Source organism: Aplidium turbinatum, chromosome 1 (assembly GCF_918807975.1).
Source record: "Aplidium turbinatum chromosome 1, kaAplTurb1.1, whole genome shotgun sequence".
In the NCBI taxonomy this organism is placed as follows: domain Eukaryota; kingdom Metazoa; phylum Chordata; class Ascidiacea; order Aplousobranchia; family Polyclinidae; genus Aplidium; species Aplidium turbinatum.
The window spans coordinates 44,111,087-44,174,794 of record NC_137472.1 but is presented as its reverse complement, the minus strand read 5'-3'; the positions used below and the strand labels follow the sequence as shown (position 1 = coordinate 44,174,794).

The following is a 63,708-nucleotide window of genomic DNA, read 5'->3' as shown; positions in this document are numbered from 1 at the left end:
TATTTGGTGTAGCCACTTTGTTGCCCCAGCAAAAATTCACCATTTTTAAATCCACACAGATGAGCCAACCATGCTCATGGTACTTTAACTTTTCAAGAAAGGTTTTGATGTCCTGATACTCTTCTTTCATTGTCACCGAATGTCCTATCGGAATAGAATCGTACACGTTACCATTGTGAAGTAGAACACACTTCAAACTTCGTTTGGAGCTATCAATGAAAAGTCTCCATTCGTCTGCATCATACTGTGGTAATCCCATTTCTAGAAGAAGCCCTCCTATATTGTTGCAATAAACGAAATTGGGTCCTTGTTTAAAAAGTTGGCTCTTTTTTGGCCCTTTTTGAACGTGCAGTTGGCTCCTTGCCAAATTTACATCTGGTAACCCTGCTGCACAGAGATAGCAGCTGACCCACAGATAACGCCTGAGAAGCCAAGGCAGGGAGTTCAAGCCAGCATGGAAAAACTCAACGCTACCAATCTCCACTATGTCCTATTACGATTATTATCATAACAGGAATTTTTTTTATTTTAAAGGAAATCTGAACCAATTTATGAATTTAGTGTAAAAATGTCTCTATGTTTGAAAGTTTATAGCTGTCAGAAAATAATTATATTTGACATTTTACTGCACTAAAAAGGGTAAAAATTGGTCAATTTCATTAATAATGGCAACGATAGAAAGAAAACTTGATGTGATAGAGAAAATCTGAGTTCATTTTCAGATTCAGCGCCCCAAAGTTAGCCAAAATCAGTTGTCAAAACCCAAACCTGAAAAAAAAAGTTGAAATTTGTAGACCAGTGTTATGGTTTCCAACTTTTTTTTGTTATCACGGACCCTTTTCGAAAAAATCATCAACCCTAAAGGATGAAATTATTGTAGGCTATTAGATTAATTTATTTCCGATCTGTTTTTTTTTTAAATTAGCATTTTCAATTGAAGCCTTCTTTTTTGTAAAACGTGCTACACTAAAAAAGTTGTTAAAATAGGTATTTTAAATGCCTCTTGTATCGTTATAGGTGACGTAGCCTACAACCTTATGCGGAAATCGATGACCTACAGTAAGTGCTAGAAGTTGAGACATGTGACATCCCAAATTTTCAAACATACAGTAATATCGTTTTTTTTCCACCAAAAGCAATTTTGACTTTAGTTTATATAGGCCTACTGAAGTTAACCCAACCCTAAATATGTTCAGGTGAATTTGAGCCCAGCTGACAGACTTGGTCGACAGCACACTCTCAAAGGTTCATTTCCCGGAACAAAGTTTGACCAATCACCATTGACTAACAATTTTTTAATGCAATGCTCATATCGAAATGTTTGTCTAGAATCGCCTACACTTTTACGAAGCTTAACTACGCACTGAGTGTTCAAAGGTGTATTTTCATTGCAAACAACTTTTCTGGTATGGTATGCAAACCAACTTGTGTTGTTTTTTGCTATAAAAATCGCGTTCATTCTTATGTAAATAGGCCTATGTTGGTATGCAAATGTGTAGGCATACTCTATACCAGTGGTTCCCAACCTTTTTGTTGTCACGGACCCCTTTAGACAAATTATTAATTCTGCGGACCCCTACCTAAATTTTGCCTGAAACTCAACATACTATTGACTATTGTAATAATTATGCCACTCAACTACTGTTTTGTGTCATATTGCATTGCCGCTATGACTCCTGCGGCAAATATCAGGCTAAACAGTTGCTCAAATAAGAAAATGAATGAATTGTTCTAGAAATGTCAGCAGTATTTGAATATTAAGGTGACCCAAAGTGCCATGTCGAAACTTTTTCAACGTAAGCAAATTTAATGAGAGGTCTGTTGTTGCCTTTCCTGAACTAAACGACTGAATTGTGCTTGAGTTTTTGACAATGCAACACGCATATCATCTTCAACGTTCAGGCGATTTCGATGTTTAGTTTTAATTGTAACAAGAGCTGAGAATCCTGCCTTGCAAGATAAGTGGTTATGAATGGTAACAAAACAATAATCGCTTGCTTTGCCAAGAATGGGTGGGTTTGCAGTTGTGAGCACCAAAATACTTCCATAGTTTTTGAATGAAATTCAATGCGTAATAACTCTTTTGATCTCAAATCAATTAGGTCATCTTTACTGAGATCGTCATCGCTAATGATGTTCAAGTCAAAAAGAAAAGAATTTCGAATCCATGTTTCAACTTCGTGCGGCAGCGGCAGGTGTTCTAAATTAAAATGACGTTGAAATGAGATTTGCAGGTTTCCAAGTGTGCGCAAAATTTTTCTCTCATAGAGATCAAAAGAGTACATTCTCTTTGAGTTTCATCCATCAAGATAAGATCTTCTAACATTGAAAAGTTAACGTAATTACCTGCTTCCAATCTGCGTTTCCAAACCGGCAACTTGGGGAACGTTCAAATATTACGTAACGCCTTCGAGGGGGAGGGGGGGTTTATGCAATGCGTTACGTTAGCGTCACATCGGGGGGGAGGGGGTTCAAGCAAAACGTTACGTAACGCTTTCGAGTACGGAATGTTAGTTTTTTGTGCTGAATTCGTAGTGAAAAAGCGTTACATGGGGGAGGGGGGATTGAAAATAGCGTTACGTTGGCGTTACATGGGGAGGGGGGTCAAAAATTCGGAAAAAAAGCGTTACGTAATATTTGAACGTTCCCTTGGCTAAAAACGCTTTCAGTTTTTCAGGTGCATCAATTATTGTCACACCTGGTCCTTGAATGCCACGATTAACATTGTTAATATGACCAAAAATATCGGCTAAGTAGGCCATGCCGCATAGAAAACTTTTACTCTCAAACAATTTTGAGAGGGGACTTCGTTTTGCTTTCAAAAGAGTTGATACCTCATTTTTTAGCTGCTGCAGTCGTTTTAAAACTTCTCCTCTAGATAACCAACGTACCTCAGAATGATACAAAAGTACTTCGTAATCTGACCCTACTTCTTGACAGAGCGCTTTAAAAGTACGGTGGTTTACAGCTCTGCTTTTGATGCAATTAACAACTTTCACGCAATTCGTCAGAATTTCTTTGAGACTTGCTGGTAAAGTTTTTCCTGCTAAGGCGTACCTGTGCAAGAAGCATTGGGTAACAACCACGCGAGGAGCTTCGTTTTTTACTAAAGCAGCAAATCCGGATTTGTTTCCTAGCATAGCTGGTGCTCAATCCGTGCATATAGAACTTTTTTTTTCCAAAATTCGTCAAGGTAATCACGGACCCCCAAATGCTTTCTCACGGACCCCCAAGGGGTCCGCGAACCCCAGGTTGGGAACCACTGCTCTATACGGTCCGCAGGAACGAATACGGTAGGTTTTTACATCCATCGGCAGCATGCTTGAGAGGAGACATGAAGATTGGCTACTTTGTGTTTCTGTTCCCTTATGAATATTCAACTAATAAGAAATATGTGGTCTTCAAGTTCTTGTTTAATATGGAGGCTACTGAAGCTATGAGATAAATACTTGAAAACTTCTAAACTGCAACCGGGGCTGACACGATTGCACCCATTGGTCATGTGCCCCCAGCAGTCGGTACACCCTCTCCCCAAATCGTGAAAAGTCCTTCTCAAGAATTTAAGAAGTAATGCCATCAGTGGCGGCTCGTCCTAATATGCTGCAGCATACCCTCGTGAAATTGGTGAATGTAAATCCCATGTAAAACATTTTTTTGCAGGCTATCCATTAAACACAGCCACGAGCATAGGCGTAGGGGAGAGTTAGTTTTTGGGGGCGCGAAAAAATTCTTGTTCAAATAAATGAATGCGCCCAAAAAATTTTTGCAACAAAGCATAGACCACCTGATTAAAAATTCTATACTGCTCGTCTGGTATAATTTTGATTATTTGAGAAAGAAGTTAAAAATAAGTTCAATCTTATGAAATTTTTGAAACTTGCTGTAAGTTCTTGCCCAAGTTTTTATCAAATTTTTAACTAATTAAATAGTGCGGGGGTGCGGTTGCATTTTATTTGACATTTGCATAAATATTTTTGAACAAAAAATCAAAAAAGTTCTAAATGGAATTTTTGAAACATGCTGAAAGTTCCTAATGACTTCAGCGTTGCCAATTTTTTTGTTAATTTTGCAGTTTTTTATTGTTATAAAATTTATTTAAGTTGTGATTCAAAATGAAACGACGACTTTCACAAAAACTGATAAGAACAAATACTTATATTTTCTGGCAAAGCTTTATTGCGTAATACTAATGAGAAAAACAAAAAAACAATATGTTGAAAAATGATTGTAAATAAAAATTTATCGTTCATTGTTTTGTATCAAGCCGTAGTCAACTTTTTTTTTGACGACTCCTGGCACTCCCAAATTCCTCCGACTTTACACCCAGAATTAAGCTAATATGAAATGCCAGGATGAAGCTGCCATGCTAAGAAGCGTTTTCAGTTCTATATCTGTTCCATACAAAGTAATTGACTGCTGTAGCGTACTGTTTTGGTCAACATGTCTATATCAAATAACCAGCAAAAAATATTACTACGCGATACCATGCACTCCGACTAGAACAGTGGTTCTCAACCTTTTTGCTTTGGCGGACCCCTTTTGGTACCTTCGAAGCGGTCGTGGATCCTTAAAAAAAAATTATCTAAAATTTTGGTATATCGCTTTTCCTATAATGGAATCAAATGTTTCATAAGTTTCGAAGCGACACACTTAGAAGAATTTGTTGAACTCGCGACAAATTTATAACAATTGATGACATTGACGAAATTATGTTATGAGCTTTTTGTTGGCAGACAGCATCAAAAATCAGTAATCTATATGTGGATTTTACGTTTTTCTATAAATTTTATCACAAATCAATATAATTTTGCGACCGTTAACAAGAATTTCTCCCTTTTTTCATTTCTAATCAATATTAATTCGTTATAATCTTTGTCATTGCAAAACTGTGAGTGGTGATAGACTGCTGACTAACGTTTGCATTTCTAAGTTAAGCATTGATCAATAGACTGCTGTCACAACAGAATTAATTTGAACATAGCCTTAAAAAACTAATTAATTTATATCAGCGTAGTCCGACTGCAGGCCCGCGGGCCAAACTTGGCCCGCGAGCTCCGTTTCATTGGCCCACGAACTGATACGCAGCTTTGCTTTAATCTTGCAATATCACTTCAATTTTTGTTTCTTTGTTATTGGAATTGACAAAAAAACTTTGTGAATGATCCTTCTTGATGCATAACAATAAGTTACCACTTTGCTCAAAATTTTTTCCCATGGTCGTGAGAGTTAGTACACAGCCCCTAGAGCAGCGTTTCTTAACCTTTTCTGACTCTAGCACCCCTGTAAACAAGTCTGAACAATCTAGCACCCCCTAACCATCGTTGACATACCACTAGCCTACTACAGTGCCGGGGAAAAGTTTAGTAGAGGCCGAAATTTTGATATGCCTTCAAGATCGCCGGCAATATATTAGCCTATGCAATCAAATCTGTTGTTGTCTAACAAAGTGTGCATTCGTTTTAACGAAGTTGATTCAGGATTAAGATTTGGTATTTGACTTTCATTCACCAACAGAAATTCAATTATAACCATATGTAAGTGAATCAACTCTTTTAAAACACCAGCACAGTTTGTTAGGCGACAAGAAACTTCACTACAAAATATACCGCCAGCGATCAAAAAGCATGTCAAAATTTCGGCACTGCCATTAAACTTTAGTCCGCACTATTGAAGGAAAGCGATTGACAAATTGATCGTTTTGTTTATTCTTCAAAACTACTGTCAACATTGGTGATAAAATGTGACACACGCCCCATCGGCCTGACACTACAGAGACAGGCATGGGTGCGCCTCAACCGTCTCCGTACGGGCGTCGGGCTTTTCCGCTCAACCATGCACCAATGGGGAATGGCTTCTTCCTCCTCCTGTGAATGTGGTGCCGAGGAACAGACCGCAGACCACATCATCAATGACTGTACCATCTTCAAACCACCTAACGGAGTGGAAGGTCTGCGCGTCATGGATGATGAAACTAAAGACTGGCTGCTCTCTAGCAGCCTTTCAGTGTAGTCCGGGAACATCGTGAATCTGGGCTGGTAAAAGGATAGACCCTCGGCCCCAGAAGCTCAGACGACGACGAAAGAAATAGGAAAACCAAAGAATAGTGAAAGAACATGGACAAACTTAAGTATACCCAGCTGGGTAACTAGTTACACATGTATCAATATGATTTCTGTTGTTGCTTATGTGTGACCAATTTCTCAATTTGAGGCTTCGTGTTGGTGAAAGCCATTCTCATATCGTGGAGCAACCCATGTTGAAGCCGGTTCTGGCCAATTGTTTTGATTTGGAGCATGGTGGAGAACGCCTTCTCACACAGGTAGGTAGTCGGAAATGGAACGATCAATTCCAATGCTGCCCGTGCCAATGTAGGATAAGCTGTCAACTGATCACACCAAAAATCAGCAAGCCGAAGTTGACGAAATTTTGTCCGACAACTCTGATTCACCTGCTTATCAATCAGCTCCTCCTTTAATCTACTATCATCATTCATGTCTGCCAAGAAGGGCTGCTATTGTCCACTCTGGATATGAGTGACTCGTGGGAAAGTATTTTGCCATAGTGGTTTCAAGAAGCGAGAGATGAGCAACAATATTACAACAAAGCACCCACCAGGTAAGTTCGCACAATGTACTCAGGATCAACTTGCGTACTTGGCTGGGAGATGACTATAATAACAGAAAATCATGTATAGGCCATTTCGAAACAGCAACCATTGTTATGACAACTGCTGATACTGGCAGAAAGAGGAAAAAAATGCAGAAAAGTAAAATAGCATTTTTTGATATTATACTGCATGCATTTAGCACCCCCTACAGTCTATTCTAGCACCCCCTGGGGGTGCTAGCACCCCCGGTTAAGAAACGCTGCCCTAGAGCTTCAACTCCAATTATGTAAACTTCAGAACGATCCGTTTTGCTGTCAAAGAAAATGGAAAATCCTGCAAGCTTTTGGAAGTTAGTGTTAAAGGAGAAGTTTCCCCTTTTAAAAGATGCTGTTCTGAACCTGTAGGCTACTCGATGTTTGGAAGTAGGCTACATACATTTGCGAATGTACGTTTTCGGCAATAAACAATATTAAAACCAAAATTCGAAATCAACTTGGAAACGAGGCTCTTTACGCTTGCGTTCGGATGGCCACAACTACGATTCTCGTGGATACCAAGCTGTAGAGGTTTTAGAGAATAGTAACTATATGCCATAGGCTATGTAGGCTATAATTTGCCAGCAATAAGCCTATGAATCGCTATTTAAAAGCATTGGCCCGCAAGATAAAAAAAAAGTTTTTTGGCCCGCGATGAAAAGAAGTTGAACCACGCTGATTTATATGGTATTTTTTAGTTAAGAAACCAAACCTTTGTGCATTGTCCTTTGAAAGTTCAAAGAACATCGCACCAGTTCGTTGGGGTACAGTTTCAAAATCACGGTAATACACAAATAAAGCACAACCAACCAATTTTTAAATTTCGTAATTTATCAATTATTCTGCAAACTCGGAAACTTTTACGGACCCTCTGAAATTGCTTCGCAGACCCCCGGTTGAAAACCACTGGACTAGAAAATTACTCGACACTTATTTCTTTTTTCACACTACTATAGCGTCCCCGGGCATGCTATGATGCTTTTACTTCAACTAGCCTGCATTGTTTGGAAATTTATCTGTGGCCCAAGTGATAATTAATCAAAGACATGCCCAATGGAGACTTGGGAGAGCAATCTCCCCGATAAAAAGGGCTTTTAATAGGTTACTAACGTTTTAATGATATTGTATCACATGTTTAATGACGTTTTATAAATGTTCGGCTGCATTCATGATTCAGTCCGACTTAGAACGATCTCGACTTAGAACGACTTAGAACGGCAGCCGTGGCCGAGTGGTTAGCGCGTTGGGCTCGCAGTCGAGAGCCTGCATGTTCGACTCCAGCCACCCGCGCACTTGCTGTTGTTTCTCTGGGCAAGAAACTTAACGATAATTGCCTCTACCCAGTGATCGATTTCGAGTAATGGGTAGTACCAAATTTAAGTCATAAGTAGAGTAGACAACCGGAAACAGACATTGTCGTCGGCTGCAGCGTGGGTCAGGTGTATGTCGGAAGGTGTACACCGATGCATAGCGCTCAAGTCCGCTTTCCCGCAATGCAGGATAAAGATAAACAAACAAACAAAAAAAACAGTAGCTATATTTTAAAACAAACTCTTTATTTCAAATAAGTTATTAAAATATTTACCCCCTCTCAACAATTGCTTTTGGCCCCTGAAATTTATTTCTAGCTACGTCCTTGGTAATGTGATAACATAATTATGAGAAACCTGTTCCCATATCATGCTGTAGGCTACTGCTTCCATGTTCTTCACCTTTTCACTTCATCATTAGTACTGGTATTTTATTACATTTTGGGATAGCCCAGGCTATATCTTTTGTTAGACATGCTGCGCTTACTTACGCAATTTTACGACCCTAAGGAGTTGTGTCTTTTTGGTGAAACCACAAAGAAACTAAACCAAAGAGCATCACGGCGTTTATCATAATACAAATATAAATAGAGAATTTAAATGGTTTTGGCTGTTAAATAAAGCTTCTGGAAACGAATTTACATTGCATTGAAACAAAGTTTTGCAATGAATTACGTAACGTTGCGAACAAAGGCAGTTGCGGCGAAGGATGAAAAACATTTTGTGTTTTTTTTTTATCACGTAATAGCAAAATTGATGGTTTTGACATACGCAGCTATTTGCATAATACAATTTTTTTTATTGTTTGTAAACTTTCAAATTTCGAATGATTGATAGTTAACATGAGGGCCGTTGAGGGGGTAATTTGAGTCATGTACCAATGAGATCTCTGGGCCCCAAATCTAGCTTTGCCAATGTAGACTACACTTTACCACTCGTCACAAGTGCGTCGCAAGTTCAGCAAATTCTTCTAAGTGCGTTGCAGCGAAAAAAGTTTGAGAACCACTAACCTATACAGACTCTAACATCGAAATATTTATGATTTTTTTGTAAATAAAAATCAATTATTTATGATGTTATGCGGAATAAAATGTGGAAAATCCTATTGTCTTTTTCTCACATCGTTGCAGCCATTAATAGATTTTTTCTTTTGATTAATTAATATTCAACGTTTTGGAAGACAGAACTGTATGGCGTAACGCGTAGACCAGGGGTGTGCAACCTTTTTTACAGGAGGGCCAGATATAAACAACTGGGTGAAACCGCGGGCCGCATGTTTATTTGACATATGATTTCTAGTAGTTGCAGGCACAAAAAAGTAGTTTTTTGTTATTCATGTGGTATTATTAGGGGATCTCCTTGCAGAAATAATAAGTTAAGACGTATAAATTTCTGAAGAAAACTGCTATTTAAATCTATTGTCACACAGTCTTTAAACGAGTTCAGTGAGAAGTTTGCAGCTGGCTTCTTTTCCCCACGGATTTTTCCAAATTTACTTCAATGGAAGTGCTAGCAATAAAGCGAATTATTCGAAGTCCATTTTCCAAGTGTTCGTCTGTCAGAACCGATCGATAGGGAGATTTTATGACGTCCATTTTAAAAAAAATTGTTCGCACAAATACGTTGAGCTAAAAAGAGCCATTTTTGAAGCCATGAACTTTTTCAAATGTGGAAAGTCACCTTGTTTAAGATGTTTTCGGTAAAAATCGCCAAGATTCATTTCTAAATACTTTGCTTTCAAATCCGTTTGCTCTTGAAGATCAATCAGTTCAAGTTGGATATCACCTGGTGCTTTGTCAATGTCTGTGTTGAATGCCGAAGAGAATATACCAAACAAATGTTCATGAGATTTAAAGTCCTTGAAACGAGCCAAAAATTCATAGGCCTACAACAATTTTTCAAGTTGGTCTGCAAATTCAGTTTTCTTCTCAGGATGCATTCCATAGTTTCTCAAAGTTGGAAAGTGGAAAAGATTTCCTGTCTGCAGTAGCGTAGCCAGGAATTTTGAAAGGGGGGGTTTTGACCACCCAACGGCGGGGGGTCTGCAGTAGCGTAGCCAGGAATTTTGAAAGGGGGGGTTTTGACCACCCAACGGCGGGGGGTCTGGGGGGGCCTCCCCCAGAAAATTTTGAAAAATTACTTTGAATTTGGTGCATTCTGAGAGCATTTTCAACAAAAATGTGGGTATGAATATTCCTGTAAAATGGTACTGTCCGGTAGCATAGCAAAAGGATAAGATCATGTTTTCTTCGGCATTTTTCGGAAAAAAAAGCTAAGTCTCTGTGTTTTCTTGTTGCTAATTCCTGGCTGAGATGTTTGAATGTTTGGTATTGGCAAAACTCGCTCTTTTAATGCAATTTTGTTTAAAATTATGCAAATTTTTTTTAGACTGAAAGCATCATTCTCAATATCGTGACGTCACACGCGTGCCAAAGGGGGGGTTGTAACCCCCAAACCCCCCCCCCCCCCCCCCTTGGCTACGCCACTGCCTGTCTGTATGTGACTTTCCAAAGTCGTAATTTGTTCATAAAGCCTTTTATGTGACCATACATCTCATTCGCATACTGTTTTTTTTGCTGAAGTCTTGCATTGAGTTCATTCAATTGTTTTGTTTTGCCCTTTTCAATTGCCACTTTTTCAATTTTTTTTTCTTCCAATGCCTCTACTTTTTTACTTCTAATTTTAACAAATTTTCTATTTTGACTGGTTCAACAAATTTGGCAAGGAATGGGCCGCTAGACTGAAGTTGTTCTGATCCAACTGCTTGTAGGCCTATAGGCTAGGCCTACATTAGGCAACTGCTAAATTTGACGCAAGCCGGCTCTACAAAAGGTCTAAAGCAAGAGATCAAATAAAAAGGCGACAAAGCCAGAGACAATCGCAGGGCTCCACCTCTGATCTTCTGACGTTTCAAATAATTAAATACAACGGATTAGCGGTGGCCGGTGGGAAATTTCTAAAATGGTTAACAGAAGGTGCGAAATTACAATAATCCACTCCACAATGAATTGTTCACATGTACCAGACTAAACTAAATTATTATAAACACGTTTCGCGGGCCGTACACAATTCAAAATTGGTACATCTTCGCGGGCCGCACAATTTTTCTTCGCGGGCCACATTTGGCCCTCGGGCCGCACGTTGCACACCCCTGGCGTAGACCATATTTTATAAACGCGTTCCAGCGGTTAAACTTCACCCTACATTGACACTGCATCAAACCTCTGTGTGGTAAAAACTCAAATTATATTTCTTTATTGTAGACCTAGTGATAAGCCTATCGGTAATTTAGTTTACCAACGTGATCGACTACGTGTTCAGTGTTCTACCAACAAATAAAATTTACAAGGCCCAATTTAAAAGCCGGCTATGGACTCAATTACAGACATTGCCAAAATCGTTGCAGATTTGAGATTTGAGATGCATGGTTGCACGTCGGCGTTTACAATGATTGACTTTGTGAACGAAGAAACGGCAAGGCCAAGCGGCGGTGGTTCGACTCTTGGGGTTCGACTTTACAGCTTAAGCAATACATTTTAAGGAAAGCTTTCCAATTGCGGTTTCGACTTTTATTGTTAAGCGGTTAAAGCGAAATGTGCTGCGATGTGACGATGTGACAAAACAAATGAAGCTTGGTGCACATTAACCTTGCGTCGACCGTGGTTCCAGGCACTTCATTGATGTTGAATCAGAACGACATCTCACACAATCTAGGACAGTGATTCCCAAACTTTTTTTTAATAGTGCCCCCCCCTGGACAACGAACAGAGTATCAAACGCCCCCTTCGACAAAAAAAGTAAAACCAAAGTTATTTTCCATTCATGACAACTTAAAGTCCATCTCTAATGAGACAGATGAGGTTGGTGCAATGCCATCAGCCTCTTGAGATCGGGTTTCAGTTTGGATAGGAACAATTTTAAGTCTCCCCGTCTAACTATGTCAAGACGGTTTGTTTTGTTATCCAGAAGCGTTGTCACGGCACTGAAAGCACGCTCCACCAAGTACGAGCTGAGAAAGGTTATGATAAAAACTTTGACCCGGTTACGCACGTGAGGGTATTTCTCTTTGATTTGGTTCTGTAGCCAGAACGATTGATACGAGATGTTGAACTTCGGTTTGAGTACAAAATCGCTTTGCAATATCAGTTCCTCCTCAAGAATTCCATGTTTGGAAATATCACAGAATGGGTCGATTATCCAGTCATGGATTTCTAACTGGAATACATCCTGGAATCAAACTCCCATGCCTTTGTGTACTTCTTGAAGATGCTTGCTGTACGTCTTTACGTCAACATCAGATATGCCTTTGTCATTGGTATCAAGTTGATGCAAGCTTGAGAATTGGAAAAATTCTTGTCTAGCTAAATTTTGCTGATACAACACGAGCTTATTTCGTTACCCTGAAGGGATAATTTCAATTCATTAAATTTGGAAAATATGTCTGACAAGTAGGCGATATCATTTCTCACAACCAGGACGTCATTCGCAAGGCCAGGGTCACAACTATTTAGAAATTCCACGATAGTTTCAAACAGCGAATAAAATCGTGCAAGGCAATTTCTCTTGGAAAGCCATCGTACTTCGGTGTGGAGTAGTAAGCGCTCAAAAGCTTCATCATTCTCATTGCACAATCGTTTGAATGAGCGTGTATTTAGAGAGTGCGCTTTAATTTTATTCACTGCTTTGATGACAGTCTTCAAAGACAAATTAAGACGAATGCTAAATCAAAATATTCTCGGATTGTAAGATCGGATTTGAGTAATCGCAGTGCTTCAAATTGTCATGCGTTACGTTATGACCTCAACTAACTTGTAAGGCAATGCGAAGCGACGTTGCCAACATAATTGCCACAGTATCTGCCACAGAGCTTTTATAGTCACCGTCTTCTCTTCAGCGTCGGATTAACTACAGTAGCAGATGTAGCAGCTGCTACGAGTGCTACGGGCCCCGCGCTTCACAAGACCCCGCGCTTGATGAGCAAAACATTTTTTTTTGCAATAAAATTGTCGAACATAGTTGGTAAGTAATTTTTGGCTTGCAAACTGGAATGGCATGGGAAAATATTATAGTTGTAGGATTAAATTAGAGTACTTAGTCCCAACGTCTTATCCCTTCCTAATTAAGTTATTGTAAACTTTAAAAACCGGTAATTTCAGCTGGATGCAACTGCCTAATCGAGTGCCACAAGCCCACGATCCTAGTTGTTTGAAAGATTATTATTCGACTGTACTGTAGCCTACGCCAGTGAGAAGAGTATCAATCTTGCCGATTGCCTTGGACAGAGTTCTTACAACCCGTCCAACATGAGCGGGAAATATAACTGAGTAGGCCTACAGGCACTTGTCAACAAAAAAATTTGGTGCTGTTGCAGAATATGTTCCATGCTATGCTCATTCATTGAATTTAGTTGGTGTATGCGCTGCACAATGGTGTCCAGAAACAGTTCAGTTCCTTGACTTCGTTAAAAATATCTATGTAGGCTATTCTTTGCTGCTTCAGCACACCGGTGGTCCGTTGTGGAGTGTTCAGGTGGTGGAGTGCTAAAAAAGCTCTCTGAAACACGATGGTCCGGAAGAGCTGATGCTTGTAGGCCTACTCAGTTATATTTCCCGCTCATGTTGGACGGGTTGTAAGAACTCTGTCCAAGGCAATCGGCAAGATTGATACTCTTCTCACTGGCGTAGGCTACAGTACAGTCGAATAATCTTTCAAACAACTATAGGATCGTGGGCTTGTGGCACTCGATTAGGCAGTTGCCTCCAGCTGAAATTACCGGTTTTTAAAGTTTACAATAACTTAATTAGGAAGGGATAAGACGTTGGGACTGAGTACTCTAATTTAATCCTACAACTATAATATTTTCCCATGCCATTCCAGTTTGCAAGCCAAAAATTACTTACCAACTATGTTCGACAGTTTTATGGCAAAAAAAATGTTTTGCTCATCAAGCGCGGGGCCTTGTGAAGCGCGGGGCCCGTAGCAGCTGCTACATCTGCTACTATAGTTAATCCGACGCTGAAGAGAAGACGGTGACTATGCCGGTGACCGGTGACAAGAGAAGACGGAAACAGGTAGGCTAATTAAAGAACGTTTTCTTTTCAAAAAAGAGGCACTGGAGAAACTTGCAAATGACCAAGTGCAAATTGCAGAATGTCGACAGCAGACAAATGGACTCCTCGAGAAAATGGAGTTGCTCGAAATTGGAATCTTAGTGGTTTTTTGAAATAGCTTACCCGATCGCTTCCAGGCAATTCAAGTCTCTCTTCAAACAAAGCGGCAAAATCTCATCATTGCTTCAGCGCTGTGTGCCTCTTTGGCAGGATCCCTACAGACTTTCAGAGAACTATTCGCTAAGTTTGAGTCACAGGCGCAGAAGCTGACTCGAGTACCGGATTACCGACCAACGGCAACAAGCACAAGAAGAATTGTCCAAAATCGAACGCACGATGAGAATGTAGGCAGTGGCCGTTCAGTTTCAGATGCAATGGATATCAACTAAAGACAGATTCCGGGTGGAAGTTTTCCTTGCAGTATTGGACAGCCTACAATCTGGTTGGAGCAACGTCACAAGGCATACACCAATTAGTAAAGCACATTGCTATTGATTACTCCTCTCCAGAACTCAAATATTTCACATTGATTAAAGAAAATAATATTGACACCACGTTTCCTAACATTGACAATTTGTTACCGTACGCATTTATCTATGTATGATGGTAACTAATTGTACTGGAGAGAGATCATTTTCAAAATAGAAGTTGATTAAAAACTAGCCTATCTGCGAAACACGATGGGGAAGAGCGGCTACACTATAATAAAAAAAATATCAAATCTATAAAATATTCAATTACTTCCCAGTCATTATATGTACATCAAATCAATCTGCAACAGGCCCCGCACTTGGTTAATCCGGCACTGCTTATCTTGTATTTCTTTGAAGCGAAACATCACAAAAATGCTTTGCAATCCTCTTCTTGTAACTGCCTCAACTTACTCTCAGCGCCCCCCAAACGCCCACTTTATAGCCAGCGCCCCCTTCATGGTCGCAAACGCCCCCAGGAGGGCGCTGGTGCCCACTTTGGGAACTACTGATCTAGGGTCTTTTCTGCATTGTTGAACAGGTTTAACATATATCATTAAAACATGCCCCAACGTTAGAGATTCGTCATAGACTACAATTGTTTGCACATCCCTTTTCTCTACCTCTGCATTGCTTTTATTCAGGAAGGTTTGATTTCTTGTGGAAACTACTAATTGTGGGGGCACAAGCAATTTTCTGCTCTTAACCTTCTTCAATTTGCCTTTCATCTGTAATGTGACCCACTTTCTTCTTCGACTAACAAACATAATGCCACAATCACAACTTACGAGTGTCCTTCGTACTTCGTGAAAAAAGTACATAAAAATAGGCTAATTTACTTTCAGACTTTTGTTTAGTGGCAAAAATGGAAACAATATCCTATACACCGATTATACAAAAGGAAACAATGGGACAAACCTCACGAACATATCAAGGCGAAAACTACACGTAGGCTTAATTTTAATCATTTTGCACCGAGCCAGTTTAGTTAGGCAAGCAATCAATTTGCTGTCAAGTAATCCGCTTCCTCTGAACTATAGCGAAACTTGCCCTGTTCACTTCGCTTTAAGGTCTTTCATAGTCTTTTAAATGATTTAAAGTTTAAGATTTTCTAAACGTTGAAATTCTTTAAAGAGCACAAATTTACTAACAAGATGTGTAACTAATGGTAAATTTCATTAAAGAACAAACTAAACATTAAGCTCCCTAAAGTAAATACGATTAAATTGGTGAGGAAAATTTTAAGTGTTCCAATAACTGCAATAAGACTTTCACACTGAGGTCATGTAGGAAGTGTTTATTTAATAGTTAGGCGTCATTTTCGACTAGTTGGCCTACAGTATGTAACTTGGCCAATAGGTAGCTACACTGCATAAGCAGATTGCACTAGCACAGTGGCTTTTAGTTTTTTACCTGGGTGAGCCCATGTTGCTTCCTTAACTTTTAACAACAAGAAAAATTAAAAAAATGGCAGTACAATAACTATTAGCCACCAGCACAAACAATTTTAATGATATCAATTATGACCATTTCAATATAAAGAATATTCAGAGCGTGGCGTTAAAATGACTATTTTTAAAGATAATCTTACAGTATACCGATAACATTAAACTCGAACTGTGTGCAATTTCTGTTGGTAGTAGGCTACTGCTAGCGTAAAATAATCTTGTGGACGAAGTGGAGGCAGTGCGTAGGCTTTCCACATAAAAAATGAACGTTTGTTTTTTGCTCCATTAAATTACAGTAATAAATTTTGATTAAAAAGTAACATAAAGCATATAAGTTAGTGTTTATTGCTGTACCTTATTGAAAATTAGCAACAATACTATATATCGATAAACCGTACATGATAAAGTGACACTTGGCATTCAAGAAATAGTTACACGTAAAAGAACAAGTGTGGACAAGGAAACTGAGGAATGTCGATGTGAGCTTAGCAGGCTAAAGTTATTGAGTTTTCTGACGTAAAAGTGCAGATTCATACACAACCAAATAAACTTTAATTATATTATTATTATTATTTTTTGAACAAGCTATTTTTCTCCATTGAATGATGGCCTACATGACATGCGTGACAAAAAGTTAACCGTTCATTTGAAGCAGAATAACCTACTCATACCGAAACGCTGCAGACCAGTAACGGCAAAGGTTGGTGATATTTTTTTCTGGAATTACACGTTTTACCGATTTGGTAAAAAAAAGGAAAAAGTCTGTCTCTCCAGTCCACAAAGCTACAGGTTGTAGCAACAGTATTAGCTATCAGATCTAAGGCACCAAGGTTACACCAATGAATGCGTATGACCCCTGTTGCATCCAATAGTACAGTGATTGAAAAAAGCATCGACGTGGTAATGCACGTGCAAGAACAGAATGCAAGACGCCTTGCCATAACGTACACATCGCACTTCGTTTTTTTTGAACAAAATAATCCTATCAATTTTGATTGACATGATTCTTCTTGAACCAACGGCAAAATCAGCAGCAAAAACAGAATGAGCTGAAAAACGAAACACATGGAAAGAAATGTGACTACAATGACGAGAAGAGAGTCCACCGAGTACCAAACCACGATGCAAGGGAATCCATCGTATTTGAATGTGTACGTGGTGACAAAGACTAAGCAAGTCACACCAAAAACGCAGTAGATGCACAAAATTAAAATCGCACTTATAACTCTTACAACTTTGCTAACATTGTTAGCTAATAGTTCGTTTGAATATAACCTCCTTTGTCTTGCCCACAATATTGTGTAAACCAGCATTGTTCCAATTGCATAGAATGTGGATGCAGACCAATGATAAAAGGTGCATGAAAGTACTCCAATCCACTGTTCTCCGATTTTAGTCAAGCAGACAAGAAAAGCACAAATTGCACAACATAAACTGAGATGATTCGATTTTGGAACACCATTTCTGTGACGGTTTTTCCACTCATAACTTGCTAAAGTGACCAACAGATATATAGATGCATTTGTTAAGATTATAACGAGGTATCGTCCAGGAATCAAATAGTCTGGCACAGGGGTGAGACTATTATTATAACCAAACCCATTCTTTTGTAAAAATTCGGTAGGAGCAAAGTTTTGTAAAGTTTGCTTAGAAACTGGTAAGATTTCCATTGCTGTTTCAATGACATGCAATCGGCATCACTTTGCTAAGTTACACCCTTGTGGCGTTGAGTTTAATGATCCTGTATTTTCTTACATTCAACGCGGAGTTTTGTTAGTAAGTTTAACTATTCTTATGAGAAATTCTATCAATAGCTCAGTCGATATATAGCATACCCTTGTAAATGAAAAAAATCAAAGTGTTTAACAAAAGAAAAAAAAACTTTGTAGACAACTGTATCCAGTGGTCAAATGATAGGAAAAGAGAAATATAAAAAAGCACATTTAAACAAACTTTAAGCAAGCTAAATAGACTTACAAATAAAGAATATGACTATTATGTCTAATGTACGCTAAAAGATAGCCTACTATATAATAACACTGCTGACTACTTAAAACCGCAACTACTATTAAGTGTTGTAGCCTACACTTCAAACCATTAGGCTACAACTATGCAAATCTATTAATAATGCAGGATGACTTCAGCCCATCATCTAATTTTCAATCCTTTGAAAATTTATTAAAAAATTTTGTTTTGAAACTTTTCTTTTTAGTAATATTTATAAACTAACATGAAGTAAAACTTTTACCTATGTTTTCGTCAGGTTTTCGTCCGCGTGCCTGAAAGCTGCTGTTCCTACAAAAGTCACTCCTTATAACAGACATCTTTCGACCGAGAGTAATCTCATTTACGTGTATACAGTAGACCTATAACCTTTGGTAGCAGCTGCTGTCTGGTTGATAATAATCTTATTCAAGCTACAGTGTGTAACAAAAGTTTTTTCTTTTAGGTTTGTGGCTAGCTCCAAGCATCAGGTTAGTTTACTACAACTGGTGTATCAGAAAACAACGTCGGTTGTGCTACAGAAAAAGTACAAAAGAAAAATATTTTTTTAGGTATTTTGTTTGTTGTTTTCAGTAAACCTTCGCGTTTTCAGTTTGTTTTGTATTTTTAAAACTTTATATTAAAATTTTCATTATTGTTATTACTAAGTTATTAATAACCTTTGTAAGATGTTGAGGGATAGAGGCACGGACGCCGTTTGTGTCAAATTGTCACGAAAACGAAGGTAACCTCACTTCAGAAAATTGGACGGAAGCGAAGTCAGATATTCGATCAACTGTTTCCAGCTGGCTTGTTCAACGCAAAAGCTATATATACAACATAAATAATTTCTAGGTTTGGCTATTGACATCAGCCTGAAAGAACCTCACTCCAAAACAAAAAAAATAATTTAATGAAGTTGGATCATATTTCCAATCAAAATAATGTCAAAATATTTTCCAATGACCTACATGGGAACGACTTCAGAAAATGAACATGTTACGTTTACACGTACTTCACAAATTGTAGATGCAAACGACCTGTAGGAATGCTCTTGATTTGCCAATTGAGCACTTTTCTAGCAGACATCTTGCTGTTGCATTGTAGCCCACATAGCTCACTGCTCCTGCAGTTTGAGCACTTTGGCAAAGTGAGTGAAAGTATCCAAATGTGGTTCCTTGCGTGTACCACAAATGGAAAAATCACCACGCTGAATTACTTACGGTAGGCCTATATAGTAACAAAGCGTTCAAGTCTAGTGTACGTTTACTGCTCTGATGCGACGGGTTGAAACAATGGCGTCATGTATGTAGTTATATACAGACACAGTATATATATATACAAATATACCAACAACAAAAAAACATGAAATTTTATAGCAGGCTATGCATCTGTTTTAAGAAGTCATATGATGTATTTTCCCTGCAGATGGAAGCAGAGCTGAAAAAAAAAACATATTAAAAGTCTCTGATCATTTCCAAGAAACATCACAAATTTTTTTTGTACATTTGCATTTGAATTTGCATAATGTTAAAAAAATTCAATTATAAATATTTAAAAAAAATGAAAAATTCAAAAAAAAATTCAATTATTTGAGCTCAATATTGAATCCAAGCACCCGATGTGAAGAAAAAATTAGACGACGCATTGCATTATCAAAGTCAAGTCAAAAATCTTTAAAGATCGAAAGTTCTCCAAAACCTTAAAAATTCGTTTGTTAAAATGCTTTGTTTAGTCAATTTTGATGTGCGGATGTGAAACCTGGACGCTAACGGCAAAAATCCGAAAAAAGCTTGAAGCTGCAGAAATGTGGATTTACCGAAGAATTCTTAAAATTCCATGGACAGCTTTTCGAACCAACAGAGCAGTTCTCCAACAGATGGGCCGGGAGTAGCAGATAATGAGATCTATAGAAATGCGGCAACTGAAGTTCTTGGGTCACAGCATAAGGAAAAGCGAACTTGAAGATTTACCTTTTAGTGGAAAAATACTAGGAAAACGGTCAAGAGGAGCTCAAAGATTCACATTTTGCACAATTTTCAACCACATATCAAAAACCCTATTAAAATTTGGCAAGGCGCACGAGATCGATTTAACTGGAACATTATTGTACTGTACATCGAGGGTTGTACCTATCAGCCATGATACCTACAGAGAGAGATGTTAAAAAACAAAATACCCTACCTTGTGGGCCTAACTGGCAAAAAGATAAAAACGGTGGCAAAGATTGATAGCTGAAGTTTAAATCAAAACACAACTTACGCAGTCTTGAAGGTTGGGATTAAGAGTCGGTTTGTAGCGGATCCAGTAGCAATGAAACTCAAGAAAGCAACGTTTCAATGGAGTTAAATGATGACACAGACGTAGATAGCAATTGCGAGAAATATGTTCATTGCTGGAGTGGATGATTTTGGATATGATGGAATATTTCTCAAAAGATTGCCCAGTAAATTTATGGGTGACAAATCGTTTGTTATCAACATAAATAACATGGTGTCATTTGTTAGCGATAACATTGTCTTCAAACTGTCAACACCAAGTCAAGTGGGCAGGGCCTTTGAGAGAAATCAGGATTAGACGGGAAAAAACACAAAAAATGTGCCTCCAAAAATTTTTTCAGCAAGTTTCTGTTGGTTAAGCAAAAATAGTAGGCCTACGCTCTTAGCCAAAACAGCACCAGTTTTTAAGTTTGATCAACAGAAACCGTTCAGTGACACAGAAATCAGTAGACTTAACAGGATCACATTTTATGCCTTGTAATAGTTTAAAATAGCCTACCTTGATATGAGAATGATTTGTTCTTGGTAAGTGATAAACATCTTAAGTAGCATCAACAATGATGGAAAAATACTTGGAAATACCTTTTTCATTCAAAAAATTGTTCATTTTGAAGTTGGTACATGTATATTTTAGTAACAAAAATGGGCCCTAGGCTACTCAAAAATAAAAAAATCGAAAAACTACTCGTTTTTCTTTTACAATGTTAGGCCAGCGGGGAAATTTGCCTAACTTCCCCCATCTCGGAACTCCTGCAAATGGAAGACACAAAACGCATAGAATGTCAACTAGTCTTCAATTGCAATCTGGAACATTGAATATTTTGACGGTCATAATGTAGACTAATGAGATGTTTTTATCTCATGCAACTTTAAGCCAGTAACATAGGCTATTATAAACTAACAAAACAAACTCGTCGAGTGGTTTATTAAGATCTACTTCATAACACAGCAGGTTACCGTAGCATGATAGTCAAATTTTCGTTTAAACCACCAAGGTAAATTTTGTAACTTTGTAGTTTATACTTTGCTTGAATGTGCAATCTGCTTTGAATCCCAGGTTCTATTAAGTTTTCTGGCTGACTCTTCATGTACTGTAGTTGATATTATGTAATTTTTGTTTTATTCCTTCGATATTTGCAATCAGTGTTCATTTTTTTGTTGCCGGCATCACAAAAACAAGAAACTTTCTTCTTGCACAACAAAAACCTCAAGCATGGAAACATGTTCAAATTCCAATGGAATAGTATTGCTTGAATGCTGGGGCAATAGTCTACTGTAGATAACCTTCATTATTTTATGATTGATGTGCATACTGAGTGTTGAGCGACACCAGAAATCTGTATTAACCTGTTTTGATGTGTTATTATTATTATATCAATAATAAATATGCTTTAAATTTGTGTTTTCAATGATTAATAAATGTGGCTTAACTAACCCTTGTAAGAGGCACAACTAACCATCACTGTGGTGTTTGTTAAGCCTTTTGACTACTAGCTTTGGAATGCCTGTAGATCTGGTTGCGGTCGTTCAATAAGGCCCATGCTTCATGCAGAAGTTGTTTGAGATACGACAGATGTAAAGTACCGAAAATGAAAAAATAAAAACAGCTCATATGAAAAAATTTGCAAAAATGCCAAAAGCGGCTCAACTAACCCGACCTTCCCCTATTCAGTTATTAGCTTTGTGGATAGGTTCTCATCACAGTAAGCCTTCTTTTCTTTCTCTTGTGGGTAAAGTTGAGCGGTGTTTATCAACAAGCAACCAGCTGTCGGGATTGAACCAAGTTTGCATTATTGAAACGTCTTATCCGGTGCGCCATCCAACCGCAGACTTTAGCTTACCGTTTAAAATTAGTTTTCAAACCAGAAAACTGATATTAAAGCCAAGCAAAATAAATAAAAAAACTTGAAAATAATTAGCTCTTTTGAATATTAGGCAAAAAAAATGAATTTATTAATTTTTCACTAATAAGAAACACATAATTGAAAATTATCATCTCAGCATCGAATCATCTAAAAAGCTGAAAACTTTCCATCTTCTGAGAAGTCGGTTACTTTCTGTTCGTGAGATAAGCCCCATTTGCAATATAAAACTTTCGATTAACCAAAAAGAACAGCTGAGCAAGATAGGTGCAAATGTTTTTGTTTAGGCTGGTCCTTTTCAATCTTTAGAAACACGGTTCGCACTTTTTTATTTCGCAAAAATTTCATCTACACAAATCAACCAGAATTAGTTTACAACCCTTTATTTTCCTTATTTGTGAAACAACAACGCAAAAATTTGTTCATTAAAAATATGCATCTAAACCAATTTTAAAAACAACTATGCTTTTGCAATAGTTGTGAGAAACAACACGACAAAGTAAAGGCAAGGCAGTAATCAAATCATTATGTCAGTGGGCGATCGGTTCACATGAACAAAATGCAAGCACATGACAAAGCAAAAAGTGTTATAAAAATTCGGGGCTTTTACCCCTGGCCTTGAACTGAGCAAAAGTAAAAGACTTTAGAAACTACAATCGTCTTGTGAAATAGGCACAATATAAAAGTCTTTTGTTGGTGTGCAGTAGCCTACCGTAATATATTATGATGCAAAGTAACACCATCAATTTTTTCAAAGTTTAAAGCATGTCTATAAATTTAGGCTGTAGGCTATGCATCTAAAATTGTAAAAAAATGCAGTTTTACTACTTACAAACAACAATAACGCATGTTTAATTGTTTATGCGACCAACCTACTAAATCTATAGTTTTCTATAGTTATACAACTACAACATACAGAAAAACATTCTTAGATTTTATATGTTCAGAAAATTCATCTACCACTTTAAAGTTTTATCTAAAATACAAATGCTTTATTGCTTCTATATTATGCTATCATGCCTTACACGGGAGAGGCTAGGAGCATGTTGTTGCCCAAAATTTATCTTTCTTACCTAGCATTTGTTGTCCATAGACAAGTCTCAAGGGTAGGCCTATACATGGAACAGTTCAAACAAAGTAACTCCAGGTTTAGGTATCAATATGTTGCACATGTCATCCAAGTGACTCCTTACGTCTTGTCTTTTTTTTTTGTGTGTTTTTGGTTTTAATATGGACAACCTTGTCTGATACAAATAAATAATAATAATAAAATCAAACGTGCTATCAGAAATAAGCTGGAGTTTGCTGTTTGTTTTCCATTGCGACAAAATTATTTGGCTACCAGAAGATGATAGATTGATAGTAAGGAAGCACAGTTCGGTTCACAAAGTCAAGCTTAAACCAAAAACCAATTTTTAATAGATGAGTTTTGGGTCTTATTATGTGATCTCTTTCATTCCTGGTCTATGCATAAGGACCTTCTGATGATTCTCCTTTTAGGTGAAACAGGCTGTCAAGGGTTTTTTAACTTTGCTTGGCATTGAGCACTTTTTGCAGCATTAACAGTATTTGCCGAAACACGCCTTTGAATAGTTTCCTTCTCTTCAAATTAACATGTACTTTAAAGGGTAAACGTTAATATCTTAAAATTGATTCAAAATTTTTTTTTTCACTTAATAGTTTTTATTGGTTAGTTTAGTTAACGTAAAATTGAGTGAGTATCCTATGTACATAAAGCAAGATAATTGTTACTTCAATTCAAGTTATAATCTGAGTTGGGTTTATTCAATATCATTTACAAGCAAGTTCCTAAATGCAAAATATTTGGTTTTGCAGGTTTTGCCACCTTTTCCCGTTCATTAACGTGCTGGTAGGTCTATATCAATTTTTGTAGTTAGTATCTTTGTCGTCCGGACGCGTTAATGACGAAAAATAAAATGATTGATTGAATGATTGATTGATTGATATTCTTGTTAAGAGCTCCATTTTTTTTTTTTGGAAACGCCTAGAGATTCGACAATTGCAAACCGTCCTGTCTCAATATTGATTCTAAAAACTTAGTTTGTGACAGATTTTTATAAAGTTTTAAACAAAAATCATCTACGATCTAACCAAGTGAGATAGAAATGGAAACTTTTGTTGCAAGAAACTTTGGTTTTTGCACGCAAAAAAATTAACATTTGTGTAAGATGTTTTTACGATTTTCTACCATGCACTTTAAGCTAAACTCGTGATACGCATTGCTGTAAATAACAGGACAACATTCAAGATAAATTTGACTTCAAGGCTTTTACCGCTTTACGCAGACTCGTATAAACACAACGTCATCACGGACGTAATCACGTGACTTCAGCAAGGCATGTGATACAAATTTTTGTGGGCCAAAGCTTGGATTCGCTTCCGAAGTAGGTCTTCCAAGAAAAGGTAAATTTTCCTGAAAAGTATATAGGCTACTGTTATTAAACTCTATGTTTTTTTTAAATTGCAAACAAGTTAAACTAACAGATTGACCCTTCTATGAATTTTACGCTTAATTCATATGAAAAACTTTTATTTTTAAACAGCATTTATTCGCAGGTAGTCTACCTCATTTTTTCTGTAACAAATATCACTCTAGTTGAAAGAATCTCGAAGATCAAAATATGTGAGTTATGCAAGTAAGAGGACACAAACAACTTGTTCCATTATTTCAGCCTACTTTGCAGGAATTGCTACGCAACGTGTACGAGAAATCAGAGCGTCCTCTCGGGTCTTGACTCTGATCAACCAAAATGAAGTCCATGTTGAGTGCAAATGGCCAGATTTGCAGAGCATCATACTCTCCCTTGCATATTCGAACGTAAAGAGACACGAATTTGCCTTTAGCTATAAAAATGCAATTATAAAAGCGAAATAGGTTACATCTTCAACTCTAATGTTGCTAAAGTAATTAAAATGATCTAGTTTGAAGTCGTCGACCATTATTGTAATTGTCATAGCCGATGCAGCTTTTGAAAAACCATGTAGTAGATGTTGAGCTAGCAAATTTTACTAGTTTTTGTGGTGTAAAGTAGCTCAGACTAAATGCTTCTAAGTCGGTAATTCGTTTTTGTTTTTAAAGTATTTTCTAGCACAATTGCAGATTGCAGACTACACTCAATGCCAGCTATGCGACAAAGTAGTTTAAAATTCATAATTAGGCCAATAGTTTTCTGTAACAAAAGTAATCTTCACCATTTCTGTCTCCGTTTGGTAGTAGCGATAAGCAGAGCTTGTATTGGTGTCGGCCTGTGTAGAATGGAACGCTTTGTAAAAGTGGTCGCTTGCCAGCAACAGCATTGCTCATTTTGGAAGTCCAATCGCTAATTTTCCAAAGAAGTTGTGTTTCGCTTTCTTGAATCAAAAAGGAAAGCTGAAATAGACGAATCATGGAAAATATGTAAGCTCTTATTCAATGCATGTGACTGTAGGTGAGTGCCACCTCCCTACCATGAAATCCACTACTGGGCCTCAACTTTTTAATGACTAAAATATTTTTGCGGTAGAAATAACTAGAAATGAGTGGATCTCTCGACGGCGGTAGCCCTTTCACGGTGGAGTGTATGGGAAGGGGCGTTTAACACTCCCTTGCTTCTATTGGAATTAAACCACCGATTATAATTGGAACCAGAGGTGGAAACTACAGTAAGTTATTAATCTCAATTTTAAACGAAAGCTTTTGAAAGTTGTACGAAACATCAAGATAAAACCATGTTGAAGACAAAAGTCAACAACGCAATTCAAGATCGAAACTAAACAAATTGGTGGTTTAGAGGCGATGAAGGCCAAAATCATTACTATTATTATCTTCAATACTTTTCAACAAATATTAACGTAAGTCAACATAACAAGACAGAACACCTTGTGATTGTGCAGTTCAATTGTTTCTGCGCATTTTTTTAAGTCATTTTCTTGCGCCGATAATAGCTTTCCATGTTTGAGGACACCATCACAAAGCAATGTTATATGTTCTTTCAGGCATTGGTCCACGTGCTGAGATAAATCAGATCTCCCACCCTGCAATAGGTAGGTTACTTATAAAGGTGTAGAATATCAAAGATGATCTTCTTTCACTACAGCAATAAATTGCAGAAGCTTACATGGATCATTGTGTGCAAAATAAATGGCAATTACGCAATTAGGCCAAATGGCAATTAGTAAGTGGAACGTCTGAACATACTTAGCCTAGCAGTTGGAATTCTGCGCTGACGTGATAAAAAATATTACGTCGTATATCAAGACCTCCTCTAAAGATAGCTTTGCGTATATGACTATCTTTATGATTTACTTATGACAATTCTTAATTAAATGAACAATTTGTAAGAAGGGTCCGTATTTGTCAAAGAATAATATCTTATCTTTTCGATAAGCATTCACCTTGAACGAGCAACCTAGCATCTCATATGGACAGGAGAATTCAGCCAGGGTACATTCTGTGTTGAGATGATTGCCCACTTCTTCTCGTGGTATTTCCTGAACAAGAAAAACGATGTTCAGATTTATCAATCTAACAGTTTTCGAAAAGAACGAGAAATACAAATGACTTTTAAGTAGACTATTAGGGTATTTTGCACTTTACTGGAATGTTTTCTTTTGCAACCGAAATATATTGTAGGCTAATAAGCTTTCACAGCACGGCGGAGTTTAGTTTTCGGTTTGAAAGTTATCTTTATAACTGGTCCAAGAAAAAGTAAGATTTCCTGATTCTACAATGTAAGGATGCGTTGTGGCACTATGAACAATCAAAAAACATTTATTTTATGTTTTGCAGCTCACCATTTTGCCACAAGATTTTGGGCATGAAACAGGCAGTCTCGGGCAATCCTTTAAATGTTCTATTTCTTGTTCAGCGCTGATATTTCGTTTGCAAAATTCACACAAGACAGGTCTCATTGGACATTCTGACGAGATATGGGTGCTCATCAGCCGCTGGGGACATCGATGATTGCATCCGTTTGAACACACTGCTTCCGAATGGTCACAAGTTTTGAAGTGCTCCTGCAACAAAACGTCGTAGGCTATGCAAACGTTTCTCGATGGATATAAATTATAACTGTTCAAAACATATTTTGAAACATTTCTTTTTCAGTTAATAAGGACTTAATCTCGATTTTGTTTCGAAATGGATTTCTTATTAGCGTCGAGTGATGTCTAAGGTCGCTTCGAAGTCTCGTCGATTAGAAAGCGATTTAGTTTCGCCATGCGTTTCTGAAACTAAAGAGAATCTTAAAACAAAGAATACGAGCAGTAGCCTAAACTTTAAAAAAGCGTAATCTCAAAAAATGTTTTTGAAGATTTTCCATTTAGTCTGTCTTACGATTGAACAAAGCAAAAGTTAGGGTACATCTATTTCGAATATTTCTAATCAAAAAATTATAAAACCACAAAAAATCTTTGTCTTGACTTTATTCTGCTTCAATCAAATTTTAGTAAACAAAATTTGTTTTCATTCCACGTTGCTTTCGCAGAAAAACTCTTCATCGTTTTGAACAGCCTGCTATGAATGTCCGCCAGTCCACTATCAATAATTTATTAAAATATTGAAAAGACTGTTATTGTTCTCATAAAGTGCTTTATTATTGCCAAACTTCTCGGAACTTTTTTCTTGTTAGCCACCTGGCTGGCGAACATTAGTCATCTGTTGAGGGGAATGATTGGCTCAGCATCACCAGAACTGCACCAAGCCTCCTAGAATCCCTACTCATGTGCGCTCTTTTACTGCAGTTGTGAGTGCTACAGTATTGTGTTAATAGCCAAAAATCCTTTCTTTTCCATCTCTGTTACGTTAGCGCTCTTCAACTTTTTTTCAACGAAGAACCCCAGATTTACTTTCGTGTTTGTAACGGAAGGTCGACTAATAAAAATAATAAGGGAATAACGTTCTTGTTTTAATAGTAGCCTATAGGCTATAGGAAGGCTTCCCAAACTTTTTTGCTCGCGACCCCTTTTAAAGGCATACTAAATGAAATTTTCAAACGGGAATTAAGCATTGAAATGCGTAAACTGAACATTCAAGAATAGCCTACATTTCAAAAATAATTACCGAAAAAAAATTGTTTTCAATGGCGCTGGCAAGGCCCAAAGTCCAATGTTTCAGTTATTTTCATTTTTTTTTCAAAATGACTAAAAAGTGCAAACACAGCTCGAGAATACGTAATAAAAGACAGCAATAACAAAAGCCACGTTACAACATCTGATGTTTTAACATCAGATCTGAGGTTTTGAGCAAACTGTCTGATGTTTTGACGTTGAAATCTGATGTTTTGATGTACATACATACATAGCCTACAGTTAAATCGCCGGCAGTAACAACTGTTGCATGATTAGCTGATTGCTCGTCGTTTATTACGTAGACTGTACAGTCGCACGCTTCGCTGCTCAGGCCCATTCTGGTTTTGAAAGCTCTGAAAAAAGCACGCTCGCACTGGTGGTCAGACCGCAATGGGGCAAAATTTTATTGAAAATCGTTTTATGGTAGCAAGTTAAACACAAAGAACGTGGAAAATCGCCAAGTCAGGTTTTTCCTTTAGTATCCCTTTAACTCCTAAAATGTTTCGCGGTCCCTTACGATTAAAACGACGAATAGTGCGAAATGTAGGCTACATTTGTGATGTTTATTGAAAAGCTTAAATCTAACGAAAACCAAAAAGAATTTACCGTTCTCAGTTCACTTTGTTTTTATTTATTTCTGACCATAACAACGAAGCCTATGGGCACTGGGCAGCCTACTGGAAACAAAACAAAAAAGCAAATACATTTACCATTGTGAACAAAGCAAGTCCAGCCGTGGTTCAGTGCTTGTTAATGCACGTCTCAAGGCGGTTCAATGTTGTTTAGGTTGACACGGTAGGCGAAGTGAGAACATTTCAGATAAATCATTTTGAAATTTTGGTTTGCAGATGTTCAATTTTTTGATAAACGCATCGATTTTAGATTTCAGTGCAAAATATTGATGTCTTCTGAGAGACAAATTAAATTCGTTCAGTTTTTCAAACAAATCTGACATTTGGCATATTTCCAAAAGCTAGATGTCATTGCGAAAATGGTGAACCAAGACTGAATTTTATTCTGTTGGAAAAATCACGATTTCGGTTTTCAACGTTTATAGGCTAGCCATTAAAGCTTCGACTTTTGAAAGCCACTTCACTTCACGATGCAGTAAAAGAGTTTTTATAATAACTCCGATTCCATTTCAACTCTTAGGGCGGAATTCAGAAACCAGACTTAAGGCGGCTTAAGTCTGTCTGGACAAAATTCTGCGTTAAGCGTCGATTTTGCGATTCAGAAAGCAGACTTACGCTTTAGCAAGGCTTATACTCGGCTTAAAAGCCGAAAGATATAAGCCACCTGCGAAGGTGGTTTAAGCCTCTGTTGAAGGAAAAAGTGTTTGGCTAATACTGGAAGTATTGAAAGTAGGAGGTTTGTTACAGCATTTTTTTTTTAAATAGACCGTCTGGTGCAAAGGCCACGAGACTTTTTTGATAGTTTTTAATGTGAAACAGGTGTGCCTGTTATCTTAGCTTGGTTGCAGGCAGAGTTTCGGTCTGACAGTTGGCTTGATTGTTGAATAACTAGACTGCTTTCAGACGCTGACAATAGTAGGTTACTAGTGTTATTGCTGGTGGTGTAAATTTTGAAATGCCTATTTTGTGTTGTTGAATAACCAGACCCTGACACGCAGTTTAGTAATACTGCTTGTAACATCACTTTTGCAAACATACAATTGTGATTGGTCATACTTTTTCCTTTGTCTGCAATGCCAGGAAAAAACAAGTCTATTAACTATCTCACATTTGACAGTTTTCAAACCAAAGGGAGTCTATGCGCCCGCCCTTTTAGTCATAAACTGGCAACAGTATTCCTACAATTGTACTATTTTTAACTTTCAAGGCATCAAAAATAACCTGAGTTATCTGATTCTTTCAAATTGATGAATTATTGCAAACGAAAACCATGTGCGTATTGGCATAACGTTGTTTCAGTGCGTAATGAGTATTACTTGCTTGTGAGGGAAATTTTTGTGCCAGATCTGTTGCGTCATGGATTACTTGGCATCTACGTTAACGAACGACTTACTGATGCAACTACAACGTTTCTATTTCAACGTCACAAAAAACGACTTTTTTCTAGTTGTAGGTTTAAATAGCACAACATTGCATTATTTGTTGATTTAGCATGAATATAGCTCAGCTATACGCAAGCACTTCTTCGCGTCAGTTAACTATCGCTAAGATATGAACTACTAAATTCAGTGAGCAACTTGATGAGCGAGTTTACTGCGCTTTTAGATAAACATAGTTTATACAAATTCCCGTAACCCTTTAATGTAAATTGCATTATCATTTCTTATTTCAATAAAAATACCAAGAGTATTTAATTACAACAATTCTGAACGCCAACTGCTTATTGACCTCATCAAAGACTTTCCAGTGGTGGAAAATAAATAAAAAAATGATAAAAAAGCCTTTCCAAAATAATCAAGCGAGGAATGATTTAACTAAAGTTTTTGACGCGAACAGCTCTACTGAAAGGACCACCCAGAGAGCAAAACTCGTTATATTTACATTGATTCAACGTCTGCAGGCGTTGAATCAATGTAAAAATGACGAATCTTGCTGTCTGGGCACAGATCAGCTGAAAAAGTTAGGTTTAGTTAGTCCATCTGAAACATGGCGTTATTGACACAGGTTTTGGTTTGATATTTAGGTCACAGTATATTATTGCATATAATTGTATTTTCGTTTTCTCACAAATTTGCAAACCATTGCTTTTAGGCAACTCTTCGATGAAGAGTATGCAAATATTCACATTGAAAGGCCTGTTCGCAATCATGCAAATCCTTTTAATCAACTTAACGACAAGCAGTTTTGTCAACGTATCCGTCTTAGCAAAACTGCAACTATGGAACTCTTTGAATTGTTTAAAAATGACGAAACGTTGACAGCCCGATTGCATGCAATACCGCCCATACTGCAGCTATTGATAAGCCTTCGATTTTTTGCAACTGGCCATTTCCAGAGAAGCGATGGCAACTTGGCCGGGGTTAGTCAAAGTTCTGTTTGCAGAATTGTAGCGCGCATTTCTCGGTGCATACCCATTGTCACCCAATAGGATTCCATCAATTTCTCCATTCTCAAATTTATCTCGAATGATGCTGTTGTCAAAAATCCGCGCATCATGTGTCAATCCTGGCCATGATTGTGCAAGCAAAGTCAAAGCTTTCCTATTTAGGCATCAAAAATAACTTGAGTAACCTGATTCTTTCAAATTTATGAATTATTGTAAACGAAAGCCATTTGCATATTGGCATAACGTTGTTTTACGTTGTTTCATTGTTAAATGAGTATTCCTTGCTTGTGAATGAACTTTTTGTGCTAGATCTGTTGCGTCATGGATTACTTGGCATCTACGTTAGTTAACGAACGACTTACTGATGCAACTATAACGTATTTCAACATCATAAAAAAGTGCTTTTTTCTAGTTGTGAGTTTAAAGCACATGCTAGATCTGTTGCGACATGGATTACTTGGCATCTACGTTAGTTAACGAACGACTTACTGATGCAACTATAACGTATTTCAACATCATAAAAAAGTGCTTTTTTCTAGTTGTGAGTTTAAAGCACAACATTGCCTTATTTGGTGGTTCAGCAGGAATGTAGCTCAGTTTTACAGCCTTCAGTTTCACGCTTCATTACCTCAACCAAAGAGTTGCTATAGCAATTTCTCTTTCGCGCGAAAACAAAGAGGCTTAATACGGTCTTATATAAGTCGCGCGTAAGTCGAGTTTCTGCATCGCAAATAAGCTTCTCGTATAAGCCTGGCCTATATAAGTCTGACTTACGCATAACACTGACTTATTTTGAGACGCAAATCTGAATTACGCCCTTAAATTTTCAAAAATACGGGCAGCCTATTGAGTGCGCGACTCTTAATAAAGTTAATAACTGTCACAGCATCTCGCACAGAAGTGTTTATATGCAGTACCTTGTGCAAGTTGGTATACTTTCTGCGACCCCTGAAGTTCGTTACGCGACCCCCAGTTTGGGAAGCCCTGGGCTATACCAACCAACAAGTGACGCAACAACTATCAATCTTTCTTTTTTGACTCTAAAACCGTCACCAAAAAAAGTATATTCACATGCGCTGAGTGGTCCTGGCTTGGCAGCCGTCAAATACGAAATAAAAGCGTGGATGTTGCAAGAATTGAATCTATTGCGTCACAAAGTATAGGCTAAAAACTGCAAAGAATGACAATGATGTTTGAGTCGGCATCAACGTTGAAGTTCTGTAGAACCAAAATGAGCCGAGCGAAACACAACATTACAGTAGGCTAAGTGACTGTAGTGGGGCGCTATGTAAGCTACAACAAACATGTCAAGTAATGAACGAAAATCTTCCACAAAAAAATTACAAGCTATGTAGGCTATACATAACAAAACTATAAAAGCTTTACTTTAGTTGTTTAACTTAAATATTTTACAATAAAATGTAGCAATGCGGGTTTCCTTTGCTCTGGGGCCCCCGCCCCGGTGCATTGCACCGGCGGTAGTTAAGGTCTTGTCTTCCACACTTGGTGATTGCACTTTATTTGAAGCTATTAAATGATATAGCTACGAAGATATTACCCTAAAGTTTTCTACTCGGCCTTTCCATATGCATCCCGATAGCTTGTGTGGACATTCAAGTTCTAATGCGTTGAGTTCGAGTTGAAGGCTGTCATCAACAAGGGACTGAAAAGCGAAAAGAATGATCAGCAATGACAGTATAGAAGAACTAGCCTAAACATTTTACAATAGTTCCAGAAATAAAAATGCATCTTAACTCTGTGATGACTACGTAAAACTAAAATACTGGAAAACGACTTCGGAGTTTGCAATATTTTGATAAGATTGCAGTTTTTTTAGATTGCTCATAGGCCTAACTATAGTCCTTACTTTGTGTAAGATTGCTCTATCACCAAGTCTAGTATTTCAGAAAAGGTGCATATAAATATCCCATGTACTTTACATAGGCCTATATGCAGAGATGTACGTATGCGCCGCAAATTCTACGCCGCATACATGCGGCGTAGACTTTTTGTTTGCGCTAACGTTTGCGGCCACATTTTTTTGGATAGTTTGCGCTTGAGGATGCGCCGTAAAGTTTTCGCGGTTTTTTAGCGCATAGCGTCAACGCATACTTTTTAATGTCTTAGTTGTTGTTTGCAATTTTTTTTGTCAAACTGCAAAATGTTAACGTCTTGCAATTGCCCATTGTTCTAGTGTTGTGTCACAGTGTCATCTATTGTTCAGTCAGCTGGAGTTTGTTTGTATATCGCACTGCCTTTGACGCTAGAGTCCCACGTGGAGACTGAAGTCTTGCAGAAAAAAAGAAAGAATTAGTTAAAACAACTTAGGCCTACTGAGAAATTACTTAGTAAATTACGGGTCAAAACAGGAATGTAATGTAAGCAAGCAAGTAGGTAGGTTGGTAATGCCGCTCCATGTAAAATGTAAACAATGACTTGGCTTCGTAGTGTGAAATTTTTTTAAGCAAGCAGTGTTGAAGGCGTTTGTAAGCAATTGTGAGCACTTTAATTTATATTAGTTAAGTCTTGCATTTTGGGGCAAATCAGAAACTTCTCAGGCAATGAGCAGTGCATCCTATGTATCTAAACAAACTCAAATATTTGGTCTCCGACCGTGATTGCTTGCATGATGTTGTACTCTGTATGTTATATGTAGTACATTACTTTGCCGATTATTCTTGTTGTAGGCTAGGCTATGTAGCGTAGACTGCGTAGTAATGTGTAGGCCTACATACAGTAGGCTATCAAGCTAAGGTAATTTTTACTTGACAATTTATACATTCTGTTGCGTAAGTATGTAATTATATATGTTTTGTAACTTGATGAGCAGTTTAGCAAAACATGCATCCAGAGGCCAATTGTGAGAGGCTTTTGAGTAGCCTACTGCTAATAACACTAGTTTGTTTGTTTGTTGTTTGTTTGTTTATCTTTATCTTGCATTGCGGGAAAGCGGACTTGAGCGCTATGCATCGGTGTACGCCTTCCGACGTACACCTGACCCACGCTGCAGCCGACGGCAATGTCTGTTTCCGGTTGTCTACTCTATTTATAACTTAAATTTGGTACTACCCATTACTCGAAATCGATCACTGGGTAGAGGCAATTATCGTAAAGTTTCTTACCCAGAGAAACAACAGCAAGTGCGGGTGGCTGGAGTCGAACATACAGGCTCTCGACTGCGAGCCCAACGCGCTAACCACTCGGCCATTGCTGCCGGCTGCCGACTAACAATAAACAAAAAAGGAATTCAGTGAGTATCTAACAAACTTTACAAAAATGTTTTTTTTTACTTTAATTCAAACAAACAAAAGTGGAAGAGCAAACCGGGGTTGTATTGCTACAGGGGTGTCAAAATATATTTTTTCGTTTTCATCATTATTAATGCTAGTAATGCTAACTATCCCTGAATGCTAATAACAAAGAGTTGTGCAGTTCAGAATCTAAACTTGCTTGTGTCTGGCAGTTTTGTCTTCCATTAACCCACTTTTTAAAAATCTTATCAGAAAAAAGCATGGAGCTTACTGAGAGAATTATGGCATTAAAAGCAATATTAGTCTTATTCAAACGGAATTATTTTAAAAAGAGTGTTTTTTATAATGGATTTTTAGGGAGCGACAGTTAGTATATTACTAGGAGCGACAGTTAGTATAATAATAGAATTTTCTTGATAGGCATATGCTACAGTTTCTTACACTTTACTATTGTAGGCCTATTCAGGGAATAACTTACGGTAATACTAATCTCCAAGTGAAATGGAGCATGATAATACAAATCCATGGCCCTACATGGAAAAGTATTTTAAGCTCTTCTTCGAAAGGCAAAAACTTATATTTTTAATGCCAGATGTGCCTTCCGGCCAAAAAGATAATTTCTTGTAACGAGAAATCGCGAAGTGGCTTGAAAAGTGTGTTGTTTCGAGTGGTTTATACCGTGTGAATGTTTGGCACCTAGCAAACAAAATGAGTATGCGCTAGAGTATGCGCTAACGCTGACGCCGCCAACTTTTTTTACAAGTTGCGTTGACGCATGCGGCGTATAGTTTTTCAAACGTTTGCGTTTGCGCTGACGGCGTCAATATTTTTTGTATGCGCGTACATCACTGCCTATATGCTACTGTAGAAAACCCAAGCCCGTCAATTGACGGTAGTAATAAACATTGGATCGCTTAAAAAAAGCTTCATCTTTAAAGACTTTAACTTGACCAAATGATTTTACAACATACCATTACCACCGCTTTTGGTTAAAATGTTGCTGAAAAGCATTTTCTAGTTTAAAAAAGTTGCATTTTTATGTTTTTCTCTGACGGTCAACAAGAAAGCGTTTGGCAAAAGAAACCACACAGCTGCAGACGTTGCAATATAATTCATTGGAATTTATTGCTGGGACTTTGCATAAACTCGCCAGGAAAATCTTGAAGTATAGATCTAAATGCACTGGAAGCTTTAACTTTTGGCATCATGAATTATTCTGCATGAAACAACCTTATTTACCTCACAAGTTAAAGCAAAATCTATATCCCTGTCGAGTCACATTTTCACTATAGCAGGGGTAAGCAACCTGTGGGCCAAATGCGGCCCGAGAAGCGAAAACATTTGGCCCGTGGCAAGCTTTGATTTCTGGCTTGGGCAAAAAATATTCTTGAAATGACACATACCGATTCAGCAAATTTGTCAAGTTTTGTAATCGCACTGCTGTAATTATGTTTTTAGATGATTTTAACTGCGTATTAAGAGAAAAGAGACCTGTTCTACTTTATCGAAGTGCGTTGGCTAAGCAAGGGCAGCATGCTCAGACGATTTTGTGATCTGAGGGTAAAAGTCATAGCCTACATTTGTTAAAAATCAAAAATGCACCCAGTTCATGAAATGAAAAACAAAGCCAGTTGTGTGGTCTAGTTTTCTTGTATTTTGGTTATCTTGAAACTAAATTGCTTTCTTTTTGTGGTGGAGATAGTCGGTGAGAAATGCAAGTTTGACCCGCGGTCTGACACGGATAGGCTAATATATTAGGCCGGGAAGTATGAAAGGTTGCATACCTCTCGCTCTGCTCTATTGCCAACCGCACAACAATCACATAGGTTATGTCAAGGAGCTCGCTTATTGCACAATATACTGAACACTAACATAAAATAATTTGTTGACTCTTACTGCACTGTCATGGAATAATAGAGCTAGTCTATAGCCTATTAGTCGAACACAAGCCACAGTAACCGAGATGCTTCTGCCTCACCTAACAAGTTTAGTGCAAAGGCAAGGTGATGTCTGTGGTGATTGCACTATCGCTTAATGTGAGGTTACGTTAAAGAGTCAGCACAGATTGAGATTGATGAACAAGAATTTATTAAAGCATCAATTTTTCTCAACTTTCAAAAGAAAACATTTGATCAGGGCTTGTCAATTACAATTGAGTTTATTCACCTAAAATTGAAAATTTGACCTCACGATAAAAAACTGACTTTTTATTGGCCTATCAAATTAAGAGTTTGCAACTTAGACCTACTCCTTGTATCCAAAACTGGTACTTAGGCTAAACCACATCGCAACAACTTAGTAATAAAAACTTGACTTTAATTGCCCTACTGATCACATAATAGCTACCGTTTAAAAATCTTTTGAAAGATGTAAACACAAGAAAGTCAATTGCGAGAATATGACTCACGTCTGAATGAAATGACAATCCCCATGTCCTACAAAAGTTTATTGCGAGAGCAATATCATAAAATTTACCTTGCGAAAAGTCATTCAATGGAATTGATTCAATTTAAACTGAATAATTAACTTTTTTCTCGAGATCGTGAATGCTAATAATTAGTCCTATTTTTTTTATATATTTTTTCTTGGTTTAAGCCAAAAATCTCTCCAAAACATATTTTTGAACACATTTGGTGTATCGACCATCTATTTTTTTTTTCTATTTTATTAGCGAAGATCCTGTTAAACCTTCACAGGAGGCTTAACCGTTGGCGAAACTACTACAGTAGCTTATATATGACATGTTATCACACAACCCCAGCTTAAACTTGAAGCTGATAGCCTACTCCACTAAAAAGTTTTGGATCTTTACATGAAAAGAATGAAAAAATTGGTAACGATTCAATTTTTTTTATAATAAGCCTCTCGTTCTTTTTAGAAAGGCATTATCTAAAAAAATTTTCCTGAGTAAAATAACTTTTATAAACTTGCCTCCTCCCTGATGAAAGGTTTTCCGTCGGAAGGACAGACACTTTTCTTTCGACACAGATCTCCAAGGCAGGATGAGCAAACATGATGATCGCATTGCGATAGCGAGACTGGAAAATGAAGGACACGAAGACAGCTTGCGCATAAAAATCTGGAAAAAGTGTGTGTCCTTTAGAGTATAGACTAACCGATGAGCTTAATTTAATGTCAATTAAGATAACTTTTCAGGAAACAAAACATTGTTTCTGTGGCAGTGAAAGTAAGCGGTCATAATCGGTCTTTAAAGCACGACACCTTGATAGGCTACTTCGAGGTTTGAACTCTGACTAGCTTGCACAACTAATGACATGAAGTTTTTTTTTAATGTTTTTAAATTACTTTAATGCTTTTTCTTTGGCCTGTCCGTTGGTCCGATTGCCGAGGTTGATAGCGTGAAGTTTTTGTTTGTCGGGGTAAATTATTCTAGCCACTAGGTGTTGATGAAAGATCCCTGTCTTTGAAGTTATTGCTGCTTAACTGCAGACAACTGGCGATAACCACCGTGGGTTAATTTTTATCATTTCTTTTTTCATGATGAAACGTCAATTTCGTTTCGTCACTTTGATTTTTTTCTTAAATTTAATTGAATTTATTTCATTTTATTAATGAGCCAAAATGTATTCTTATTGCTACCTACCCATACTGATCGCCTAAAGGTCCGCATAATTTAATCTGACATATCAGAAGCATATCAGAAAATGTAGCAAAATTACCTTCAGATTTATCCTAATTCTTGAAAAAAGAATCCTAAGTTTTATCGGTTCCTAAAACTGCGACGGCAGTTATTTTGACCAATAACGGTAGGCTGTGTAAACTTGTGACTTGTGTTCAACCTACCTGTTTTCTAAAGGTTCGACAAACAGTTTTGCAAGCAAAGCAATTCGCCACGGTTCATCATCATCGATACTCACAGAGAAAACAGAGTTGGGAAGAGATATCTGACTTCCAGAAAAGCTCGAATCAGAACTAATGTTGCTGCTTGCGACTGAGTTTGGGCGACTGTTTATGAAGTTAAGTCGCTTTACTTTCGACGCACTCATTTTGCTCTGGTATTGATTTTTCTCTGAAATAGACTAGAACAGAACTTACAGAAAAACAAATTGTCTCTTCTCCACCTGCTGAACATTAACTTGTCTAATGATAGAGACATTGACAAAGATCTATATTCTCCAAGCTTTAGTTCGTGACGGAACAGGGGTTATTCATAAATTATTAATATTGAGATACCAATGTAACAACCTTGTTTCTACAACAGAACTTTGACTTTGAATCAATAGAACAGGAAAAGCATTAATCTTCTTGGATATAGACATAAATTATTTAGGAATTAAAAGTAGGTTACATAGGTCATAGACTATTGCAGTGTAATAAACCCAGTGTTACAAATTATTGCAATAATACTTGGTCGTCATAAGGCTTTTATATATTATGTAAGCCAAAAACAGTTTGTACCAGCTTGCTAAAATTAAATTATAAAAATATGATTAAATCTGCAATGGCGTAGGCCTATAGGCCTACGTAGCTACAGCTATTCAATTATTATGGGCCTTACGTTTTGACTGCCCATGATTGTCATAAGTTGAATTTAAAGTGTGACTTCTGTTTAACAAAGGTTTTAAAAGTTATGACTTTAACTCAAGGGTCTCAAACACGTGGCCGCGAGGACGTTTTGGTGCGGCCCGTGATGCATTTTTGAATTTTTGGAAAGTTCAATCTCTTTCACTGCCCACCTAGCAAGATAAATGCACTCTAAAATTGCTAAAAAAAATCCGGAAATGCCAGCAAACGTCACATAATTTTTAAGTGGTATGTTACGCCATTTTATGGCGTGAGAAAAACCAATATTGCTGCATCACAATGAAGACAATCACATTGCCTATTCATCTTCACACTGTTAGATTATATTTACGCAGTCACTTCTTCAAGGATTTTGTTTTTTTCGCACTTTTTGGAAGTTAGTTGCAAGAATTTTGCTTTCCAGGTCCAGGTCTTTACGTTTGCATTTCTTTTTCATTTTTACAGTATTTTTCTTTTTTTTCTATGATCATGACAAAAACAAAAGACATAACACAAAAGCATAACATACCTTTGTCATCTGACATTTCCATTCCTTCCAAACCTCCTCCTACGGTCAGAAGAAAGAAGAATCAGTCGAAGAAAGAAGAACCAGACTCTCTCTTCAACCGCCCTTCTCAGCCGTCCTCGATGGTAGGGACGACTGATTGCAGCGGTGGGTCTCACTAGCACAGTACGGTCGTAGAACATCTTTGAAGAAGTTTAGACAACCAAGGTCGTAACAACTCATCTTTAACACGTCCCTCTCATTATCTGAAACCGCCCGATGCCGGAAGAGTGATTGCAGTGGGAAATCTTTAACCGTACTTCTCCGTTATCCCACTCGCCTTGGGATGACAGGATTGCAGCGGCCAATCCCAAGAAGACTCTGGGGTCAGCGAAAGCTACCCTTCCTCTGGCGGCCCCTATCTGGCATCTCCGCCAAATGAGATGTCAGACTGCAGTGGCCCATTTTTCCACAAGCAGATGCCCTTCTTCAAGCGGGCAACAAGAGAAAACACACACACAAACAAACAAACTCAAATCAAATTAAAATCAATTCTCTACCAAAACGCGCTCGTTCTCGAACTTAACCCGCCATCTTCTAGTCTGCTCCAACATCAGCAAGAGGAAAGTCGAAACAAGCAGATCAGCTTGAGGCAGCCAATAAACATCATTTTTACATTCACAGATTATACCGTCTACCGCGGTGGGTCCTTTCGGTCAGAGTAAGTCCCTCGGTAGGTATCTTCCAGGTAATTATGGTGTGCCTGCTGAGTGTTTGGGTGTGTGGACGGCTCCCGGAGCGGACGCACTAATGATGAGACAGGGAACAAATCTATTTTATATGCAAAATTGTAAACTTGCAAGATGTAGTGCTTTTCCATCTTGAACTCTGAGCGTTGCGCGAATAAAAAAAGAAGACAATCACATTACCTATTCATCTTCACATTGGTAAACTATATTTGCGGCAGTCACTTCTTCAGAATTTTGTTTTTTTCGCACTTTTTGGAAGTTAGCTGCAAGAATTTTGCCCTGATTTTGCTCTTCAGGTCCAGGTCTTTACGTTTGCATTTCTTTTTCATTTTTACAGTATTTTTCTAACTTTTTGTTCTTATTAGGCTACTATTCCTTCTTTTTTGCGATCTTACGTATTTGGTGCATTTTCAATACCTCCTTCATTGCGTTCTTTGTTATTTTGTTTATTGAACGGTGATAAGCTAACCAGTGGCGGCGGAGAGTGGCGTGAATATGGGGTGGCGATGCACCCGGGAAAGGTCTACCATCATAGGTCGTGGGAGTCAGGATGGGGAGTCGAGGTACCTGTGTAATGAGAGTGTGAATCGAAAACTCTGTATGACCCGTCCGCAATATTTAGAATGGCGGAACGGGCCAGGAAAACAGGCTTTAACTTTCCGCAATGCAAAAAAGTGTTGCGGCCCTCAAGTTAACGTAATTTACAAGCATTTATTTGGCCCTCAGAGCAATTTTAGTTTGACACCCTTGCTTTAACAGTAGCCTATATTTACAATTTTCATTAGCAATCCATACATTGCAACCAAAACTTTATCAATACCGGTATTGTATTTGAAACAAAGTTGAACCTGGTTAATTATGCTTGCAAATTACTGTAAATAGTTTAATGGGTTCGGGGTTCGCTTAATTACGAACATTGAACGGGGTTTTCTTACCATTAAATACTATGATATAACAATACTGAAATACAAATGGTATGATATAATTATAATGATATGAATAATAACTTACGAAATAGTCTACTACAATATGATTGAGAAAAAAAAATATTGATTGAATCTTTATCCCTGGACTGAGAAAGGTTTTTTGAGAGTCTAACCCTAGCAGTTTCGCATGCTTGTAGCCTAGAAGCTTTGAACTACTGATGCAGGCTGATCATCCAGTTCGACAGAATAAACTTTGCGATTGTTGTGGAAGAAGTGTTATCTCTGAACTATTTTATCTCCCAGGTGCCTATTAAGAATCGAGAGCAGTCCTTGAAATGCGTTGCTGAAGCGCACACCTCGAGAATCGAACCAGAAGCGTTTGTTTTTACGAAATCTCAATACCAACGCGCTGAGACCATTTGCGCAAAGCTAGAAAAGACGTCGGCTCCATGCGCGGCAAGAAATTATGTCTCAGTAAGGCAATGGGCTGCTGTTGGTTGAGCGGATTCTTCATGCTTATTAGTTTCTTGTGTCGGTTTACACAAAAATTTAGTTCAGTGACGTACGTAGCTGACGTAGACCAATAGCCTAATCCAGACAGATTTATAGGGCAAAAATAAATGGTGAAATAAAACAAAAGAGTAAAGCGAAGTTGACAAATCGGTAGTCTTTTCCAGATGAGGCAAACCAGTGCAGAAAATGTTATGGATCAGCTTGAGAATCTGGAGAAATACTGTACTTGCTTGGTTTAGAACCAAAAAAAAAAATTCTATGACTTCAACTTGTTGGCTCTCTCGTTTCAGCTCGATGTATGAAAACTTACAAATTAGGCTACAACCCAACAAAAATAGTGTCAATTTTCCATCAAGAGCCGCGCACGTTACGATTTTCTCTTTCGCAATTTAGCGACCAATCAACAATTGATCGGCTCAAACCAAGGCAAGGCGAAGATTAGAGTGAAGGAACTAACGAATTGATGAGAAACATTACTGCATCAGAGGTTTCGAAAGTGAGTCTGTTATACAGTAGGCTGTGTGTAAAATAAACTCTTAAAATAGTTTTCGAGTGACTATTCAGTTTATGATTCTGCATAGGCTATCTTTTTTGTTTTCTTACTTTTTTATATTTTTTGTTATTTATTAGGATAGAAAATACTCGTTAAAAATATATCTGTACCTAACAAAAAAGGTGCTACGATTTTGTAAAGTTGACTGCACTATAGCGTGAGATCTACCGCTACATTGTCCATGACTTGAACAGATAATTGGATTTGTAATTACATTTCTATCAAAGGAAGAAGGTAGACAAAGATGCACTGATGTACGCGCATACAAAAATATTGACGCCGTCAGCGTAAACGCAAACGTTCGAAAATTCATACGCCGTATGCGTCAACGCAACTTGTAAAAAAAGTTGGCGGCGTCAGCGTCAACGCATACACTAGCGTAAACTTACTGTGTATGCAAGGTGCCAAACATTCACACGTATAAACCACTCGAAACAAACAAGTTTTATTTTGAATTTCCACGAAGAAACACAAGCATATGAAAGTGTTCATCTGACATTTTGCTGTGTTTTGGTTCCAATATGTCTTTGCCCATTGAAAACATTCTTTCAACTGCAGCGCTGAAAGGTATTGGCGTGTTGTAGCGAAAAAATACATTAAAAAGTATGCGTTGACGCTATGCGCTAAAAAACCGGGAAAACTTTACAGCGTAGCCTCAAGCGCAAACTATCCAAAAAAATGTGGCCGCAAGCGTTAGCGTAAACAAAAAGTCTACGCCGCAAGTATGCGGCGTAGAATTTGCGGCGTATACGTACATCTCTGCAAAGATGTTATCTAAACTTCAATACATTTATTCTAGAAATACACACTTTGTAGGCGTACATTTACCAAGTAGATCTATGTCAGTAGAGATGGGTATATATATTACATAGGCTACCAGTGCGACTTTAGCGTGAGATCTACCTCACTATAAGATGAGGCGGATGACGCCGTAAACAGGCTGCATCTGAATAGGCGACATTTCGCGGTGGACCTTACGTTTTGAGAGCACCGAAAAAAAGTATTTTCACTTTTTTCATGCGAATAAATAAAGCAAAAGTGCAATGTGCTTTTTGACAAACGAGTACCAAATTTAGAAATGCTTTATTTGCATATTATAAAAGTATATAAACTAGTTCGTGCTCGATAAACAATGTAAAACGACACCAATTCTACGTCTCCACATGTTAATAACAATGCTTTCACCTAAAACGATGCTCCTACATTTATTAGTATTGTTACTACATAATAGAATAGGCCTATAATTATATACTTAGTTTATAATTCAAAACATAATTAATTATGCACTACAGTATAAAGATCATATTTTATTTTTTCTTGTTCTGAAATGAGTTAAAAGAAAGTCAATCTAAGTTTGAAATCTTACAAAATTAGGTAAACTAATCGGGGTTTGTTTTCAAAGAATGCGAAATGGATTGTCTTTAGTGGCTAACAAGTTCGATTGTTCGAGAATTGAGCAAACAACGTTTGCCCTTTCGATCCCGCAGTGAGATAAAGCAGCGAAAGATACGTGCGTTGGTTTGAATGGACTATCTCCAAAGTGCAGATGAAGACACATCAGCAAACAAGCGATAACAATCAAAAAAAGTACTTATACTGTGCCACATACGATTTTACAATACATACTGCTACATAAAATAAGCTATTAGATAAAAAAAAGTGCTGCGCTTGCTAACTGAACTGAAAAACATTGCGGAAGTGTAACAAGTGCGCATCGAAGTTGGACGTGTGATAAGTATGACATCTTTCAAAGTAGTGAAATAATATTTGGATTGTGAACTTTGCATATCTTGTTACAAATTGAAAAACAAAGTAACTAGTTTTCTTTGAAACAACAAAAATACCACTTTTCATACAAATTCATGACAGTAATGCAAAATTGAAAACAGCAAAAGAAACATCAGTTTGAGCTAAAAAAAATGCAAAAATGAGTAGAATTGTATGACGCCATAGGAAAGAACCTAGAAACTAATGAAACGAAAAAAGCAAACCTGAGCTTTGCATCTAATTAAAAACAGAACTATTCAGTTATTTAGAGTCTCTTTTGTACTAGATAAGTGACGGTAAAACATAGCGATAGATAGCAATAGAAATGTGAATAAAAATATGAGACGTATATGAGCACCGTAGTTCAAAAAGTGTGTGACACAAGCTATAACAATGTGAAATTCACACCAGGACTGATTGATGAGATTTCCGCAAACCAAATAAAATTTAAACAAATGTTTAAATCTTGAAAAAGAACTTGAAGGAAATCCGTTGAAAATCTCACTCATGTCCAGCTAACTTCTACTCTCCCATTTAACCAATCACTGTGCAGTAATTACCATCATCATTATAAGTATCATTATGTGATATTCTACAGAAAGTTGTTAACATTGTTCCGAGAGGAAAGTTCAATATCTTCTCGGAGAGAAAGATCTTGACCTGCAATGTTGCCTCCTCGAACTCCGTTCACTTTCTCTTGCGTAATGAGGAGGAGACGGGGACCGATATCGTCTGGGAGAAGAGGATCTGTACGCGTCGTCCTCATAACCGGCTCGGAAACGGGATCCCATTGTATCCAGCGACCGATCCAGTGCTGAGTTGGCAACATCCTCCACTCCTTGGTTCCTGATCAACTTCTCCAGACGGGAGATCACTTCGTAGTCAGGGATGGCTAACGTCCTCACATCCAAGCCGACCATCCTGGCAATGGTCTCACGGAAGCTGAGGAGCTGAAAGATCAATAGCAAGTCGATGAATGGCGCATGGCAACCCTCCACTAAAAGAACATTTTGATGATCCCAATAAGGATAAAACAACATGTTAAGATTTTCAGTGAATGTCAACTGCATTTGTATTCTTTAGCATATATAATTCCTAAAGGGAGGCAAGAGGTGTAGATAGCAACCACGGGAAGGTGACTGACGATTTCATGCAAATCAGCGTTAGAAAGAAAGGAATGAATAAAAATTAAAAAGGAGAAAAAACGAATGAAAAATTGAAATTGTAAGAAAAAGAGAGTGTACCTGTACCTGCCTGAATGCTGTTTTTTTTTTATTTCCAGTTAAAAATTTGGAAATTTGTTTGATACGATGTGTTCTATCTAGTTTATAATTCTTAAAGCCTTTTGAACAAAGAAATAAATCCATTCTTATATTACTGGTTGGTGGAAAATGAAATAAAATACACTAATCCTACCTGTTTCTCTCTTTTCTTTGTTTCATCCAATACGGCCTTTGTCGACCTAAAATCATTGGTGACGGAATCAAGTTGCGAGAGCAGGCGGCTGTGGTGTTCGCCTGCGTGCCACTCGTTTGCCGTTAAACTGCGCTTCATGGTCGACAGCTTCTGTCTTTGCCTTTCCTTGGCTGTTGACAGTTTCCCAACGTTGTTCACCAAGTCGTCGATCTTTCTGCGCTGCTCCAAAGTCACGGCCTGAAAATGCCAATTTAATCACTTATTCAGGCTTACACGTGTTCAACACAAAGATACTTCCTTTCAAAGCAAAAGTTGTTGGTTTTGTTTTAAATTAAATGCTTTTCAAGAATTTTGTTTTGTTTCAATGAAACATTTAAAAAATATATAAGCTTAGGACTAGGTTTAAACATCCCTAATAAACAAATAAGCCTACATGAACCAGCTCTTTTTCAGCTGTCAACGATCAACTTTTTACCAGGCCAGCCTATATTGTACGCAGCAAACAAAACTGGCCTCGACAAAGAGCTCCTATGTTACAGGATGTTAAAAACTTGAAATATGTTTCTCACAAAGCTGATGCATTGCGTTCAGCGATCGAGTGTATAAGGCAAGAGTACCGACCCAGTGAGCAAAATTAGTCATTATTACATTGATTCAACGTCTGCAGACGCCAACGTCTGCAGCTCAATAATGACGGAGTTTGTTGTTTAGGGACAGAGACGCGTTTCATTGACTGGCCTCATAAGCATGGAACCGATTCCACCACAAGATCGTAAATTATTCATAAGCAAACCTTTAGTTGGTTGGTTTCAGTAAGTTGTGTTTTCAGTCGAGCCACTTTCACTTTTTCATCGCCGAGTGCAATTTGCAACCGCTCCACCTTGCGCTGCAGCTTTTGAACCGTGACAATGGTGTCATCACGGTCAATGGAAAGCGAGTTGTGGGTTTGTTCTCTCTGCTCGATCTGGGAAACCTTGTTACGGAGCAACTCGATATGCAGGTCTTTGCTTTTCAACTGTTCTTTGAAGAATTTCATCTGCAACAAAGTTAAGTTGTTTTAGGGATGAATTCATGTGAATTTTGTTTAACCCTCTGTCTACCGAAAAAAAAATATGCAAGTTTTACCGTTGGGGTCCATTGGACCCCAAATTTTAAAGTACTTGTTTTGGACAAAAAAATCAGCTCCGATGATGAAATTAAAGCTCAATAGGAAAGGACGTAACAAACTACAAAAATCATAACTTATAAACACTCTAGAAAAACCAAAAATACTCGAAATTAAAAAAATAATTCATACAGTAGACTTTGCACAAAGCAAACGGATACGGAATTCGTGTATTCTTGAGCAATGGCCACACTATTGAGACATTTGGCTAAAAAATGCATATTAGGCCTACATATTAGTTCACAAGAAATATTGTGAGTTTATATATTATTGAGTATATATATTATATATTCATTGCAAATAAATTGCGAGTGTTCTTGGCAAACGTTGAGTTTGCAAGTACAACAGAATTGTCTGCACTTTTGATGTTTGTGTATTTCGCAAAGATAGCATCTATCTATAGCCTTCTTTGATTTTACCGCCTGGTCTTCAACAGCTGTTTCTTTTATTTTGTTGCGGATTTACATGTCTTGTTGATATTGAAGTCGAAGCTGGTAATCCAGCAAGTACTTTTCCTAGTTGGATCTAAAAGTTTATTCTCTTTCATGCATGCATGCTTCAGTGTTGTGCTGCTATTTTCGCCTTGCAATTGATGACATATCACAAAAGCATCGACAGCAGTGACATCGATGATATAGTAAAATAGAGCTATCGGCCATCTTCTCGTCATTCTTTTGGAAGTGTATTTCCTAACCATTCTGTCAATAGTGTCGACTACTCTTGTAGTGCTGTTGTGATACAAGATTACTTCGAATGCAGCAGGCTTGGGGTCCGTTGGACCCCACGGTACAAGATGCTATTATTTTTTTCTAGGCTACCAACTTTTGTTTCAGATCAATAATTATTATATTGTCCTAAAGATCAATAAAAGCTGTGAAAAGTCAAGGTATATCAATATCGCATCTGCTATATGTTCTGAGAAATCGCAGAACAAAATTTGTTTTGGGGTCCATTGGACCCCACGGTAGACAGAGGGTTAAAGTCGTAGATAATAAAAAACAAAACATTTATAAGATGACTCATTTCTTGGAATGACACGAGATGAGGAAATTATAAAAGATAAAACTTCATGCAGCAAGGTAATAAAAACAACTGTTTGCACACGACTTCGTCAAAATAAAAAATCTTGACAGCTCTGTAACCTTCAGTTCTCTTTGGTTAAAACTTTAAACTTGGTTCACGTTTCACCTTTTCACGATGGTCATAATTCGACGAGGTTTTCCCGATAAACGTGTCCGATTCCACGTCCGCTAGTCGGCGAGCTCGAGCAATTAATGCTTCAGTGTTGCAGTCAGAATCAAGGTCTGCTTCCATCATTCCCAATGCTTGTGACATTTGTCGTACAAACGTTAAATACTAAAAGACAAACAAAATTAAAAAATAAAACGTAATAAAAATGCAACCTACAAAAAAACCCATGATGATGTCCAGCTCCTTAGCGGAAAATGGAAATGACTGAACAGTAAATAAAAAAGTATTTACCATTTATGAAGCCACTGAAGTTTTTGGTCACTCCAAAATACGTCATTTCATCAGTTGAACACTTGAACATCAGGGAAATATCTTTCGATAAAAGGTTTAAACTAGGGTTAAACATTGTTCCTGTTAAGTTTATTTTATGACCAAACCTTCGATCTTCGAGCCTGCCTACAAACCTTCGACTTGTCGTATCGCACTGTATCACGAATGACGTCACCAGTAGCGAGTTCATTTTCGAGATCCTGGAGTCGATTTTCCTGCTGGAAAGCTGATGTTTCGGCTTTTCTCGCCCGTCGTATGCTGTCGTGGTGCAGCTCGCATTGCCGTTCCAGCTGCTTGCTCAGTTCACCGACTTTATTTTCCAACATGTCAACTTGCTGTGACAAAGGTGACAGCATGACATTTTAAGGATCATCACATAAAGCACAATAGATTTCTAATACCCTTTCATGCAGTAACTTCAAATGAATATTGAATGCATTGTGTTTAGCCTACTTTATTGCAGTTATTATCCAGAAAACCATAGTCGCATGCCAAAATTTTCGAAAAAAATTAAATTGAGCAACAGTTTACTCTTTGTTTATTAAAAACTGCGATTGCACAATGCACAGCCTAAGCATAATTACGATTTTAAAAAATCTTACAAATACAAGTAAAATTCATGTAGCCTAAACTTTTGAAGAAAAATACATTTCAAAGAGTTTACAGAATTACGTCAACCGTGTTCGTTAAAGACGACTCACCGCCTTTCTGTCCCTCTCGCTGGTCGAGAGTTCACGTATACGATCTTTTATCGCGTCCTCTCGTGGTACGACTTCAATGTAAGGATCACTCAAAATCTAAGGGTCAAAAACGCACAAATTAGACATCTAACCAAAACATAGAATATGCAATACAAATTTACATTCCGAACATTACATAGAAAATCTTCTCACATACTTTGGCTATAGATTCACAAAATGTTTTGAACTCATTCTTGATGACATTTTTTTCGTAATCCAATCTCTTCACTTCTTCGTTCAGCATATTTGCCTGTTGAAAGATTTCAGTTACAGTTAGGATTAATGAAGATGACAAAACGTGGGCTAACTGCGTTCAAACGTCGGCCTAAACCACTAACTTTTCAAGCATATTAATGATCATTTCAATAAAGGAAACAATTATGTCAAATTATTCGCAATATGACAACTACGGACGGTGTTTCTGAGAAATGGATACAAGCTTTACGATAGCATCAAATTCTAATTGCTATGCCAACGCGCACAATCACAGTGAAGGTTATTGTGCATCAAAATTGCTTCCAAATTTGCTCCAAAATACATGTTTACTGGATAAGCAAAGTGAAACTTCGATAATTTTTTTTTCGATGCTAAGTTGCTTGCAAAGTTGAAATTTCAAATCATTGGACATTGTTAAAAAAAGTACAAAGTGCATATAAAGATCCACTTGAAAATAGAATCAGGGAAAACAAACCTTCACCACGCGATGCTACTGTAACTATAGAAGCTAGGAACGTGCTCTATGGAAAACTAAGGTCGACAGCGCGGATATTTCCATCAAAAAAACTTTAAAGTTTAGCGACGTTGAAACGATGTAAAACAAGCAATTTTTGCTGACAGCGGACACACATTTTTACACTTTCCACAAAACACTTCTCTCACCCGAGTTGTTGTTTGCGTCAGGTCGTCACGTGACACAGCCCAGGTCTTGTCATTGGTCACTATTCGATCTTTTAGGATTTCAATTTCTCGTTCGAGGCTTTCTTTGACCATGACAGCGTCGTCGCGTTCCTGTCAACAGCGAAGATATTGTGACAGCTAAAGAATGGTGGGTTGATGTTATGCCAACATTTCGACACTTTGTTATGAAACCTCACAATAAAAAAGAGTGATTTTATTGTTTAGTTTAATATCCAATTCTGATACCACCTTAGAAGTATATCCTTGAATTGAAAATGAAGCGTGGTAACTATCATATTACACCGTAGCTTGACTTAATAAAGATCGATCTCGCGATTGCAATCTTCGTCAATAAATTAAAACGTATTTTTCAATTTTTTTTTATTTAAAATCCTAATATTCGTGTATAGCAGAAAGTTCAGGCAAAGAAAGCCACACAGCAGAAATGAATTATTGCTTACAGAGGATAAAAGAGATAGACTTCTACTTACACAAAGAGGATAAAAGAGATAGACTTCTACTAACACAACCAAAGATTGTTATACACTTATCCAAAATATAAAAAGTCGATTAGACACAAAAAATTTTGGCCAAACCTTCTTTAGCCTCTCCATCGTGTTTGAAGATTCAGAAATATTCAATTGTTCCTTGCCAATCTCAGCTACAAGTCTGGAAATCGTATCTCTGTTCGTCTTCATCTCCATGCTCTGCGATTCAAGCGACTCTTCGACAGTTTGCACCTTGCTTTGTAGCAGGAGCTGATCCTGAGTTACCTCTCTCGCCTGAAACAGATCGCGTTGTTGACTAGGGTGAGGCCGTTTCAGCAGTCTGGCAGGGATTCACGGGCTGGTTTTGGGATTCAGAGTTTAAAAAAAGTGGGTTTGAAATAAATTAGTAAAATTTGATAAGTCAACTTGCCTTCGACAGTTTGATTTATTCACAAAATTTAGCTTTTAGGCTTATTTCGGCTTTTACTGTAATTACTCTGATCAACAGAAAAGTTTGAACGGAAACCCCATTAGGTAATTCTTGAAGGGTTTTTGACGTTGATTCTGAAAATGTCCTTATTTTTTCATCACCACACCAGGTATTTGAGATATGTTAATTTTTGTTGTTTAAATTTGACTTAAATAACGATGCAAATGCGATGCAATTGGACCTAATGATGGGAATTTTGATCTCAAGCTTGCACAATACGAATTTCAAAATGCGTTGTGATTACCAGTTGCATTTCAGGAACGTATTTTTTATGACTAAATACGTAAAAATACCTCAAATATTAACCTACAATATTTTCAAAACTTGATGTGCCAGAATACGAGCGCAGATTTTGTATCAGCGCAGAAACTTCATCTACAAAAGTTCACTTATATTCTGTATCTTTGATTAAATAATTTAGTTAAATATTGTGTAACCAGCTCAGTGGCCGAGTGGTTTCGCCTTCGGTGCCGGAAGCTCTGAGATCGATTCCAAGTCGAGTCCAACCGAAGATTTCAAAAACGGTACCGATTGTATTATTTCTTGCATAACGCAGTAAGGATAAGTCGGGTAATAATGTGATGACAACCTAAATCTGATTCAAAATTAAACATGAGCCATTTCGCTTAAAGATCTTAGCAGTTGTAGAGCGACAATAAATGAATTATAACATTATTATTATTATTAGTTAAATATTGTTGACCAGTGATTAGTATTGTTTATTTTTACAAGGTTGTCGGCATTAAAACCAAAAAATAAAAATACAGTGTTTAGGCTGCATAGACTAAAATACACAAAAATTGCCAAAGAACATTTCTGCCTTAATTTACTCAGTAGCCTACCGCCTACCAGATAGAAGTTGTTTTCATTGATATGAAAGCTCATTAAGTCTTGATTACTCGAAACTTACAGCACGGAGTAACAAACTGATAACGACGATAACAGCCCTACAATTCACTTCAAAATTGTAACATAAAAATTGCATTTTTGGGTTTGAGGTGAATTCGGAGCTGAAATATCAGCACTTTTTACAACTCAACGCTGTTTCGTGGTAGGCTTGAGCATATTCGCCAAAAATGCACTATTATGACCTAGCTTTGATCTTCTCTACTTTTACCTTTTCAGCAAGCACATCGACTGCATTCTCCATATGTCCACTTTCGGTATCGGTGTTCAAGGCATCTCCTATCCTTGTCAAGGCATCGTAGAACTTCCGCTTGAAACTGTCAACTTCTTGTTCGGTTTCTTCTTTCGTCAAAACATGATTCCTGAAGTTTGCAACAAGTTTTAGGACACTGCTTTCAGGAAGCAGTCTTGTAACATCTCAAGCATGGTTAAGATTATTCTACCACAAATTTTTAATCAAATCAAGGAAAGATATCAAAGCGTTTGTCTCAATGAAAATCCGGGATGAAATGATTCTTTAGTGTCATCAATAAAGCCTGGTATATGACGATGTAAAACTTCATCAAATCTAGTCTATGGTGCCACCATTACTTGGCTACAATTAATAGTGGGAGTTAGCCAACCTGCGTTGGTGGGATTTTCAACAGTTACTTTCGCTAAGTTGCTTTTACGACTATAATAATCAGTAAGTGGTGGATTATATAAGCTTATAGACTCAAAAGTGAAACTTTTGCTGTGAATTTACCTCAAACGAGATTCGAGTTCTATGATTTTTTCTTGAGCTTGTCTGTTCTCACGCTGCAGAGTTTGAATGGTGACGCTTCCCTTGGACGTGATGTGTTCCAAGGCCCCAGACTGATGCTTGGCTTCTTGTACTTGCTCTTTCAAGGTCTGTTGTTGCAAGTTTAAAATATTATATTTCACATGCTTTGCAGGTAATAAAGTAGGCTACTGCATAACACTACAGTAATGGAGGAAAATACACTACAGTGATACATTCACTCCATAAAGCGCTTACAGCTAGGAATGCACTTTTATAAAGCAAATGTTTATAACTATCAGAAGAGGTGTCAAACAATTAGCCAATAAACCGTTTGTTATGAAATAAATTTATGAACAATTTGCTTCATAATGCTAAAAATATAAGTTCATAGCCTTGCAGCAACAAAAGCAGTGCCATTCGTTTGCTTCACATTCAAAACACAGTGTCATGCATTCATAACGAAACGCAGAAAAGTAATTGACAAACAGAGAGTTGGTTTAATGTGTACCTCAACGAGAACACTTTGTCTTGCTGAGTCATCCTTAATTATTTGGATTTTTAACTTTAGTTCATGAATGTGCTTGTCCTTCAAACAGAGCTTTGAATGCAACTCACGAATCTTAAAAAAAATACAACAGAACATTGATAAAGATAAATTGTTTACTTGATGTGAATATTGACTAGCTTCTAGTAGGTTATTTCATTTTTATATTATATAATAATCAACATTTTATTTCAATGGATCAAATGCAGTTACTAGTTTTTTAAAACCTTTACAGCCTTTTTCACCCTTACTGGGATCATCAGAAGGTTCTGAAAAAGATACAAAATAATAAATCAATAACAGTCCAATTGAAAAAGTATATATAAAATATTACAACCTTAAATGCTGTCTGCAAAAAATAACCTCAGAAGTATTTATAAGTTACAATCAGCAGTTGCCGCAAAATTCTCATCTAAAACGTCTCTCAAATAACTAAACATGTTAAATTCAATTGGCTTTTTTGCTTGGCATTGAGCACTTTTTTGCAGTATTAATATTATACTTAGTACTTACTCTGTTATTATTGCATATGCAATATGCATTGTATGACAATGGCTTAGAAAGTTATATAGACGGTAGACAATAGACATGAAATAGGATATCTTGCCTTGCCTCCGTCGTGATCAGAATCTTGATCACCAGACCCAAGGTCATAGTTGAAAGCTGGGTTGATGATAATATTGGGAAACTTATTATCGAGGTTAAAGGTCACTGATGGAAGGAGGACAAATAACCAATTAAATGCTCTGATTTGACTTGAGTATAATGTTTGTATTACCTCAGAAGAAGTATTTTCCATCTTCATTGGAGCACAAGATAGTTCAGCTTGTTTCGGATCAAGTGTACAGAACCTTGACATACCTCTCCTGTTATATGACGTCGGCTCTTCAAACTAAATTATCATTATCTCGTGTCAGTTAGCTGATACCAAAATGCATTACAAAAAAATTGTTTAGTTTTCAAACTTCCAATACGGTAGGCTACCCATAGTTTTTTATCTGCATCAGGCCAAGAAATCAATATTTTCACAAAACTTTGTATGTATGTCTTTTACTTGTATGTACAGGATGTAAACTGGGACAGAACATTAAAAAGCCAATGAGCATTGAGCAATGAAGTTCTGAGAGAAGATTTTTTTGTGTAACTTTATATCAAAACGTATGCATTGACCAGCATCTTAAAATAAGATATCAGATTTTATCGTTATCGATCATTTATCGTTTTATCAGTTAATTTAACATCATTTGTAGGACAATTAGATGTGTAGCTCACAGACAATTTTACAATGCAAGTCAAATAAGCTATGACTAAAAGCTACAAGGAACATGCACTATTTAAAACATAGGTAAAAATATAAATAATTTGCATTAAAATGAAAGAAAAATAGTTGGAAAATTGTAAACTACTAATCTCAACTTTTTGTTTAACAGGGATGCCTTACTTTTAACAGCAAATAAAATGAATTATTTGATTGATTGAATCTTTATCCTCGTACTGAGAAAGCTTCGTGAAGAGCTTAATCCTGGCAGTTTCGCATACTTGTAGTTAGAGGCTTTGAATCACTGACGCAGGCCCGGTCACCGAAATTTACAGAGTGAAGTTTCCGATTGTTAAAGACTTGTTGCCGGGAAATTATTCCATCCATTAGATGCCGCTGAATGGAGAGCAGTCCTTAACGTGTGTTGCTCAAGCACACACCCCGAGAATCGAACCAGCGCCGCTTGATCTTGAAGCTTTTTTGTTCCAGAAGTCACGCGCTAACCAATTGAGCTATTGGGGCGGACTCCGAATGTTTCAACTGTTTAATCTCAAGGTGCCATCACATCTAGCTGGTCAATGCAAAGAATGTATGGTATTATATATATGATACAAAGTTATTTTTACTTGTAATGAGGCTTCATATTTTGGATGATTTACTACGTTTTTCGCACTTTCCAAAATACACCCTATTGAACTGCTTTAGTGTTCTTCTCATGACTTACCATGGTATCCACAAACTCAGTTCTGTCCAATCGAGGAGAACTACAAAGAAACAAAAATTTGAAATTTCATCACAAATATTGATAAATGGTATGCATCCAAGACTAGCAATGATTAGCAATGATTTTACCAAAAAATAGGAGCAAATGATGCCAACTATATAAAAATAAGCAACGACCAGTATATTATACTTCTTAATATCTCACTTGGTAGATAATTGAGCAATCAATCCATCTTTTTTAGAAAGTTCTCGTTTGTATCTGTTTATTTGTTCCTGTAACTGGAAATAAAAGTATGTCAAGGTAATTGAATTTCATTGAATAAAATCATTGGAGAAAAAGTGAATTGTTCTTCTTTAAGACAACTGCTAATACAAACAACATAGGGCCATCACATAATTGACTAGCTCCAAGTTTGTTTTTAGAAATGTAAACTAGGCTACTAAGTCAAATCAATTCAAGTGTTTTCCTGTTGGCATTCAACCTGCCAAGAAATGACTCTCATCTGCAGTAACTTAGTGACTAGTCACTCTCAATAGCATAAGAAAAAATAGCTTTGAAGCTTTATTTTTGCTTGGCTTCAAGGCTAAATACCTTAGTATTTTTGCTGACTAGCAAAAAAAATTTTTATCCAGTTTCAAGAAACATCAGTTAGGCCATCAAGAAAACTCTGGGTTGCTGCACAGCATCAAGATTCTTGGGGAGACTTATATCTGGTTAATTAATTATTTGCATTGAGTTTTCTAAAGATTATCTTAGCAGATGATTTTTGTCCTTTAGTTTAATTACGAATGTTTCTTTAAGTTTCTCTTTCTTTTCTAACATGCCAACCTTCAGTTTTACAAACAAAGCACTTTGTTTACTATCAGTTGAAACATACCAATGAGTAAACTACCATATGTAGTTTTAATTTTCTAGAATTGTTTTTTTTTTTCTTTTTAATAATGCCGGTAATGTGTTTATACAAAAATAAAAAGTAATTACATTGGTTTGCAACGGGTTTCTGAGAAATGGGAGCTTGATGTATAAAAATAACAACTAGTTTAATTTAGTTATTTTTCTAAAAATATTTTTAAGCAATCAAAAATAACCACAAATATTGTTTTGGGTGTGGTGGGAAAATGCTTCATACTCTATGGCAATTATTTTCCACATATAGGATAGATGAATTATACAGACATAATATGGAAATATATTGTCTTATCAAGGGATTAAGCCTAATTAAGATTCACTAGAAAAACACAGGTGGCATCTAAATCAAACTGGAGACTGATATATTGTCAATTGTCATTGACAATATTGATAAAAAAATAAACAATAAACATATCCTACTTCAAACATATGCTGTTCTCCTGTGGGTCGGTAGGTTGATGATAGAAGGCTTCCATTCTTGTTAACATCAATCAAATCACAGGTTCTAAAGCCTTGCGAAAATGAAGCCATTTTATCAGAGTGTAGGTTGCCTATCCTTAAAATTAATAAAAAATCTATGAGTGCCAAATTAGACTATGATGTGTATTCAGTGATATTCACTTAAAAAATAGTTTTATAGGATCATCTTTGATAAAATGAAAGGTTTATTTGCGATACAAAAATCATACTTCGTTGAATAGCCTAATACAAATGTATAAAACAATTCTTTTTTATTGTGATAGTATAGCCTATTGTAGTACTGTAGTAGTGTGTAGTAGTCCAGTTTTAATCCGGTGATGTCGCCGTTACCGAGGGTGGCCGGATTTACCTTCAAGTGCCGCAATTGCTTTCACACCCTGCCACCACATCGATCTGTCTAACTCTCTTGTCAAGCCCACCTTGCTGCTTTCCTCTTCAATTTGCCTTTTCCACGTTTTTTGGGTCTTCCTTGTTTTCTACGACCCTCCACTTGCAACTCCAGCGCTCTTCTCAAAACATCATCTTCATCCCTTCTCAAAACATGCCCATACCACCTCACTCTATTTGCTTTTGCCAACTTATCAACATTCTCATTATACCCATGCAAGTTCATAAGTTCTTCAGTATTTTCTTTGTCCATCAGCTTCACACCACACATTGCTCTCACCATCGCTCACTCAGTTTGTCTTAAAATCGCCAATTCGTTTTCTCGTAAGCACCATGTCTCACTTCCATATAGCATTGCAGATCTCACACAGCTACTATAAATTCCTCCTCTCATTTTCAACGGAAATCTTCTACCACATAACAACTCTCGACACTCTCTGAATTTCACCCAACTTAACCTTACTCTTGCAGTCACTGCCGCTTCACAACCACCACTAGCATTCAATCTATCTCCTAGATAGTAAAAGGCATTCACTGATGCAAGTTCGCCATTCAGCTTTTCAACAGGACCAACCATTCCTTCTTCAATCTTCTTGCATCTTTCACATTTAAAACCATCTCCGGATCTGCATGCCACTCTCTTCATCTTTGCACATCTTCCACGTACCCACTTCCTGCATTTGGTACACTTAACAGAATTTGCCATCACTCTTCTTCCACATACACCACATGGGTCAATTTTGCTCATTGTGATTTCACCTTCCGTTCCACTTATTACAACCTTTGTCTTTTTGATATTGACATGCATACCTTTACATTGAAGTGACTCCTTCCACTTCTCAAATTTCTTTTTCAGATCTTCCATTGTGTCACTCAACAAAACCAAATCATCCGCGTATAGTATCTCCATCAATGAATCTTCTCGTACACATTCGGTAATCACATCAATCACAATGGCAAAAATTAGAGGAGAGAGGACAGAACCCTGGTGTACACTAGGGTGCATCGTCTCCCGCTTTTTTTTGAAATTGGTTTCGTAACATTGAGAAGTGTGTTCCACTTCAGGAAAAACTCAGCCAAAAAAATTTTTTTTGTTCAGGGACCCCCCCTTCCACTCGCGCATGCCCCCCCAAATTTCGGACAGAAAAATCGCCATAACTCCAAAACTAAAATACTTAGACATAAAGTGTTTGGTATTAGATTTATTGTAACTATATGATTTGATTCAAATTTGGTGAATAAAACATATTTTACAAAGAAACAACATTTTTTTGCTACGTTTGTTGAAAACGTTCAAGTTGGACTCCCCTTTTAAAGCCTTATTCAAGGCTACTCTATGAGATAAAGAGTTATGGATCTGTCTCTTTTAAAAGCTTTGTTCAAGTTTAGTATCATCAATCAACTATTATAATATAATAGTATGTATATAATAATCTAAAAGAGAAATAGCGATGGAATGATAATGCAGTAACTATAAGACATACCACTCATACCAAATGGAACTGTTCTGTTGATGGTGCTATCAGCATGGTATTTGACACTACATCAACAAACACTGGCCTTTGGTCTGGAGGTTGTGTTGAATTGCAACAGAAATTGAAGAAATCATTGCTATGGTGTGCATGCAGAAAACATGTTGGAGAACTAATCGTAGGTAATGTGTTTGAAGCACTGAGTATTGAAACATATCGATCGCCTGAAATAACTATGTTTGTTCACTTTCGTACTCACTTCAACAGTATTTCTCAAGACCTCATCTCTTTCCCACCTTATTTAGATACATACAAGTGCTTGTCAATCAGTGAAATGAATTTCCTTGAAACCTTGAAAGATACTGTAGCTCTTGCAACCCAGTTGCTTACAAAAAATGATAAAAGATATTTACTTCGAGAAGACTACAGAGAACTATTGGAGCTGTGTTAGTTTCAACTATCCATTGCCATGCAAGAAGCCATTTAAATTTAAACAACCAGAAGCTATTCACAAAGCTTGGTGGATGGCTAAAGTTATTTATGCCATAAAGTTAATACTATTGTCTAGAAGGACTGAAGAAGTAATGGATCCTGCTAATCCCAAGAAGCACTTGATTCTGCAACCAAAGCAAACTGAGAAGTTGAAAAGGTTTGCAATGTTCCTCCTATATGTGTATGTGCCATGGTAGTTTCGTTGCAGTTCAGGAGTTTCTGCACCATGGGCACTGAAGTTAATGAAAACTTTACATTTGTTTGAGAAAATTGATCCCATTGTAGCTACTAGTGGCTTGAAAAAGCTGAATCTCCACCTCTGGTACTTAACTGAGGAAATGATTCCTCTTTCTCTGTTTGATTACCATGTTCCAGATGAAACGAAAAGAGGAATTGTTGATGCATTGTTAAAAATGCAAGCAGCAGATGGTTCAATTCAGGAACCTCTGAAAAGAAAAGGTAAAGGAAAGCCAGTTTTTCCAGACACAATTGATGCCAACACTTCACTGATTGATTTGATTGGTAAAGATTCCTGGTATCTCTTTAAGCTCTTAAAAGTATGCCCAACGTTTTTTGAAAAAAATGTTAGGGAGTGGGAAGAAGATAGTCAGTATGAACTGGCCAAATCAAAAGCAGAAAGGTTAACAGTTGTAAATGACTGCTCCGAGCGTGGTGTCAAGCTGGCCACAGATTTTCGATCATCTGCTCAAAATATCCAAAACTTTGAAAGCATTCTTCAGGTAGTTGAACAAAGCAGATCTAAGAGACCAAATTTGCAGAAAAAATCATAGACTGTTGGATCCATCTAACAAACCGGCAGCTCCACTTTCAAAAGTAGCCTTTAATTATTAGAAATGGGACCGAAGTGGAGTTCTGTGCGTAACTATATCGCCACATAATTTCCAGGTGCTCATGAAATGTAATTATTTACAACAGCTTTACTACAAATACCACCCCGTTTGCCTGAAGAATCTATTCTACCGAGCTAGACGAAAACGTTCAAGTTGGACCCCCCTTTTAAAGCCGTTTTCAAGGCTGCTGTATGAGATATAGAGTTATGAATCTGTATTTCTTTAAAGCTTTATTCAATATTATATTATCAGTAATGAAACAGAAATCACTTTAGGCTTATTCATATTTTCAGTTCATTCAGTGACATTATTATAATATTTGCAAGGGAACATGCATAAAACGAACAGTGCATTATCATTTCGTAGCTATTTCTTTTTAGATGTATTCGAGTGAACAGTGTCTCCTGAAGAGCAAAAAAAGTTGTTTCTTTGTAAAATATGTTTTATTCACCAAATTTGAATCAAATCATATAGTTACAATAAATCTAATACCAAACACTTCATGTCTAAGTATTTTAGTTTTGGAGTTATGGCGATTTTTCTGTCCGAAATTTGGGGGGGCATGCGCGAGTGGAAGGGGGGGTCCCTGAACAAAAATTTTTCTTTTGGCTGAGTTTTTCCTGAAGTGGAACACACTTCTCAATGTTACGAAACCAATTTCAAAAAAAAGCGGGAGACGATGCACCCTAGTGTACACCCACCTTCACCGAAAACTCGTATGAGAGGGCAGATCCAACTCGAACTCTTGTCCTTGCTCCATCATAAAGACTCATTGTTGCTTGCACGAGTACCTCTGGTAGTTCTTTTTTTCTCGTTGCCCATTCCATCACTGTTCTTGGAACTCTATCAAATGCCCTTTCCATGTCCATAAAGCACATGTACAAGTTCTTTCCCTTGTGCTGGGTTTCTTTTATGTCCGGTTTTCTTTCTCCATCATATTTTTATTATTATGATTGCTCATTCACATCAATACTGGGAGCTGGTATACAAGTTCTCCCCCCCCCCCCCCCTGGCAACTCATGACAAAGAAGAATTGACCAAAACATGTAGATCACCCTATATGTTTGGTTGAGTCCTGTCTTTGTCATGAGTTACCAAGGGGGGGGGACTTGTATACCAGCTCCCAATATTGGAACTGGCAAATTCAATCCACAACACTTTTCATTAGGCTGTCATTCATTACTACATATGTGCTTGTCTCTGTTTTATTTTTTGCTATTTGTTTTTTGGGTTTTGTGGCCGTGCTAACTACTGATATATAGCCTACTACATGATTTTCCATTCAAGCCCGTTTTAAACCTTTCAAAGGTTTTTCCACCTTTTCCCGTTCATTAACATGCTGGTAGGTCTATATCGATTTTTGTAGTTAGTATCTTTTTCATCCCGGACGCGTTAATGACAAAAAATAAAATGATTGATTGATTGATATTGTACAATTACAAACCCTACATAGGCCTATAGTTTGTTATAATAGTGGTCTCCGTACATCATAGGCTAGTACCGTATGGAATCATAAATCAGGGATATCTAAAGACGGGGATACGAAGGCTCTCAGCGATTGCCTTATTCTCACGAAACTACCAGGGCAGTAGTTTGTAGTGTGTTAACCATGCGGTTATTTTTTAAATTTCAGAAACTTTTGTAGTGCTGTTGGTACAGTCAGATAGCAAATGTTGCGTAGAGCATATTTAAAGAATATATACTTATTTCAAAAGACAGTAGAAAAGTTACCAGTAAGCTGTTTTTCTTAAGAAACCCTTTGCAATAGGCTAGATGTGAAGCAAGTATACGGGTAAGTTGAATTAACCATGAGCATGCAGTGAATATCCAGGCCTGATGCTAATAGTTCAATGCAGGTTATTATAACAAGATTTATTAAACTACTATTGGTGCCAATTGTTATTTTATGATAAACAGAGATTACTTATGATAAACAGAAGCTCTTCTATTGTCAGACGTAAGAAAAGTTTTCATATTTCCTTCTTTAGATATCCCTGTCATAAATAAAGTGACTTCACATAACCAGTGACAATTATGACTTAGCCTATATATGTTCATAGAATTTGGTTCTTTTTTGTGTGAACGTTTTCCACAACTCCAGGCCCCAGGGGTCGGGGAACTCTGTCTTTTATCGCCCTTCTCGGGCAGTGGCGGTGACTCGGTCTAGATGTTTGGGCAGATGTTAAGCAGTCACTGAATAGATTCATCATCCAGTTCACGCAGACCATTTTACAGGGTTGTCGGACCATAATCATATTCCTATGCCCCCAATAGGAACCGGAACCATAATTCGCAAAACTGCATGGTCCAATTGGAGCTGGCAATCCTGATAATGCCCAATAAAAAAAACAATGGCTGACAATGAGTATTTGGAGGAACCGTCGCCACTAGACCTACGACATAAACCTATAGCTTAATGAAACATCTCAAATAGCCCAGGCTACATTTGAAGATTTCACAGTAATTCAAGTTGCAAAGATCAAGTTCATTCTGTTAATCAATATTAGCTAACAATCTTGCTACCTTTTCATTCTTTGGTTTTAATCTGACATTGTTATTATGTAATTGTTTCCTCTGTGCACCCTAAGAATCAAACTAAACTAAATAGTTTGTTGGAAAAATGTATGGGCTGTCAATCAATACAAGATACAGTAGGCCTACTTTGTGCAGCCTAAAGCACTGTGTCCAAATGATAGCCCATGCATCTAAATAGCTACTTCTCTCTCTCGTCAAAAGAAAAACCCATCGTAGCTCGCTCACGGAGACCAGGTCTATATATATTTTATAATAACTGAAATTTAGTTAATCGATATGATCGCATCCGTCTAAGACTATAGCGCGAGAACGCAGGAGTTCGTTTTGATTACGTTGCTGGGAAACACGACACGGTCCACAATTTTTTTCTGCTTGAGTGCTCAATGTGATGTGCTTCACTTCATTATACAGTATAATGTTTGGGACAAAAAACCTGATAAATGTGATAACACAGTTAGAATGAATCGCCGGCTACATTAGTAGACTTTATCTCAGTTCATTGTTGATGTTTACATTTCTTTTATTTTTTCTTTCCTGCAAACTTGGTTACAAGAGCAGGAACTGCTTGCCTACAATCCCTCCTTCTTTCCGTCACAACATAACTTGCAACCGTTTATTTGTTTTTATTTATGGAGTCTGAGTAGGGATATAAATCTCATTTTTTGTACACACTTATGAACGTCAAAATGGTTAAACTCAAAGTTAAAGTAGCCTACACACCTCGTAAAGGCGTCCTGGCATCATCTCTCGCTTGTTTTACCAATAGCCTACAGTGGGCCTACTGAATTTTAACACAAGGTAGGCTAAATGGTTTCGCCACACACAAAGGCACGTGGAAGAAGCTATACTTAAGAGTGAAACATTTCGGTCTGCAGGCAGGCCACGTCACAGAGAGCAAAGAAACAACGCAAATTTAACGTCATTACAATTACAAATCAAGAGGACAATTGACCCGCTTGCAGTGTTGTAGCCTACGTTGACGGCGTCAACTTTTTGTTGACGCTGAGGCTAGCGCCGTGACTTTATTTTTTAGTTGACGGAAGTGATAGCTCCGGTAATTATTTTGCCGATTTTAAGCGTCAAGCGCTATGCGTCATTTTTTGTTTTCATGGAAACTCTCGTTTCACAGTGATAGTTTCACAATGTATTCTGGCCAGCGCGACTCATCCGAATTATCCGCTTTCGCGTTGGTTGGAATACAAGCGGAAGAAATTTGCCATATGGTGACCAGTGATCACTCATATCGTGAGCAATATCGAAAACGAGGGATCAGAAAGAGAAAGCGAAAACTCAATGAATGTCATCGCGGACGTTGAAGATACTTTATTTTAAGAGCTCTATGCCCCTGGAAAGAGCGATGTTGGTGCAGTGAGTGGACCTCGTTAAAAGATTTATATATGCTAAAGCCATCACAGCACGCTTGGAACAGTGATACCTTTCCGAGTAAACGTTTTGAAGACTTTTTTTTTGAAATACAACACACCAATACCATTCAGCGCTGCTGTGGAACGCATGTTTTCGCTTGGAAAGGACATTATGCCTCCCAAACGCAGCAGGTTGTCTGACAAACGCTTTGAAATGCTTGTGTTTTTACAAGGAAATAACTAATAGGCTAAGCTAAAGTAGCTAGTTACAATACAATCTCAAAACATATAACCCGCTCTTTATTTATAGCTATTGTTAGCCTAAAC

At 37.4% G+C, this 63,708-nt stretch overlaps 2 protein-coding genes across 2 annotated transcripts; both read right to left on the bottom strand.

Annotated features, from left to right (window-relative positions):
* Positions 1–24,394: 24,394 nt before the first annotated feature.
* Positions 24,395–38,449, bottom strand: LOC145766171 (TNF receptor-associated factor 4-like). Its single transcript, XM_082577828.1, has 9 exons — positions 38,247–38,449; positions 37,374–37,521; positions 32,750–32,854; positions 26,899–27,120; positions 26,500–26,595; positions 25,984–26,139; positions 25,318–25,495; positions 24,803–24,969; positions 24,395–24,538 (listed from the first exon to the last, which is right to left on the bottom strand). The coding sequence occupies exons 1-9, from the start codon at positions 38,447–38,449 to the stop codon at positions 24,395–24,397; spliced, it is 1,419 nt and encodes a 472-aa protein (XP_082433954.1).
* Positions 38,450–43,074: 4,625 nt separating this feature from the next.
* LOC145772132 (coiled-coil domain-containing protein 170-like) lies at positions 43,075–56,352 on the bottom strand. The gene is made up of 16 exons (XM_082583975.1): positions 56,221–56,352; positions 55,096–55,169; positions 54,892–54,931; positions 53,688–53,801; positions 52,874–52,984; positions 52,348–52,493; positions 51,814–51,964; positions 50,315–50,500; positions 49,701–49,829; positions 48,979–49,071; positions 48,783–48,878; positions 48,216–48,416; positions 47,749–47,916; positions 46,189–46,431; positions 45,396–45,632; positions 43,075–44,929 (listed from the first exon to the last, which is right to left on the bottom strand). Exons 1-16 carry the CDS (start codon positions 56,329–56,331, stop codon positions 44,609–44,611), a joined length of 2,421 nt encoding a protein of 806 aa, XP_082440101.1. The 5' UTR covers positions 56,332–56,352; the 3' UTR covers positions 43,075–44,608.
* Positions 56,353–63,708: the final 7,356 nt, after the last annotated feature.

What these genes read in the sequence shown, in the direction of transcription:
- LOC145772132 (XM_082583975.1), bottom strand. Translation starts at nt 56,331, where the DNA reads ATGGCTTCATTTTCGCAAGGCTTTAGAACCTGTGATTTGATTGATGTT. An exon ending in GACAAAGTGTTCTCGTTGAG is followed by an intron (nt 52,494 to 52,873) that starts GTACACATTAAA and finishes TTGCAACAACAG; the next exon opens with ACCTTGAAAGAGCAAGTACA. An exon ending in TGACGCAAACAACAACTCGG is followed by an intron (nt 49,072 to 49,700) that starts GTGAGAGAAGTG and finishes ATCTTTCAACAG; the next exon opens with GCAAATATGCTGAACGAAGA.
- LOC145766171 (XM_082577828.1), bottom strand. Translation starts at nt 38,449, where the DNA reads ATGAGTGCGTCGAAAGTAAAGCGACTTAACTTCATAAACAGTCGCCCA. An exon ending in TTGAACTGCACAATCACAAG is followed by an intron (nt 25,496 to 25,983) that starts GTGTTCTGTCTT and finishes CGTCTATTTCAG; the next exon opens with CTTTCCTTTTTGATTCAAGA. An exon ending in TGCGTAGCAATTCCTGCAAA is followed by an intron (nt 24,539 to 24,802) that starts GTAGGCTGAAAT and finishes TATACTTTTCAG; the next exon opens with GAAAATTTACCTTTTCTTGG.